Source organism: Salminus brasiliensis, chromosome 16 (assembly GCF_030463535.1).
Source record: "Salminus brasiliensis chromosome 16, fSalBra1.hap2, whole genome shotgun sequence".
NCBI classification, from domain to species: domain Eukaryota; kingdom Metazoa; phylum Chordata; class Actinopteri; order Characiformes; family Bryconidae; genus Salminus; species Salminus brasiliensis.
This window is the reverse complement of record NC_132893.1, coordinates 6,316,134-6,387,650: the sequence shown is the minus strand read 5'-3', so window position 1 is coordinate 6,387,650 and position 71,517 is coordinate 6,316,134. Positions and strand designations below refer to the sequence as shown.

General features: G+C 41.7%; 3 protein-coding genes across 8 annotated transcripts in view; all 3 read left to right on the top strand.

The window, feature by feature from the left end:
- Positions 1-13,544: 13,544 nt before the first annotated feature.
- On the top strand, positions 13,545-23,537 carry LOC140536773 (ankyrin repeat and LEM domain-containing protein 2). Of its 3 annotated transcripts, none has more exons than XM_072658777.1 (13): positions 13,545-13,692; positions 13,973-14,360; positions 14,839-15,021; positions 16,486-16,673; positions 16,792-16,980; positions 17,075-17,197; positions 17,790-17,853; positions 17,941-18,122; positions 18,190-18,296; positions 18,944-19,125; positions 20,294-20,804; positions 21,920-22,051; positions 22,146-23,537. In XM_072658777.1, exons 2-13 carry the CDS (start codon positions 13,979-13,981, stop codon positions 22,315-22,317), a joined length of 2,415 nt encoding a protein of 804 aa, XP_072514878.1. In that variant the 5' UTR covers positions 13,545-13,692; positions 13,973-13,978; the 3' UTR covers positions 22,318-23,537. The 3 variants fall into 3 exon arrangements, with proteins under 3 accessions (XP_072514878.1, XP_072514875.1, XP_072514876.1); XM_072658774.1 differs by having other exon boundaries at positions 13,968-14,360; XM_072658775.1 differs by having other exon boundaries at positions 13,545-13,712; positions 13,968-14,360.
- A 2,906-nt stretch (positions 23,538-26,443) lies between these two features.
- zdhhc8a (zDHHC palmitoyltransferase 8a) lies at positions 26,444-46,361 on the top strand. The gene is made up of 10 exons (XM_072658778.1): positions 26,444-26,782; positions 38,889-39,010; positions 39,458-39,615; positions 40,035-40,207; positions 40,967-41,069; positions 41,191-41,282; positions 41,974-42,100; positions 42,513-42,627; positions 43,007-43,116; positions 43,405-46,361. Exons 1-10 carry the CDS (start codon positions 26,679-26,681, stop codon positions 44,395-44,397), a joined length of 2,097 nt encoding a protein of 698 aa, XP_072514879.1. The 5' UTR covers positions 26,444-26,678; the 3' UTR covers positions 44,398-46,361.
- A 9,637-nt stretch (positions 46,362-55,998) lies between these two features.
- arvcfa (ARVCF delta catenin family member a) overlaps positions 55,999-71,517 on the top strand; it is a 22,562-nt gene continuing 7,043 nt past the window's right edge. The window contains exons 1-11 of one of the 4 annotated variants that reach the window (XM_072658710.1): positions 55,999-56,621; positions 59,321-59,479; positions 63,107-63,217; positions 64,414-65,365; positions 65,941-66,124; positions 66,337-66,454; positions 66,773-66,941; positions 67,299-67,316; positions 67,568-67,639; positions 71,123-71,250; positions 71,451-71,517. The exon at positions 71,451-71,517 is cut by the window's right edge and continues 84 nt beyond it. In XM_072658710.1, the coding sequence (XP_072514811.1) occupies positions 56,601-56,621; positions 59,321-59,479; positions 63,107-63,217; positions 64,414-65,365; positions 65,941-66,124; positions 66,337-66,454; positions 66,773-66,941; positions 67,299-67,316; positions 67,568-67,639; positions 71,123-71,250; positions 71,451-71,517 (1,999 nt within the window). In that variant the 5' untranslated portion in view covers positions 55,999-56,600. Of the gene's footprint in view, positions 56,622-59,320; positions 59,480-63,106; positions 63,218-64,392; positions 65,366-65,940; positions 66,125-66,336; positions 66,455-66,772; positions 66,942-67,298; positions 67,317-67,567; positions 67,640-71,122; positions 71,251-71,450 lie in introns of all 4 variants that reach the window. The other 3 variants (XM_072658708.1, XM_072658709.1, XM_072658711.1) reach the window with 3 other exon arrangements.

Sequence of the window (71,517 nt, the reverse complement as noted above, 5' to 3'; positions counted from 1 at the left end):
TATTAGTACTGCTGAGGTAAATTTTTGATTAGCACTGCTAAAATAAATATAATATTAGCACTGCTGAGGTAAATTTATGATTAGCACTGCTAAAATAAATGTAATATTAACACTGCTGAGGTCAATTTTTGATTAGCACTGCTAAAATAAATATAATATTAGCACTGCTGAGGTAAATTTATGATTAGCACTGCTAAAATAAATATAATATTAGCACTGCTGAGGTAAATTATGATTAGCACTGTTAAAATAAATATAATATTAGCACTGCTGGTGTAAATTATGATTAAAACTGCTAAAATAAATATAATATTAGCACTGCTGAGGTAAATTTTTGATTAGCACTGCTAAAATAAATATAATATTAGCACTGCTGAGGTAAATTATTGATTAGCACTGCTAAAATAAATGTAATATTAGCACTGCTGAGGTAAATTTATGATTAGAACTGCTAAAATAAATGTAATATTAGCACTGCTGAGGTAAATTTTTGATTAGCACTGCTAAAATAAATATAATATTAGCACTGCTGAGGTAAATTATTGATTAGCACTGCTAAAATAAATATAATATTAGCACTGCTGAGGTAAATTTATGATTAGCACTGCTTAAATAAATGTAATATTAGCACTGCTGAGGTAAATTTTTGATTAGCACTGTTAAAATAAATATAATATTAGCACTGCTGAGGTAAATGTTTGATTAGCACTGCTAAAATAAATATAATATTAGCACTGCTGAGGTAAATTATTGATTAGCACTGCTAAAATAAATATAATATTAGCACTGCTGAGGTAAATTTATGATTAGTACTGCTAAAATAAATATAATATTAGCAGTGCTGAGGTAAATTTTTGATTAGCACAGCTAAAATAAATGTAATATTAGAACTGCTGAGGTAAATTATGATTAAAACTGCTAAAATAAATATAATATTAGCACTGCTGAGGTAAATTATGATTAAAACTGCTAAAATAAATGTAATATTTGCACTGCTGATGTAAATTTATGATTAGCACTGCTGAAATAAATGTAATATTTGCACTGCTGAGGTAAATTTATGATTAGCACTGCTAAAATAAATGTAATATTAGCACTGCTGAGGTAAATTATAATTAGCACTGCTAAAATAAATGTAATATTAGCACTGCTAAGGTAAATTTATGATTAGCACTGCTAAAATAAATGTAATATTTGCACTGCTGAGGTACATTATGATTCGCACTGCTAAAATAAATGTAATATTAGCACTGCTGAGGTAAATTATGATTAAAACTGCTAAAATAAATATAATATTAGCACTGCTGAGGTAAATTATGATTAAAACTGCTAAAATAAATATAATATTAGCACTGCTGAGGTAAATTATGATTAAAACTGCTAAAATAAATGTAATATTTGCACTGCTGAGGTAAATTTATGATTAGCACTGCTGAAATAAATGTAATATTTGCACTGCTGAGGTAAATTTATGATTAGCACTGCTAAAATAAATGTAATATTAGCACTGCTGAGGTAAACTATGATTAAAACTGCTAAAATAAATATAATATTAGCACTGCTGAGGTAAATTATGATTAGCACTGCTAAAATAAATGTAATATTAGCACTGCTAAGGTAAATTTATGATTAGCACTGCTAAAATAAATGTAATATTTGCACTGCTGAGGTAAATTATGATTAGCACTGCTAAAATAAATGTAATATTAGCACTGCTGAGGTAAATTATGATTAAAACTGCTAAAATAAATATAATATTAGCACTGCTGAGGTAAATTATGATTAGCACTGCTAAAATAAATGTAATATTAGCACTGCTGAGGTAAATGTTTGATTAGCACTGCTAAAATAAATGTAATATTAGCACTGCTGAGGTAAATTTATGATTAGCACTGCAAAAATAAATGTAATATTTGCACTGCTGAGGTAAATTTTTGATTAGCACTGCTAAAATAAATATAATATTAGCACTGCTGAGGTAAATTTATGATTAGCACTGCTAAAATAAATGTAATATTAACACTGCTGAGGTCAATTTTTGATTAGCACTGCTAAAATAAATATAATATTAGCACTGCTGAGGTAAATTTATGATTAGCACTGCTAAAATAAATATAATATTAGCACTGCTGAGGTAAATTATGATTAGCACTGTTAAAATAAATATAATATTAGCACTGCTGGTGTAAATTATGATTAAAACTGCTAAAATAAATATAATATTAGCACTGCTGAGGTCAATTTTTGATTAGCACTGCTAAAATAAATATAATATTAGCACTGCTGAGGTAAATTTTTGATTAGCACTGCTAAAATAAATATAATATTAGCACTGCTGAGGTAAATGTTTGATTAGCACTGCTAAAATAAATATAATATTAGCACTGCAGAGGTAAATTTATGATTAGCACTGCTAAAATAAATGTAATATTAGCACTGCTGAGGTAAATTTATGATTAGCACTGCTAAAATAAATATAATATTAGCACTGCTGAGGTAAATTTATGATTAGCACTGCTAAAATAAATGTAATATTAACACTGCTGAGGTCAATTTTTGATTAGCACTGCTAAAATAAATATAATATTAGCACTGCTGAGGTAAATTTATGATTAGCACTGCTAAAATAAATATAATATTAGCACTGCTGAGGTAAATTATGATTAGCACTGCTAAAACAAATGTAATATTAGCACTGCTGAGGTAAATTTATGATTAGCACTGCTAAAATAAATATAATATTAGCACTGCTGAGGTAAATTTATGATTAGCACTGCAAAAATAAATGTAATATTAACACTGCTGAGGTAAATGTTTGATTAGCACTGCTAAAATAAATATAATATTAGCACTGCAAAGGTAAATTTATGATTAGCACTGCTAAAATAAATGTAATATTAGCACTGCTGAGGTAAATTTATGATTAGCACTGCTAAAATAAATATAATATTAGTACTGCTGAGGTAAATTTAGGATTAGCACTGCTAAAATAAATGTAATATTAGTACTGCTGAGGTAAATTTAGGATTAGCACTGCTAAAATAAATGTAATATTAGAACTGCTGAGGTAAATTTATGATTAGCACTGCTAAAATAATTGTGATATTAGTACTGCTGAGGTAAATTTATGATTAGCACTGCTAAAATAAATATAATATTGGCACTGCTGAGGTAGAATTATGATTAGCACTGCTAAAATAATTGTGATATTAGCACTGCTGAGGTAAATTTATGATTAGCACTGCTAAAATAAATATAATATTAGCACTGCTGAGGTCAATTATGATTAGCACTGCTAAAATAAATATAATATTAGCACTGCTGAGGTAAATTATGATTAGCACTGCTAAAATAAATATAATATTAGCACTGCTGAGGTAAATTTATGATTAGCACTGCTAAAATAAATGTAATATTAGCACTGCTGAGGTAAATTTATGATTAGCACTGCTAAAATAAATGTAATATTAGCACTGCTGAGGTAAATTATGATTAGCACTGCTAAAATAAATATAATATTAGCACTGCTGAGGTAAATTTATGATTAGCACTGCTAAAATAAATATAATATTAGCACTGCTGAGGTAAATTTATGATTAGCACTGCTAAAATAAATATAATATTAGCACTGCTGAGGTAAAATTACGATTAGAACTGCTAAAATAAATGTAATATTAGCACTGCTGAGGTGAATTTATGATTAGCACTACTAAAATAAATGTAATATTAGCACTGCTGAGGTGAATTCATGATTAGCACTGCTAAGGTAAATTTACTATGAGAATAGCAGTGCTGAGGTAAATTTATTATCAGAATAGCACTGCTAAATTTTAATTAGCGTAATTTGTAATTACACTTTTAATCATTTTATTGAAGCATAGAACTTTTAAAGTCTGCTTTGGGGACAAGACGAAAAAACCTAAGTATTATATATATATAAAACCCAAAAATAATGAGAATAAAAAGAAAATCATGATGATTTTGGTGCATCATTATTTTAGGTTTAATATGAATAAATAATTTATTTAATATCTAAGATATTTGTTTTCTTTTCTAATACATTTTTTATCATGAATTTATAAGTTAGAGATATAAAAGTTTCCCTCTTTGAAGAATCACCATAAAACAGACCTCAGCGATCCCAACGTACCGCGCCATTGTGACGTAACCGATGACGTCACAGTGGTTCGTTTAAAAAGGCGCGGTTCTCCGTCCATTGGCTCATTTAGGATTCAGCAGTTGGCGATACCGTTTCGCGTGCTTACGACGGTGTCATTTGGCTTACGCTCTTATCTAGAGCCATTTATTTTACACTGCAGATACAGGTTCTACAAGAACCTCTTACAGTAGAACCTAATGGCACAATATCTACACAGGACAAGGTATGCAACGCGCGACCTGACGTCACATATGCTCGCATCACATATGGGTTTCTATCTATATATGAAGGAGAACCCATTCTGTATTAGAACATTATTAGAACTCACCCATATGGTCTGAATTAAAGCCCATATAGAAGAAGTGTGAGCTCAAAGTTCTCCACAACACTTTAAACAGCAGGTTGAAACGTTCTAGATATTTTTGTAGATTTAATAATGTGTTTATTTACCTAGCAGACATTTGATGAGCTTAATATTGTCCAGTCACTAAGAAACCTGAATGATAAATACCATTCAGAGACTCCATGAGCCTATAAAGGTTCATGTGATTTGGCCTTTGGGGGCCTCAAACTGCAGTAAATCAAAGGCAGTTCTAATCATTTCAACATTTGAAGGATTGTTCAGCATTTATCTTCTGGTGAGGTGTGTACATTTTGACACACCTTGGCCTTTAGGAGGCGGAACAGAGCTGACAGACACTTCAATTCTTTAAAAATTCTATTAAGATCGTTTAATGTAGTCTACAGAAAAAACACCACAATATCATTGATCTTCTAACTCTCTGGTTCTCCGTCTTTCTACAGGGAAAACATGGAACCTAAAAGAGTCCTGAGAAGCTTGGGCTACAAGGTGGTTGGAGACATCGGCGAAGGGTCTTTCGGCAAAGTTAAGCTGGCCACATCTGAAAGGCATGCTAAAAAGGTGGCCATTAAAATAATGGATCGCTGGAGCAGTACCTTTCACTTTGCTCATACACTTCTGCCCCGGGAACTCACCATTCTCAGAACTGTAAGGCACCCACACATTGTTCAGGTGCATGAGATTTTTGAGATGCCCAGCGGGCAGGTGTATATTGTGATGGAGCATGCCAAAATGGATCTCTCCAAAAAGATCAAGATGCATGGCCGCATCCCCATCGGCAGGGCCAAAAGGTGGTTCTGCCAGCTCCTCGGTGCCATGGTCTATCTGCACCAGCACAACATAGTCCATCGAGATCTGAAGTGTGAAAATGTGCTGGTGACCGCTGGTGACCAGGTCAAATTGTCAGACTTTGGTGTAGGGTGCTTTTCGAAAGGCTTCACTGAGCTAACTTGGACGTTTTGTGGCACTCTACCCTACATTGCACCCGAGGTCATTTTGGATTTTCCATATGACCCAAAGAAGAGCGACGTGTGGAGTCTGGGTGTGATTCTTTACACCATGGTCACCGGGCACCTTCCCTTTAGAAGCCATCATGTGAAGAAGCTTCTGCAACTCCAGAGCCAGCCGTTGAAGTATCCACCTGTGATCAGAGTGGGGCATCCCTGCCGGTCCTTGCTGTCCTACATGCTGAAGTGCAATCCTCGCACTCGGCCTTCCATGGCCAAGGTGGCACAGCACCCTTGGCTGCAGCCGTGGCAAGAAAGGTAAGGAAACCGTTTTTAAGAGTCCAAATATAAAAGAAGAATTTGTGTGGGTGTTTATTTTAAATGGAATTTATTTATTTTTATTTATTTTAGGTTGCTGCACAGCTGCAGAGGCGTCAAACTGCAAGTTCAGTCCTTAGTCCGGCCTCCCCCTGTGAAGAGTTTTCCGAGTATTCGTGAGGGTTATCTCCAGGGGAAAGACAAAAGGAAGAACGTAAGTCTTAGAACAAACCTGACAACATAAACATTTATTTTAGCTGATAAACCGCCGTTGGGGTTAGGAATTAGATTAGATTTTCTTCATCAGTAAATGTCAGCTTTGTATGTATATCCTATAATGATCCTCTCCTCTACACTTCAGGGTCAGGAAGAAGCTGGGCCAAGCAGAGCAACGCAGTTCTCCGGCATTGGAGACATACCCACACCTGCAGCATGGTAAGATTCAACTTTACCCTGAAGTTCTGTAGTTCTTTCCAGTCTAATATGTAGTTTGTGAAATTAGTAGCAGAGTGATTGATCATTTCTTTAAATATGAAATGTTTCCAGAAGAACAAAATCCTCTTCAATATCAGGCCTGTGTTTCAGCATTTAAGTATTTAAGTGCTTTATCTGTCCCATGTGTTTCTCTCACCATTAAAACAGTCAGTCTGGCAACAGTGGTATTGAGGATGCACACTTAGTGTTTTGTACATTTTAAGCTCTGAGAAAGCTGATTCACAGTGAAGAGCTTTTCTGTAAGTATGTTCAGTATTAGTTTACTAACAATAAGAACATTTTCACATCCCTTCTGTACTTGTAGGCTTGTAGCCGTTGGAGATCAGGATAGGGAAAGAAGCAGCCCAAGTGTTCATAGAGGCTCCAGGCCGCTCCAGCCGACAGAGGAGAAGTCTCCATCTTCTCCATTGATCAATGAGGTAGACAGGATGCCATCAGCTACCTCTGAAGATGGGCTGGTGTTTTTCACCACAGTTGAGGTGATCAAGGGAGCCTCTCCGTCTTCGTCCCTTTTGGGCAGTGAGGTAGACAGCAAGTTCCCTTCTACCTCTAAAGATGAGCTGGTGTTCTTCAGCGCTCACCAGGTGATCGAGGAAGAGTGTCAACCTTCTTCCTCACTGGACAAGGAGGTTGACGCATCATCTCAAGGTCACAGATGCGAGTCTCTGATGCCTGAGGTTGAAGTCGACAGCAGTAGAGCTGGTGCAAGTGTGACTTGCCGAAACGTAGAGATTGTGGTGGAGGAGCATGGCTGCTTCAGCTGTAGTCCACTTTGTGCTGCAGTTGAGAGAGCAGCTAATACTTATGTTGTAGCACCGATACTGAGAGCCACTCGCTCACTTCGAGAGAAGATGAGGAAGGCTTTCAGAAGAACATCTGTGGTGCACAACTCCTCCTCTTCATCCAAGCAAGGTGCTTGTCATTCTGTCACAGAAGCTCCTGCTTGTTCGTCCTCTGATCAGAGACGTGTGGATGTGACCCCAGACATCCCGCTCTGTGGGCCAGTGGTAGAGGCAGAAGTTATTCTCCCTCAGCCCACAGTGAGGCAGAGCACCAGGAAGCTGAGATTCCCCCTGCTGAAGGTTTGTCGAGTCGAGTGTTTAGTTATTGTGACAGCCCCAGATTTTATACCATAAAATTTCTTTAAATATTTATCAGAAATGTTTCATTTGGTTAATCTTTGCCATTTTGTCTCTCTAACAGATCCTGAAGAAGACGAAAAGAGTACACCCTTTGTAGTCTTCTAGCACGGCTCCAGGAAGAGTCTCAATCTTGTTCTTGTTTGAGCAACGAGGAAGATAGCTAGTCATCTTCTGTCGTTGAGGATGAGCTGTCTTTCTTCAGCGCTCATCAGCTGATTGAGGAAGAGCTTCAGTCTTCTTCCTCTTTGAGCAATCAGGTAGACAGAATATCATCTTTAGCCCTTTAAAGGTGAGCTGTCTTTCTTAAGTGCTCAACAGCTGATTGAGGAAGAGCTTCAGTCTTTTTCCTCTTTGAGCAATAAGGTAGACAGAATATCATCTTCTGCTGTTGAAGATGAGCTGGCAATCTTCAAAGCTCAACAGCTGATCAAGGAATAGACTCTACATCCTTCTTCTTTGAACAAAAAGAAGACGTGCTTTAGGAGCCTGTTCTCCCACAGCCCGGAGTGATGCAGGTCACCAGACTCAGGCTTTTGCTCTCCACTGGATTATTCAAATTAGGATTCAAGAAAAAGGTATGTGAATGTTTTCCTCTTATTTACCATTAATGTGATCTTTAGTTTAAAAAGCAGTCACTGAGAAAGCACTTTCCCCATGCTGATTATCTACCAATTGTACTATTTAATTTCAACTACAGCACTTGTGCAATGTGCTGTTGAACACATACACATAACTCCCTGCAGTTGGATGACATGTTGCCTTCAGAGGCTTTATATCCCCTTCATCTTATCTGAACTAAGATTTAACTTTAGAGTTAATCAAATTTACAAAATCACTTAAAGTGTTCTAGCTCATTATTGTCTTGTTGTCCTTCCTACAGATCCTAAATAAAAGGAAGAGGATATCCCAGTTAACGACAGATCCTGAGGACAGGAGCAATGTCTCATGCACATCTTTACCTTTTTAGCTTCTACAGCAACGTTCATCAGCCTTTGAAGCAGGATATTCTCAGTCAGCAGTCCAGGGTGCTTGTGATCTTCTTAAAATCCCATCATATAAACCATCCCATCATATAAACCACTAAAATTACAGTGTTAAAAAATAAATTCAATTAAAATACCAAAATTCTCTAATTGTCTATGTATTTAAGGAGCTTTGTTCTGTGCGCTGATGGCGCTCCAGCCAATACATATGGGATGAGTTGGAGTAGTTAAACCTCATTAGTACCTGACCTTACTGATGCTCTTGCGGTTGGGGCTAAATGCAATCCACTTCTTCTCGTAGTAGGACAGGAGCTTTTCTAACTTCTGCAGCAGCGCTCATTAGTCTCTAAGCAGGAGAATTCCACTCAGCTCCTCTTCAGTCCAAGGTGGTTGAAAAACTGGTCATGCAGAGGAAAACACACCCTTTGGTGGTTTGCAAGCTTGTTAACCAGCTTAGCTCTTAGACCATCAAAGGGTATGTTTTCATTTGAGTTTATGAGAAAGCTGATCCTACTGGTTCACCAAACTGGTTAAAATCTTGTCACTTCAAGACTTGATTACCTCCCTGTGTGCACCATCAGGCTCTCTGCAACTAACCTTGAGCTGGCCAGACCATTTTTAGCAGAGACCTGTTTAGGGCTAAAGACAGATGATCATTGATGACATAAATTATGCATAGATGTTGTACGTGGACTCCAGAGGGGAATATATGAGACAAATGTGGAATGTGGCCCCTTTACCCATATGGAAATCTTATCTTAGGGCAATATATAGATTTCATATATGTTTGGCATATATTAGAGTATATGGAATTCTTTTTATTCATGTCCAATATAGTTTCACATATCAGCAGTTTTGCTGGTAGCTGGTTTCGAAAGGTTTAAGGGTGGTTGATGGTCAAGGGCAGTTGAAAAGTTGGTAATTTAGGTGTGGTTAAGTGGACTAGGTTGGTCATACTGGCCATGGTAGTTAACCAGCATGTGTAACATTTATTTAGGAATATATAATAGAACATATATATATATACACACACACACACAAATGATCCATATTAGACATGTTTTCAATATATAACACTTACAGATATACAGAATTCTCTGTATGTATGTACACAGTCATATCAGAATATTATGACCACCTCTGGTTTCACTTACCATATATGAGCACTTTGTAGTTTCATAATTATGGACTATAGTCTATCTGTTCTTATGCATACCTATGCCTCCTTTCACCATGTTCTTCTTTTGGGAATATGAATTTATAAATATATGCCCAGTCATTTATAATGTATGTGCATTAAAGGTTAGGAATTAATGGTCATGTATCCATGACCATGTTTGCATTGTGTGTGTGTGTGTGTGTGTGTGTGTGTGTGAAATGCACCCTGTTTCCTAGTTTTTAGCCAGTGATGTGGATCTTCTCTGGCAGAAAAATGAGATTTATGACGGTCGTGAAGTCAATATTTTCCATTTGGTATTATGATAGAGCACAAACTAAAAGCCAATGTGAAGCGCGCGCTCTACAATACATATTTGTGTGTCAAGGGTTTGGGCTTCTCTGAGCTTTCCAGCACAATTACTGTATAAACAGGCACTTTTGAAGGCTTATAAATCTTCATCATGTGGACAGCCGGTGAAATATGCGACTGTCTGCTTGTGTAAATTACGTGCTCCAGCAGCCCATGCAATAAAGCGCGGGGTGGGCGGACGACACGCTCACTTGGCAGGGTGGGGTGGGGGGGGTGGGGGGTGCTCGCGGCTCCTCGGCGCTGCCATAAATCACATGACGGAGCGGATGAGGAGTGCAAGCGGTCAGCGGTCAGCAGCCAGGGCCAGCTGGCACCCTCAATCACCGGGCCCACGCTCGCTGGACGCAGGGAGTGGGATGGGGCCGAGGTCAGCTGGAAAAAGCCACAGCGGGCAGCTTTTCATGCTGTTCGCATCGCGAGGTTCTCCAGCACAGTCCTCGTTATTAGCCAGCATGTTCAAAACACTACCGTCTGCTGGCTTTTTGCTGGTCTTTGCACAGTTGTTCGATTCCAGACATCATGGTGTCAACTCTGGTATCCGATCCCTGTGTCGATTCATAGATATAGTATAATATCATATAAGGTACACGAGGCTAATAACTGATAACTACCCTGCTGGAAAAACAGCCTGGTCAGCTGATGATGGTTTTGATGGTTTAGTTTGTCTACCAAACTTGTTGACCAGCATGACCCGCCTGACCCCACTTGTCTACCACTGTAGGCCAGCTAGCCCATCAAACTCGAAAACATGCGATATCTTGGTCAACAGCTAGGCTGGTCAACCAGCTTAACCAGCCTGCCTACCAGCATAGGGTATGTTTTCATCTTGATGACCAGCATTCAACCACGTTGACCATCAAAGAGCAGCCCAGACCATCTGAAACCAGCTACCAGCAAAAGCTTGGTCTTGAGCTGGGTTTTTCAGCAGGGTGGCTAACACATGATGATGGATGGTCTGGCTGACAAGACATCTTGATATATGAACTTAACCTTCTCTCACCTCGTTTGTTCCTCAGGGACACTTAAGATATCAGTTCAGTGATTTGACCTTAGCATGGCAATCTGGGGCGCTAGTGCAAGCTAAATTAACATAGCTGGCTAAAGTGGGGTACATTGATCTGACTGTCCTCTTAGTAGCTGGTTTCACATTGGCGATGTTTGGTTGTAAAGTCTATGGAGCCGCTTACGTGAAACCAGCCTGACCAAGCTTGACAACCAGTATGACCAAGCTTGACCATGCCAGTTGACCAGCATGACCCGCAAGACCAAGCTTGTCGTCCTCCATGACCAGCATGACCAGCTCAACCTTGGTCAGACCGGTTGTGTAGCTTGGTCAGATTGACCAACCAGTCAACTAGCACACCAGGTTAGGGTATGGTTTCGCCGTAATGACCACCTTGACCATCAAAGTTCAGCTTAAACCATCAAAAACCAGCAAAACTGGTCTTGAACTGAAATCTTTGCAGAAGCCACATTTCTTTCAGACCTTGTGAGAAACTACATAAGCATGTCTTACTATTTTGAGATTAACAGCAGTGTGATGCTTTAACCATGTGGTTTGTACAAAGCTAATCAATGTAGCTTCCATTACTTGTAGCTCAGCACAGTACTAAGGAATCAAACCTGTCTTTGCTGATCGACTACATTTCGGATAATAGGACGACTGTGTGAATGTGATTCTTGCCAAACTACCTTAGCTTCTTTAAGGCGAGTAGTATTATGAATGGTGAGAATCAACAGTTTAAGGTTTAGTTCAGGTGTGGGCAATGGGGGCCGGAGTCCAGCACTGTTTACCCATTTCCCTGCTCTATAAGACCTACCAAACTTGCCAATTAACTGGTAAGTTGAATAATAACATGTGCTTTAATAAGAAAAACTGTGCAGGATTCAGGCCCTCCAAGACTGGAATTGCCCACCCCTGGTCTCGTTGAACTCATCTTCAACAGTACAGCTACAGCTCATAGGCCGTGCACTGTTTTATGCTTGTACTTGATTTATTGAGTCTATTTATGAGTCTACTCTGTAATATTATATCAAAAGAAGTCAGTGTTTCATCTTAGGGGTTTGAAAAAAGTGCAATATATATTTTAGGTAATATATGTGCTGTCTATCAGAGCACCCACCCTCCCACACACACCCCCTTGTGGCCCCTTGAATGTCAATTTATGTTGATATTTTCTATTTGAATTTGAATCCAAAGCTTCAGCATTATACAGCGGGACATTCTAAGATATTGGTGTGTCAATAATCATATTATTAACGGCAACATTAGCATTATAGTGGTACTGCTTTTATTAGAAGATCCTCAGCAGGTAAAGAGAAACTGGAAGAACAACAATAAAGCCCTGCTTGGCTGGCCTCCTAACCCATTTTGCTCAATTGGATGTAGGAAACTGCATTAACTGTATTTAAGAGAAGCAGGTCAACAATAAAACTGATGATATCGTATAAAACATAACTCAGAATTAGAATATAGTTCACATGGTCACTCTGACCTTTGGCCTACAACGTTTTATTATTATTATTATTATTTTATAAGTGCAATGAGTTACAAGACAAGGCATTACCCAAAGAAACCATCATCAGTATTGCATAAATATAAATGTTTATATAGTGAGACATCATGACCCCTGGTTCTTTTTACCACCACTAGGTATTTATTAAATTCCTCTACAAAAGATCTTTACAAAGAACATGAAACCAATATGGAAAACCTTTATTACATGTAATGGACTTATTCCAATAATCAATTATACAGAAATGTTAAAATACAGAGAGATTGGCCTTTGAGAGCTTCAGGCGCAAGTAAACAGTACATTGGCGCCACCTGCTGTTTGCCATACAGCATGACACTCTAGCTAAATGCTAAAACTCGTGCTACGACCTAAATGTGGCTACAGAGCGCACTCGGAATCTGAATAAACGGGAATCCCTGGACAGATCTACTCAGTGCATCGTGCTGGACTTTACAGCTCGAACATCAGACTTTAATAGTAGTTAAATGATCATGACTGCGGACTACTCCTATGCCTGCTTCCGGAGGTTGTAACCCTGCCACACACAGGTTTTCTGACACGCTTTAAAAGGATCGTGTCCAGTTATGACAATTGTGTGCATTTGCATACTAAGAGCAGTTATTATTAATTAACATTAAATTACAGAAGGTTTTAATAATAAAAAAAAATAAAAAATTCTTGAGATGTAAATAAAGTCCATACTCATTTCTGGAGAACGTAAAGAGTCAGAGTCACAGTGGACATTTTATGATCGTTGTTTTATGATAGTTATGAGAAAGTTTTGATCTAAAGAAAAATCTTAAAAGAGGAAGATCTTGTCTCTGTCTTATTAGACCCGTAATCCTGAATGAAAATTAAAATGAGACGCTAAATTAATTAGTTGCTCAATAGAATAAAGGGTCGAGACATAGGTTTTTATAAATATTTTTTATATCTGTATACAATAATTATATAAAATGAAATAAATCTGATGGAAATAAAAGCATGAATGGGTGGATCCTCCCTCAGGCTGGGACTCGGCCTTTTAAGGACTCGTGTTGAGGCTGCGCGCTGTGACGGCGCGGTCTACTGAGCATGCGCAGTAACATGTAAACACAGGCGCTTGGAATGAGGAGTATGAAGGAAGTGGAGTGTTGTGGCTGTCTGGGGAGAGTTTCAGGTCAAATGAGAGAATAAGAATGAGAGTCAGTTTCTGATAAGGAAGAAGACTTCTTGAGGGATCGTGTGTGTTGCAGGTGACGCTGTGAGTTGAAGTCTGAACCCGTATGTTCTTCACGTTTTGTTGCCACGTGTTTCAAAGTGGGTGTGTGAAACGAAAGACTGATTGAATAACCTTGATTCGATAGTCAATCACAATTCACTGTCAGCAACTACAGTATAATGAAACTTTCCCCCAAAGCTTTTGCATGTAGGGACTTTTATTGTTGGGACTTTTATTTGACAGACTTCTCATCTAGCTGTCATTAGAAGTCACAGTGGGCTTTGACCTCAGCAAGTCTGTGTTAAATTTCTCATCAGGTTAGCACATCATGGAGGCAGTCTTGAACAGGCTGCAAACTTTGACTCCGGACGAGCTCCGGGAGGAGATCACAAGGGCTGGGCTTAAGTGTGGGCCCATAACAGCTACTACCAGGGGCATCTTTGAGAGAAAGTTGGCCCAGACCCTCTCTGAAAGCCAAGACGGCTGTGGTAGGTCAGAGATGGATGGTGGAGATCCAGCTGTTGGCCCGTGTTCTCTGGCACAGAGTGAGTCTCCGACAGCTGACCCAGGACAGACAAGGTTGGAGAGAGAGGATGTGAGTCCTTTGGCCCAAACCGTGGAGGAGGATGTGAGTCAACAGTCTTCTCCTGGATCACCCTCCCTCTTTTATGGAGTGCTGCCTCCTTTGGACGATCCACTGCTCAATGATGGTATGTCAGGTACAGTGGTCATGATTGACTGATATGCATTGATTTGCATAAGAAAAAAAAGTGTCATTTGCATGAATTTGTTCTTGGTCGATGCCAGTATTTGATATTTTTTTAAAGATTCGATTTTCGAATATTTCTTAATATTTCAACCATAAACTTCAATTCTAGAGACCACAGCAGCACCACTGTAGGAATGCAAGTTAGCTTGTTTACAAGAGATGTCTAACAGATTTAGTGATGGTTACCATTGTCAGTTGTTCCTTTATGAGTATTAATTTGTTTACTTGGTTGTAATATTGTAAAGGGAAATATTTCATACATCACACAACAAGCCACATCCTTCATCAAGGATGGATACTACATTTTCTGGTTGGCGTTTTTTTTTGTGTCTCTTGCCGTCTTTGATGATTTTTGTGTATATGTAGAATTTCTCTAGTCTGCTTTGTGAGAAAGATTATAATGTCGATTATTCCTGTAGGCTCCCTCTATGTGTATGCTGACAAGCAGAAAGCTCTGAGGGCAGTGCTGAAGATGAAAGGGGCACGGTTCAAAGCTTTTTCCTGCAGAGAGGATGCTGAGAACTTTGCAAAGGGCATACATGAGGGTGGTCTGTCACCCAACAAACCCTCGGCAGAAAAAGTCCACGCTACGTCTCCTATAGGTAGGCAGCTTAGCAAGAGATGCACTTGAACATGAATATGCACATGAATATTGTTTAACCCCTTAAAAAGCCGATGGATTACAAACATCTAATACCAAAGAATTGCTAATTATTTGTTCGGAAGTCCCTGTAATTACTGAGTAATACACCTTAGTGTAATAAGCCTTTCTGTGTTAAAGGGTTAATGCACAGCACCTCATGGACCAGTCACTCAATAAGTCACATATCATTGCCTTATTAGTTTTGAAAGGTAGTCCAAAAAAGTTATTTAGGAGTATTTCTATTGGTCCAATCATCATGAGATTTTGAAAAACTAAACTGCAGAAATGGAAACAAGGTTTTTGTGTTACAGCAATGATTTATAGCAATGGCTGTTCTATTTTGACACAATATAAAGAACAGCTGCCAGATCGACATGTCAAAAAGTGAAAAGCGTGAAAAGTGGTTCACAAGGTGGAGATGCAAGGATTCTCCACAAGAGGGCGCTCTTGTTAATTCTCAGCTAGTTTTTGGTGCTTCACAACAATGACACTGTGGGCCCTACCTTACATCTTGTGCAAGGCGCGTTGCTCATTGCTATCATACACCCCGCAGACAGTCTGTTTTCATGCCTTACGCCTGCATTGGTTAAATAGCAACGATACTTGCGAATATATCTACACCGATGGGCGCAGTGGTCTTGAAATGAGGTGTGTTCAGGTACATTTCTGGCATATTGCTATCCTGGCAAAGGAAAACACAGGAGCACCACTGACTGAAAACAACCTAGACAGATAGTCAACAGTCAGACGTTTGTTGCTGTCTTGGCAGTGAATTGTCAACACGCGTGTACACCCTCACTTGTTACGTACACATGGAAGCGCAGCAGTGCACAAACCCCTAGTGCGTGCCAGTTTGCAGCTATCCAGACTTTTACATCAACAACAAACTGAATTCTACAGGTGAGGCACTCAGCACACCTTATCAGACTGTGTGCGATGCGCCACTGAAATAACAGTCTGCCAAAGTCAGGCCGCACCTGACTCTTAAAGGGAATGGCAAGTGACACTCCCAAAACACACCCATGAATAATTAAGAGACTTAGTACATGTCTTTTGTGCGTTTAGAGCTGCGCAAGGCGTATTTTTCCTGCCGCTGCGATAGCAAAGACACACTGACATGCCTTAAATCAAGCTGTGCAGTGTGTTTATGATGGCTCGCCTAAAGATCGATTAACATAGGACCCTTTGTGCCCTTGTTTATTAAGAGAATGCGTTTTTGCTTCAGACAGCTGCTTTATGGTGTTCTTTAGTCTTAAGATTAATATCATCCGCACTAGACTAGATAAAAGTCATACAGTAGAAAACAAATCTGTATTTATGTAGGGTTAATGTAACAAAGACTAACAAAGTTTTATATGTGTAATACTAAAGCTTCCTCTGCTATCATTACTCACTGTTAGTGAATTTTTTTTTTCATTGGCAGAAAAATCTATAAATCTGGAAATGGTAAATATGGAGAAGGCAAATGAGTTTAAAAGTCCACGTACACAGGACCTGACCGCAAAACTTAGGAAAGCTGTGGAGAAGGGAGATGAGGAGGCCTTTAAAGAGCTTGTGAAAAGCAACCCAAGATATCTTATCGGCTCCGGAGACAACCCAACCATTGTGCAGGTAAAGTTTTGTAGACCTAAACCTAGATCTACCTACTTTGTCTTGTTGTTCTACCAAATTGTCTACTGTTACACTTTCCCTTAGGAAATGACTAAGAGTTCTGGTTTATGTGTTTTAGGAAGGGTGTAGATACAACGTCCTTCACGTCGCTGCCAAAGAGAACCAACCAGCAATGGCATGCCTTATCTTGGAGACCCTGGAGGATCCAGAGTTCATGCGACGCATGTATCCTCACGATCAGGAGGACATGCTGCGGCAACGAATTGAGTACATTGTGGACCTGTACCTCAACACGCCTGATAAAGGGGTTAGTGATGTGCTGATGATGTACTGACTTCACTCAAGTCTGAGTTCAAACTCGATCCATCAGTGTGAATGTATTTGTGGTGGTGTTTCCACAGAGCAATGAGACGCCGCTTCACTTTGCCTGTAAATTCGGTTGCCCAGAAGTAGTGGATGTGCTCTGCTCACATCCAGCCATCGATAAGAACTGCAGGAACAAGTATGACCAGAAACCCTCCAGTGTGAGTACATAATCACGTGTAATCATGTGTATGACCTTAATTTCTTAATAAACCTATGCACCAGTTTTATAGAGACCTTGTGTGATTAGGTCTCAGAAATGTTTGTGCCTTGTTTTTTTATATAGCATTTAAAGCTGAATTTTAGTGAAACAAGTTTTTCTTGTGACGTAAAGTTATGAATGATTCTCATAGAACAATGGAAAGGGGCTCGTCGCCAACCCATTTTTGTCTTCCTGGCCACCATCACAATAAGCTGTGTAATGACAGATTCTTAAGAAATCAAGTCAAAATACTTGGAAAACACTACAATTATGGACGGTTTTGTGGTTGAACACTGTTAATTAATTCTTCATGTGTTATAAGCATGCTGTTTGCCTAATGCTAATAAGTGGAGAACAAGCTCCCTTTACTTGTTAGCTCAGGTGTGTCGAGTTCCCTGCAGGCCTCAGCTCTAGACTAGCATTTGCTATGTTAGACACTAGCATTGTCGGTCTAGTCTAAAACTGTAGAAGCAGACTTTGATAATCAAACATGTCTTTGGCCGATCTTGCACATTTAGGAGACTATTTTTAATGAATCCTTGCTTTCATAGGTGATCTGTGAGAGGAAAAACAAATCTAAAGAAGTTAAAGAGAAGATCAAAGAATATTTGGAGGGTAAGTTGGTAGATGTAGATTTGAGTATAAACCAGTTTTGCTGAAGAAAATTCCAGTTGCTCACCGCCTTTATGTCTTGTATCACAGATCGTTTCTTTGTTCCTTTGCTGAGAGCCACAGACAACACTCTTAACCCAGTCATCGGTATGCCATGGGCCCCTGGTTCATCTGAATGTGGTGATCCATCGCTTAGCCCTTGGTTGATTGAGGATCCCAAAAACCCAGGGATGACCATCAGGGCGTTTGCAGGCCCTTTGAATAAATTAAAGGTAACTCCAACCGTGTATTATTTTAACTGCAGAACTGCTGTCTCCCTAACCATCTTCTCTTCTGCAGGCAGAGGAGTTTCACAAGTTGTGGAAAACACCAGCCCGCCAGAGAGCCAAATATTTCCATGGCATTTTAAAATCTGACCCTGATCGAGGAGCGGAGAGAGTGGGAAGGTGTGAGCAAAACTTTTAATTTTATCACCGAAAAACCTTGAAAGCCTTGAAAAAGTGTTTTCCACACAAAGAGTTATTCGAGGGATTAACATATTTTGGGTATATGTGTAAAGAATCTTTTAAAGGTTTAAAGAAAATCAGTGTAAAGGGAATTTACCCGTTTAAAAGTTCTTTACAATGTCAGCTCCTTTACAAAAATGTTTTATGTTTTCTAAGCCATAGATCCAAGAACCCTTTGTAGCACCTTTAGTTTTAAGATTGTAGACACACCCAGACCTGCTGAATCTAAAAATCACTTAAATAGAACCTTTACAGAATCAGAATCAGAATCAGAATCTCTTTATTTCACCAAGTATGTTACCCATACAAGGAATGTGTCTTGGTGAGAGCAACACGTATGACAAGTAACAAAGAAACACAGAACACAGTCTTAAACTAAAGGAAAATGACACTAAACAATAAATAGGGTAGGGGATAAATTAAAAAAAGTAGAAAGTACTAAAGGTAATAAAGGTAATAAAGAGCTGAAAAATATATTTACAAAAAAGAAAAGAACAGATATAAATATATAGGACTGTGGATTTCAAAATCATTAACATTTGGCAGAATTGGGTTGTTGAAATGCTGCTGATCTTTTTTACCAACAGGGAATTAGCACATGAGATGGGGTTCCCTTGGGCTGAATACTGGGACTTCTTGAATTGCTTCACTGACCTCTCCTCAGACGACGGGCTTGTTATGTTGGAGGAGTATTTGAAGAAGACTGTTCAGGACAGGAATGCTGCAGAGAACAGCTGGATACATGCAACAAGTCCCACTTCTTTCAACGGTAAACCCCAGTTTCCTGAAGTCGAAGGACTGAAATTTAGGAATTTAGAAATTGTGCAAAATTCCATCTTTTAAATTATGTTAAATGTTAATGTTTATTTTAAGCATATATTTTCCAAAAGAAAAACAACAAATTAAAGAGTAGTAAAAATACTGGAGGGTGTTACTGTCACTGTGTCATATTTAAAGGTGCCATAGAAAGTATTGTTGTGTTTTTGATGTATAAAAGATAAATATGTGATTTTGGTTGAGGTGAAAAAAAGCCCTGTTATTTTGCCTTTGAATGAAATACCAGTTTATAGAGGGCTTGTGTGAATTTTGCTTTTAAATTATTATTATTATTATTATATATATATTTTTTGATAGCCAATTACCCAACCCTTACATACTCTCCCCCTATCACATTCAATACTCCCGACACTGGGAGGGTGAAGAGCAACACACACATCCTCTGAAACCTGCAGCCACTGCACTGAACTGCCGCTGATGCAACATCACTGGGCTACCAACGTGCTCCAAGGAAAGCACTGTGTACCCAGCTCTGATGCATCAGCGAGCAGACGCAGTGCTGACCAGCATTGTACAGCAATCAAGCCAGCCCGGAGAGATTTGACTGACCAGCTCATTAATAAACGGTTTTACTGCGATTCCTAAACTAATATTTAATGTGCTTATTCACAGTGTATGGAATTTACTGAATGTACACCATAGTATTTTTTAAGCTACTTCACTAAGAATGACTTATGTTCTTCAGAAATCTGTCTGTCACAGTTAAAGCTTTGTGTGATCCTAAAGGTTCAAAACAAACACTGACACTGTTCATTAACAGGATTATTGGGATATGTTATGATATTCTAGCTCTGAACATTGGTGATAGTCAGTCCTGTGACCCATTTCTCTTTTGTTATTCAGTTAGCTAACTAAGACCTTCATGCTTGTTTTCCATTAAAAATCGGTCCGGCCCCCTTGACATTGGGCTGTGTGTATTGTGACCCTTTACCTCAAATGATTTAAGGTGGAACAGAAAATGCAAATGCTTGAGAGGGGGTCAACCAGATTTCAGATATATGTAGTGCCACCATGACCACCTTTCTTGAGTCACCACTGTTATGGCCTTCAGCTGGTTGCAAAAAAATATATCAAGATTTTAATCACTAATCCTCTTGCAGAACCCAGTTCTGTTCTGGATAATCATCTGGACAGTCCTTCTGGGACTTCACGCCATGGCTGGGCCGAAAAAAGCAGCCCTGGATCTTTTTGTAAGAAGTCCCCTGTGTGTGACCTGCGCCAGGAGTTTGAAAAAGCATCCCTCACCAGTGCTGAGAATACCCTGGATTCTGGCTTGGGTTGCCGTGATTCACCTGACTATACAGGAGCCGATGGTCTGGACCTGGCTGATCAGAGCTCTTTGAGAGGGTGGGAGTGGACGGAGGATGACTACTCTAGCTCGGAGGAGTATTTCACAGCGGACGAGGACACTGATGACCTTTGCCAGGATGATGAGATTGAAGGGCGGCGTTTGTCATCATGTGGAATTCGGGCTCGCTCCAGTCCTTGGAGCTGTGGGGAGCGGAATTTGAACAGCTCTGGATCTTCGAGCTCTTCCTACAAATCCACACAAAGTACACCTGAGGATAGACAGACGACAGAAGAAGTTTGGGAAAATGCTTTTCTTGCAGGGTGAGCTGTTGATTATATTGTTACTCAGGTCTGCTTCTGAATTTAAAATATGGATATAAAGTAGCTAAATATCCAGACTCCCCTAGAGTCTCCTAGCGAGCATGTCTATATTCAACACTTCCCTAATCATGAAATTAACCGTTATTCAACCATTCTCTTGGTGTCGGTGGTAAAACTTGGTCAGATTGTCCTGTTAGAACCATTGCATTTACTAAAAAACCCTGAACAACCCCTTTTTAACCCTTTAACAGACTAACATACAATTGCAAAAAATATTTATTGGTCAAAGTGTGTTCCTGGACCCACACGACCCATTCAGGAAGCGTTTACCAGCTGGTTGACTTGCCCAGTTAGGGTAATTCTAGGCATAAACTACTAAGCATTACCGAACATGCACTGTAATATAGGGTAACTGGAATATAATCAGGTTTACTGCACTGAAAAAAACATTGACAAATATGTCCATCCTTTTTATTATAGCCTCATATACATGTTAGAGTAAAATGTGATGTTTAAAAGTACCTACCTATTTAGATAGCTGTAGCTATAGCTATTTAATTTAGTGTTGTTTGGTAGGGCTATGATGCTATAATGGCAATGTCAGAAATGATGAGCATGACTAACTTTTATTACATAGAATATATGACTTTAAAGTTATGATAATCAGAAGGTAAAACACATATAACTCACTTTGGCAAGGAAATTGTGCAGTGTTTATGCAGTGTTTATGTTGAGCTAATGCGTCCACCTCTGTTTACTCTAACTGGGCAACTCAACCGAGCGGTCACACACGCTTTTCAGGGTAACCGGGATACACATGCTTTTGTTCACAAAAAAATGTAAAACGTGAAATTCATTCTTTTTTCTTACATAAACTTTCAGTGTAGCTTGAAGTAAATGTCTGCAGATGTTATCCTTTCAGCTTTCAGATGATATCCTACGACACTGCCATCCAGTGGGTTTAATCGACATAACACACTCTGTTTAATGAGGTGGATAAGGTCAAGCAATGATGTTTACTACAATATCTGTTAAAGGGTTAATGTTGTCTAAACACGCAAAAAACAAGGGTTGCTTTTAAATATACATTTTATTTGCTCTCTGTTTTTGTACAGTGAATCACCCACCAAGCTGGATAACGAGGTCTTGCTGGCAGTAAATGGGACGGACACTGACCAGGAGCTCTATCCCTTCATTACTAAATGGAAGAATGTTGTTTTGTCTTATCCTGAATCTCAAAGACAGAGGTAGGTTTACCTCATCGCCTGCCTCACCCACCTATTTGTAAAAAAAAAGTATAAATTTGTATAAATTCAGCTCTTTTTATTTTTTGTTTTTCAGATGGCCAAGCATTACAGTGTGGAAGAGGCACCCAGAGAGACAGATGTCGACCCCCCGCAGGCTTACCCGCAGCTGGCTAACGGGATCGCCCAGCTTTCTAAACATGAAAATGTTAGTCTCTGGACCAAGCATTAAGAACAACACGCCCAGCAAACCTTCACCATGCAGATAAGCACTTAACCTGAATTGCACTTTTCCCTAATAAAAGGGAAGGAGAGTAGGATTTTTAATGCTCAGAATTACTTTTCTCTCTCCCTAAATTCCTCCCATTACTCCCATTCCTCTCACTTATTTTTTGATTAAATTGATAGAAGATGTAAAAAAGACAGTGTGTATAATAACAGTTATGCACTAGGGATGTTTAAATCCCCCACAAGTTATTTATTAAAGTAAATATTTAATTGTGGCCTTTTAGTGAAAAAATTGTACTTGATGATTGCGTCAAGCATCGCATTTGGGAATCTGTGCATTCCCCTCCTCACCTTTAATAAGCATTTAGAGCTTCTCTCAGCACTTGTTTTGCTACAGATTATGGCACCTTTATAAAAGCAACTTGAACCTATGTTTGTATCGCTGAACAGCTGGTTGTCCACTAAATGTGTTTTACTTAAATAGGTATACTGTGTTCTTAATAGGTTCTTAATAGCTGATATATCACCTGGTGTTTTATTGGTATCACTACAAATACCCTACATAATGCAGACATACATAATTTTTTTCTGGGATTCGAACTCATGACCTACCGATGCTGATGTTGGGACAAAACCTTACACTCTGTTGTGCCTCTGGGAAACCCTATATAAGTTTATATATATATATATATATATATATATATATATATATATATATATATATATATATAGCAACAATACAGGCTGAGCTGGTGAATCCATAAAGCACCATCATGCAAGTATTCCAAAGCATGTTAACATGGTAAAACCTTTATTTTTATGAAGGAAACTGTAAATATTTTTTTGAGTATAGAACATTTGAGAATGTACAACTGACAGTAAAATCAGCTAGTGCAGCACTTTTTGAACTAAGGACTCTGTATCCGTACAAGCCACTTATATTAGTCAGGCCCCAATTCATTATGCAGTGTTTGTGGTATTTTGTTTATAGACCTTTTGTAATGATTAATAATTAATTGTTTTTTTGAGTAACTGAGTATCTTGTCACTTTTATACTTCATGTTGGTGTATGCCAAAGATGTGTTTAAAGACAAAGGAACAGTAACTTGTTAGGCATGTTCTTAATTGGAAATGTATTACATGCCTTTTATTTTATTAGACTTAACTGAATAGTACAGAAATCTGGAAGTGATTTTTTTTTTTATTCCTGTTGTACCATCTAAACTGGAACTGAAATTAAATGTTGTGGTTGGTAAATGAACGGTCTGAACCTGAAACTTAATTCCAAACTTCTTCATTACATGAGTAACTAACATTTGAATTATGTTACACAGAGAAAGAAAAGTAGACATAGGAGCCTTGCCCAAGGACTTTTTCTTATTAGTGTAGCTTGGGTTGTGTGCCTGGCCAAGGAATCAAGCCTTAGTCTGCCATGGGGACGGCGGTGTTCCCCACTACACTACACTACACTACACCAACCACATTCAGTTTTATATTTGGATTTTGGTTATGGTGCTTTTAGTATAATATAAGTATAATGTGTAACACACAATTCAGATGTTTACATTTAAAGTAAAACATTGGTTGCAGTGATTGCATGATCAAGAAAATCACTTATCATAGTAATTAATATATTTAAATAATATAGTTGCATCAATTACATTTTGTTGAGTTTTATAAACTATGTTAAATATATAGCCACTAAAAGGTGGTTTTAGATGTTTTGCTCAATATTACAAAGTTTAATTAAGATGTTTGTTAAATGATAGTAATTTGTCATTACAATTGAACCGTTTTATACTTGTATCTGCAACTGAATCAGTTGTGTATTATTAAAATCAGGGATTCCTAATGACTCTGCACATATGAGTCTACGTGTATAGTATGTATCAGCTATATCAGTTCTATATCAGTCCTTGATACTGAACTTGAACTGACTGGGTGGGTTTTATTACTGAAGCAAGATGGGGACACGCACCGAAGTGTTGCAGTTAAAGCTGCTTACCACCAGAGGAAGCTCAACCTCCCTTTTAACCAGGGGTGGAATTTTTGACTTTAAGGGCTGTAAAGAGAAGACAGATATGGGAGAACCTGGATACACATCTTGACTCTTCCTATTCTTTGTCTTGATATGAAATGCTCCATTCTAGAGGAACTTACCTATTCAGACCTATGTACAGTGGTGATCATGGGAACCAGACTTCAAAGCTGGCCAAAAGCTTTAATAACAGTGATGTAGCTTTTAGAGGCATTAAACTCTTTAGGTGTTTGCTTCCATTCTCCACCATTGTGACTCTAAGTTTCTCCAGAGTGAAGCGTATCACAACAAACCCAGTCTGAATTACTTTCTTTTTTTACATTTAAATGTTTAATTATGAAGACAATTTAGATCATCTATAAACTTCACCAATACATTATTTATTAGATAATTATTTATTATTATTAGATGCTTCAACTGAAATATCAAGGTTTTGTAATGGTTTGTGATTGGTTTATTTTATGTAACAGATCAGAACACTGCTGCCTCGAAAGTTGAAGTATAAGGAGGCGGGACCTGGGATTTGATGGGCGTGGCTTTGTGAGTGTCCACCAACCACAAGCAGAAACGATTAAGAAATAATAATAATAATAAAAATAATAATAATAATAATAAAGCTAAACACACAATTGTATTTATGTCGTACATAATCACGTACGTTATTAACTTAAATAACTGAGTTAATTACTTAATGACACACTTAATGATGCAATTTGCTTGATATTTTTGTAGGGAACCCTCAATATTAGGACAGGTTAGCCTTTCTATGATAATTCTTACCAATGATGTTTCCAGTGTTTATTACATCCTTTACCCGTCCCTGCTTGTAGTTGTTGGGCGCTAACAAAGCCATGCTTCTTTATGCTTTCTCCACTAATAATATTAGCTAATAAGTATTGGTAACATCTTTAATGTTAATATAAAAAGGATGACTTGTCTCAGCAGCGAGAGATTCCTTTAATATCCCTAGATTATTTCATCTTCAGGTGTATTATTTGTTAAGTTAATTCCTTGCAAGTATGGAAATTCTTTAAGTAGCTTAAAGTAGTTTATATAGAATATTTATTTTCTTAAGAAATCCAGGTTATTCCAAAGGGTTCACTTACTTTTTCCTATTTTTCTGTATTCTCTACAGCTCTCACTGTCTTATGTCTTATAGCCATATTGACTGAAAAACATTGAAAATGAGTTTTAGGAAGTTTTAATGCATTTCACTCATTAATGCTTTCTAGATTTAGTTGTATAGATATAATTTTAAACCATCAAAAAATCAAATCATGTTATTGTTACGTCACATTACGCACATGTAAAGGTGAGTGAAAATTATTGGTGCATCATCCGTAACGGTAGTAAAAACAGATATTTACAAAATAGAAAAACAGATTATATACACATTACCTTCCACTATACACATACTTTACACCCATTATACACACACTATACATACACTATGCATGCATACATTATTGCATATTGCATACTTTATTGTTTCACATGTACAGAAAAATGTTTAAAAAGATACTGATGGTGAAACTGAAAACCTGTCATTACCATGATCAGGTGTCATTACCGTCACAATCAGTTTTATGTAGGTAGCTAATGATGTGGTAATGACAATGATCACTTCTTTCAGGGGAAGAAAGCATAATGAAATAAATACGCTAAACAATTCTACTGCATGATTAGAAGAAATATTAAATTAAATGATTAAATGATGATTAAATTACATCAAAATCTCACTTCTCTCATGGCTAACATGTCCTTCCCTGTCAGTCTTTGTTTCCATGATTATGACATAAACATGCTGCACAACACATGCTGTGTCTTTTGAAGTTTGTAAGGTATAAAGCACTTATCACTTACATCATTTTATTAGAGCAGAGAAGTATTAAAGTCTGGGCTGGGGACAAGACCAAAGGAGCAAAGTAGTGATGTTTAAAACATTATTAAAATGGTAATAATTTTGGACATATATGTTGGTGGTGCAATAATAAAAGCTAATTATTTAGTGTATTTATTTAATTTTGTAATAAAGTAATTTATTAAATTAAAGTTGCCCTGTTTAAAGAATGATTTTTTTTTTTTTGTACTGCTGTTGTTATTGTCCCCTCGCGAAACCACGCCCACACCTCAACGTCCCGCCCATCTATTCGGAGACCCCGCCCCTTTCTACTTCATCCGCAGAACATGGATTTGGCTCTCCGGACAGCAGGACTCCACCGGGCATGTTTTCTTTTTCTGGCCCGTTCCCAGGACCTCTCCTCGGCCGTTTGACTTGAACTTGAACTTCTGCACCGTGCAGGATTATGTTCCGTGGTGTGTGCTGTGAAGGCGCTGTGTGTGTCGGGCTGAAACGGCAGCAGCATGCCCAGCAGCTCCGGAGAGAGGGTGAAAGCAGGAGCCTACCTCCCCGTGTCCATCGCTGCGGGTCTGCTGGCCGGATCCTCCACGCTCTTCTTTGCTTTTACGTAAGTCAGCGATTACTGCCTGTGATGAGAACTTAGACAACTGTGGGCTCCAAAACTTTTCAGGCCCACTCTCTAATGACGTAAAGTGCCCAGCTTTAACGGGACCACCTGGAAGTCCTACGCCCCCTCCAGTTAAAGGGGGTTTTCATCAGTCTGTCAGAACGTCCTAATGAATCATTCTCTGAAGTGTAGTGATAAATAAGTCTATTTGCTGAAGTCATTCAGGATGGGTTTGGTAGGGAATGCTCTATATCTCTGCTCTAGAGACACTCTAGAGAGATGGTTCACAGTGGTGATGATGGGGACCAGACATCCGAAGAGTTTAATACCTCAAAATAGTTCCCTCACAGATATTTATTACATAAAGAATATGTTTTCTGATGTCCGAGACACTGTTGTACATTAGTTTGAATTTAATATTTTGGTCTAAAACTAATAGAATTATAAAAAACCATTCATGGCAGAGGCGTTATGCGGCAAAAAGGGATCCTAGCGTTCAGATTTACCACTAATGCCACCATTACATGTAACAAAATGTAGCTTCACTGGTCATTTAGTTTGTTGTGTATTTATTTAATAGTTTACATTTATGGCATTTAGCTTCCAGGGTTACTCGTATTACAGAGGTGGGTCAGTGTAGTGTTAGGAGACTTGCCCAAGGACTCTTATTGGTGTAGCACAGCATAGTCACCCAGACCAGGAATCGAACCCCAGTCTTCCACATGGTGTGGGAGCTCAGTGGCAGGTAGTGGTGTTAGCCGTTGCACCACACCAACCAACCAACCGTTGCAGTTTTGGAACATGGGTGAAATTACTGTATTTGCATTGTAGACCCCCTGCTTTCTGTCACCACCACTATTAAGAAACATAGCCAAACTAAATCGGTTTTTAGATACTTTCCGAGATGATGTGGTTTGCTGGTTGTCACTATTTTAATACTCTAATAGACAAATCTCTTACCTAGTCAGGTTCAGTGTGGGGTAAGCTTTGGAGTGGTGGTCCAAATATGTATTTAACTAATCAATGATTGTAGTAAGATCTGCCTTCCACCTATAGATCCATTCAGTCTGCGAAATGTAGCACTGGACACTTTACAGCAGGGGTGCCGAAGCATTTTGTCGTGGAGACCAACATGGAATATAGGTAGGTAGGTAGGTTTGAAATGCAGCCATATTTGTTGCTATATAACTTGGTTATATAATTTGTTGCTTTGAGAAAAAATGGAACTAAAAAAGGAAAGTAGGGATTTCATAAATGACATGTAGTAGAAGAATATGTTTGTCCTATATTTAGGGAAGGAAGCAGGGTTAAGGTAACTTTCTGGTGGACTAACCTTAGCCAGTGGCCATGCTTATTGCCTTACGGGGTAGTAAAGCAGTTCAGTGGTACTCAGGCCTGGTTCTGAAGGAACAGTACATTGGATTTTTTGTAGTGTTTCCTCTGTTCCAAGACCAAAAGAAGGGCTCTTTAATTAGATCATGAGGGCACTGGTACTCCAGGACCAATGATAGTTGATAGGTGTGAGTGAAGTACATAACATAACCAGTACAAGTATGGATATGAAGTCAGTGATTAAATATTGAATGTAAATCTGTGTTTCATGACATTAGGCTGTTTTCCATGTTCATATTTGAACTCCTCTACAGAAACTAGGCCAGTGGACCGAGGCAGTGACTGATTACATCCAGATAAACAGGATCAGTTTTTTTCAAAACGCACTGCTACAGTACCGTACACTTTTTTTAGGACACAGGTCTTGTATGAGACTGGGGCAGTCACAATTAATTTAATTTATTGATTAACATAATTGTTAATCTTTATAAAAAAAAATTGACACATTTTTCCAAGTTTAAATCATTGTATAATTTTTTTATTCAAATATAGCTTTTACATGGCTTTCAGAGCAGTACACACATGGTACTTATAAAATCAACCAGCAGAAAACTAGCAAAAGCAGCAAAGTAGAACTTCAGTTTACACTAGCTAGCATTATGTTGATTGATTGGGGACTGGGATCCTACCTACCCAAAAAGAGCTCTCTTGAACCCCTGGCAATGAATGGCTGTTGCATCACTAAGGATCCTATATGGTCTTTTGTGCACATTTTACAGCTCAGCTTGCATTAATTTCACATAGAAAAACATCAACCCCTATAATTGACCAGGGGTAGCAAACTTTTGCCTTTGATTGCAAGTGGTGACAGAACAACATTACTCTTGTGGCTCGTGCATTAGGGTTAGTCCACCTCCTATAACACCCTGCAATGTGGGGAAAACCCATAAGCAAAGGAACTGTGCCGAGCCCACTGCTCTCTGACCTTTCCTGCCATATTTGTCCCAGTTTCTGTGCAGCCTTTCCTGCTGTGGCACCCGCAAACGCCGATGTTGGATATTGGTGGGATGGCTCCAGCAGATGGGAAGTTGGGGATTAGGATTTGTGCACAGTTCTCTTTGATTTCCCATCTGGAGAGGGGGAAGTGGGGGGAGAGTGGAATCTAATAGGCAAATAGCGAATGGCCCGAGAGCTTGAACCCCTGACCCATGTGGTTGGTATAGGGTTTAGACTAGAGATCATACGCTATATGTCCAAAGGTTTGAAGACACCTGCTCATCCAATGATTCTTCAGGGGTATTAATACAGAGTATGCCCTCTGTCCTAAATTTATAAATAAATAAATGTATAAATGTATAAATAAAATATATGGTAAATGAGTTGACTTTTTTTTTTAATTGCAATTTAGAGTTTTGTAACACTCAAGCAAATATGAACAGTAAGCTCAGATTAAATGATGCCCGTGAGAAAAAAAATGATCATGAGAAACACATGAAAACATTCGGTTGCGCTTGGGCATAGCCGCTAAATAGGTCATATCGATGGGAAGAACTTGACTGAACACATGCAGCAGTGCGGCCGTTCTCAGAAGGTAAATAAAAGAGTGTAGAGTCTGCAGTGTAGAGCTATTTTATAGTGGAATATGATTGTGGAAAACAGACCGTTATATCTGAACCTTTATAGAACTCTCACTGAAACGCTCTGTTTTACCAGCGGGAGAACCACATGTCTTTCTCTGTTTGCTTGCTAATGCTAATCACACATATACGCTATAAAAACCCCAGTCACACACACAGCACATTCACCCACTATAAACCAGCTGTTTCACACCAGTAGACCAACAACAACATATATCAGTCCAGAGTGTGTACCACTACACACACACACAGGAAGTGACCTGACTGCAGTGTTGTAAAGGAGCTGGGAGCTGATTGGTCAGGGAGGAGAGTCTGACTGGATTATAAGATATTAATATACTATATATTAATATTAACTATACTAATTCATTTTTTAAAGGTCTGTACTAAACTAAATCAGTCAGTCCAGAATGTTTCAGTATAGAAACTAATACTAAAAAGTATTTATTAGCAGCACATGCTGTTTGAACTGTGTGGCTGTATTATTTATACACACACAAAGATCAGATCGGTATGGGCTGATACTCATTTATACATTTAGAGACTCGGATCAGATCAGGGGCAAAATAACTTGAGGTATTTTCCTGAGGTAGGAAAATGTGGATATAGGAGTCCTGCCCAAGGACTCTTATTGTTGCAGTGTGGTGTGTTTGGCCAGCTGGAAAATATAACCCGATTGTGCCATGGGGAAAGCAGTGTTGTTACCCATGACACTACACCAAAAAGGGCACAGGACAATGAACCAATAGCCTAGACCTGAGGTATTAAAGATATGAGTGAACTCCATTTCTGGAAGACCAGGTTACTTTACAGTTCGGTCATCGACTCAGTTCAGTTGGTGTGTTTCAGCAAGGTGTGTTTCCAGCTCCCAATTCCTCACCCCCTGCTGTACTACAACTGGAGGATTTTGATTTGGCCAGTTCGTTTGTTGAAAAGGTCAGCAGGAAACATGGACAGCAATGATTTAATATAGTTGCGAAAGCATTGTGCATCAATTGCTACTTCTGTTAATGGCCTTTCACCGATCAGCTGGAGTACAATGAAGGGCTGGGTGTTCCTTATCTGTATCCCATAATAGAAAGGCTGAAGCAGTAATGACGTGAGCTCTGCTGCTACCATCTGTTAGTGTTTCCTGTATTACATTAATGCAGTTGCTGATTTTTGATTTAATTTGATTATGAGTTGTTAGGAATGATTCACTGTGTCACAATCTCACAGAGAATCTCACAGTGATTCACAATTTGTGATTTGATTCAGTGAATAAATACGATAGGGTGCAACGATATGGAATATGGATATGTAAACTGCTGATACTGCCAATACTCTTACCCATTCATTCAATATACCATCTCTATGTCGTTTGTAAAGGGTCATAGATGCAGTAAAATTAATAAAATTGCTCATTTCTTTCCAGTGTTACCTAAACAATTTGGACTTTTAGGGTGTGTTCACACTTGTAGCTCATTTCTTTTAATCTGGACCAAGCAACAAAATGATAAATTCTGGTTAACTTCCTGTTTATGTTGACATTTGCAATTAAACCAAAATTAGGGGATGTATGATGCACCTTTGACAGAGGGGGCTGCACATGGCATCAGGCAGAGGAAGATAAAGCACAGAAACGTGGGCACTCACCCTTGCTTATACAGCAACCATTTTGCGACACCATGTCCTGGGTTTGGTTTGTTTAGACTTGATTCGTTTGATTCGTATTGGTTTCTTACTTCAAACAAACTGCCCCAGAGTTTGGTTAGTAACAGACCAAGACCCACCTACTCAGGTGGTCTCCGTCTGCTTGTTTGAAAGGCAGTGTTCACACTTATTCTAATGAACCACACTAAACGGGATTCATTTTAATCAAACCAAAGCTGACATTTTCTAAAACTACAGACCAAATTTATGAACAAATTCACCAGATGTTTGCGGACACCTCTTATAATGAATGCATTCAGCTACTTTAGGTTTCACCCATTGCTGAGACAGATGTGCAAATGCACACACACAGCTTGTCTAGTACTGGTAGAAAAGTACTGTCAGTAGAATAGGACTACAAACATGAACCTATCGTCTGATGTAGGCTAGAGGGGTATACAGCTCTGAAGAACTGTGTTCTCTGCAATGATGGATGGTGCTCCATCCTGTACTTTTGGGATGAGTTGGGGAGTTGAGGATGAGGTAGGCTGGTGCTCATCCAACATCCTGACCTCACTAATGCTCTTGTTGCTCTTCTTGAATAAGCAGGTGTCCCAATACTTGTCCTTACAGAGGTTTGTACTCATGTTGTACACATGTTGTATAGTGAACAGCCTTTACATACTTTCTTTGACAACAGTTCTTAACATTGAGACGTTTCAAATACTCCTAATACTCCTAAAAAAACCACACTGGATTTAATTAATGAAGCTTTCAAGAGTGTCTGACGGGTTTAGGACCAGATTGGCCTAGTTCTCAAAGATTGGATCCTGGATTCTGATGTGGTGACTAAACTAAACTCATTGCCATGTTCATGAACTCAGTTTTGTCCTGTCTGTAAGAAGTGGAACCTAAAGTGCTTTTCTGCTGTTGTAGCCCATCCACCTCAAGGTTGTACATGGTGTTGTGCATTCTGAGCTGTATTACTGCTCAGCACAGTTGTATAGAGTGGTTATCTGAGTTACGGTAGCCTTTCTGTCAGCTCCATCCAGTCTGGCCTCTCTCTGTTGACCTCTCTCATCAAAGGTGGATGTCACTGGAGGTTTTATCTTTATTACACCATTCTGAGTGAAGTCTAACTTTCAGCTGTGCTGAAAATTACAATGGATCCAACCACTCAGACCATGTTGAGTCTTTAAGTAATATAAAGCACTGTATGAAACACTGCAGTCTCTAAGCATGAATAGAAAAGTACCTATCAAAACTAGGAACACTAATCGCAGGCATCTCAAGGCCTGAATTTTGCCCATGTTTGCCCTTTTTCTACATAACACTACGCTCACCCTGTGGCATGTTCAGCCAAAGAAATGCCAATTCAGATGCTTCCTATCCATCTCCAGGTTTACAGTACAGCCTTTCTGTTGCTCACAGCAGCTTCCCAGCCTGCAGTGACAAGCTGATGTAAAGCACTGTTTTAAAAGGAGCTTATTTATTATATTAATCTCAATGCCTTGCCACAGAGATAGATTGCTTAGTGGCAATGCTAATACGGCTACTGAGAGCACTGGAGTCCATCTGCTCTTTAGGAGCCACCATCAATCCTCCAGCATGCAGAATTAATGTTGGGCCTGACGGCTTTTGTTTGGGTCGAAATGGATCTGTCCTTAATAGTCCCACTGTGGTGGTAGCCTGCATCTTATCTCAGTCTCATTTATCTGATGAACTAATTTCAGTGTATTCAATATAAAGGACTAGGCTGCCCTTTTAAATTAAACTATGCTTGCTCTTGATCAATGATACAAGCACAGTCAGCGAACAGATCCAGCACCATGGCTTGCGGCCGGTTTGACAGACATATTTATATTGGTTAACAGAGATGCAAGTGTCACCATGTTTTGACTAGATGTCATTGATACGTACATGATCAGCCCTAACATTAGCACCACCTGCCTAATATCGATTAGGTCCCGCTGTGTTCCGCCACAACAGATCTGACCATTCAACGTAGAGATGCTATAAGACCCCTGAAGGCGCCCTGTGCTATCTGGCACCAAGGCAGAAGCAGCAGATCCTGTAAGTTGTGAGGTGGGGCCTTAGTTGCCCATGACCCAAGGTTGTCATTCTTTGGCGCACGTTTGGTAGGCACTGACCACTGCAAACCAGAAAAGCACCACAGGATCTGCCTGATGTTTTGGAGATGTTCTGTTTTTCACTATACTAATGTATGGGTTCCCCTTTTAAATATTGGTTCCTCTCAAGGATCTGACGGAACATTGATTGTGAAAGGTTCTATATAAATAAATTGGATAACTATTTCCACACTGCAGACTGTTCTGTTACAATAGAGCAGTATCTGTTAACTGTGCCTAGATGTCAGATGCATTGAACACAGCGGTAAAAACAAAGGATTGGATCTTAATTGGGCCGGTTCAAATAAAATATGCCTGAATAGGTTTGGACATCCAAATTGGATTGGACATCCCTAATGATAGAATTACCTTCAGTGGTGAAAATGAGAAAGACTGGTGCAATTAATTATTAAACAATGGACAAAGTCTAATCTGCAATGAGACAATTGTTATGATCAAAGAACATGATGGCTAACTAGCATGGCTCATGTGATGATGGGAGAACAGTGTCCAGTGCTTTATCCTTTCTACGTATCCTTTTTATTAGAACTGAGAGAAGGTTTAGATGGTTGCCCTATCTGTGGGCTGCTATTCATTGCTAGCCATTGCTTGTTAGCCACATTAGCCTCATAACTCCAGTGAAGGGGGGTAAAGAGAAATATGTATAAATATGATTCAATAAATCTCTTTAAAAGCACAATGGGACTGTCTGTTGTCTTGTTAGTAGATTACGTAAAGCAGCATCATGTAAGAATTGGTTTCTTGTTGCAGTCGGGAAGTGAAATTCATGCTTTGAGCCACTACTAAAGGACACACTTTACACAAGCTTAGAGAGATGCTGAACCGTCACTGAATGGTAAAAAAGCATGTGAACTGATGCGATAGAGTAATATTACATGTATACGACAAGTATTGTCCTGCCTGCTTCACCAAAGTTACACAGTGCAGTTTTGCGCAGAGTGGGAATGATGGAGTAGCCATTCTTTTAATTACAGTCAGTGGACCTTCAACACAATTTTAAGGCAAAAAATTCTACATATTGTTGCTTTAAAAAAAAGTTCCATCTAGTTTAAAAGCACAAGCACCAGAAAGATTTTCTAGGAAGCAGTGAGCTGCATTATAGCATTATATAAATCATTAGGACATTATTGATAATGTTTTTTTTTTCTGCGTGGGCTTCTCCAGCCAGGCCTCCGCACAGACAGCGACGGCAGCTTAGATTGAGAAGTACTTGGCTGTTTCATTAGGAATTGGAGCTTGTCTGTGTGGGCTGCAGCATAATGAACTCTCCCCGCGCTCCAGATGGCCAGAAATCAATGTTGGTCAGGTCTTGTGGAGGCATCCAGAGTAATCCTTTGATAAGAAATCAGGTTCTTAAAGGGAAAGGGGCTTTTGTCCTCAGAATTTTTCTACTGAATGGCACCTCCTGTTCATGGAATGACCCATATTATGTGAGCGGCATAATTTGTTGCGGTCTAGAATACAGTGCCTAGTAAAAGGGGGATGTTCTCTGTTATTGCATGTTTTTCACAGTGAATGCCTTTGGCATCTTTAAACACAATGTAATCTTATCAAGAAAATACACCTTTAAGACACTAAACACCTTTTTAAAATGATTTAATTTAGTTAAGTAATCCAACATGGAAACCACTCGTGTGAAAAATTAACTGTCCCTCAGTTTCTCAAGCAACAAATGAACCAGATTTAATTGTTAATGAGATTCGGACAATTGAACACAGCAGGGCTTGAATGCAGCCGGGCCCCGCTGAATGAGTGTTCAAACGAAAACTCAGAAGAGATGAATGAAAAAAGCTGCGTGGGTCCCAGCTAACATGTCCATGTGGGACCTGCATGGGTAGCCCACCTAAGAACCTTGGGTTCCACGTTGGCCCCACATATGGATGCTCACCAGTCAAGGTCAGTTATGGGACCAGGAGAGATTAAACATGGGCCCAATTAGGGTTTTCTCAGTGCATGCAGTGCCTAGATAGAACCCAAGTGAGATTAAGGTGGGCTGTAACAATGAGGCCCATTTGGGAAGCCCAACAGAGTCCCAGTGAAAAAACATGTACAAACCCACTCAAAGCTCATTCCCACCTGGAACCCACCCATGTGAGCCCAACATACGTATGTTGGCTGGGATGTATCAGTCTGCAAAGGGACTGATACATTTCTAAAGATATCACTCAACCACAGTGAGGGCCATGATCTACAAATTGGGAACCCTAGGAACATTGGTTATTTTCCCAGGAGTTGCTGGTCTGTCAGTATAACCCCAAGAGTGCAGCAGCAAATCATTGAGAAAGTCACCAAAGATTCCAGGAGAACACCCAAGGAATGGGACTGGGAAAAGTTGGCATTCATGGAGGAGCAGCAAGACAGCAAACACTGCTAACTAAAAGAAATATTAACAATTGATTTACGCCTGCAAGTCTTTTGGGTTAGCGTTCTATGGAAAAAAAATGACTTTTTATAAAACACAAGACTCATTATGTCTGTGAAACTAATACTGCATTTCAGTAGGAGCATCATACCACCATTCAAACATGGTGGTGGTAGTGCAATGGTGTGCCCGCAATATATATAAATACGAATATATGAATAGAAATGCCAGCATGTGGGTGACTTTGGGTAGCCAGCCTTGACAGTTTGTTTATCTGCCACAAAACCAGGCATTAACCAGCATTAAGACATCCTGAGTTTTATAGTTTCAAGCAGGTGTCTATCTGGCTAGCTAATGTAAGCTAATCCCCACTGAACAACCCTCCTGCCTAACAAGACATGACTGTCATATTCAAAAACCCCTCCCAACGTTGACTCTTTATTGTTTAATGATACCTGATCCGCAAATCGGCTAGCGACACAGCGCGCAGCGCGGAGTACAGGGTAAAGGGTTTCTGCATCTCTGTAGTGGCTAAACAAGGAACTGCGGCTTCCTGTGGCCGAGGAGCCTTGCACAGAGCTGCTGTGATGCTTAACTTGCAAACACTAATTCAAAGAAATATCAGCTGATTGGATATTTTGGCTAAAAAATCAGATCACCAACAGTTACTCAAATATCTACCAGTAAACGAGAATGGAAGTTCTCCTTTGAAAATATGAACAGTTCTGCTAAGAAGATTGTGCTCAAACTGCTCCACAATGACGTGAAACTCTGATTACAAATTATAGGAAATCTTGGCTGCCGTTTTTGCTGCTAAAGGTCCTGCAACAAGTAATTCATGTTAAGGGGAACATTCTTGATTTGCATTTTACAATACTAATTTAGGCTAATAGACGTAGTGTGATTTTTTTGGCTAATGTTCCATGTTTTTTACTTTGCTAAAGAGAAAATCGAGAAGGGTGCAAAAACTTTTTCACAGCACTGTAAAATCAAATAAACATTCATACTGAAGTGATCCCTGAAAACATCGGTACAATAGAATACAATTCAGATAAAAGACGATTATAGCATGGCATAGCATCACTGAAGTACCACATGCCAAAGGGAAAACATAAAGCCAGGAAATCTGATGATGTCCGCATTCTGCTTGGCCAAAAACTCCTCGACAATACCTCCTTAGTGCAAAGACTGAACTAGCACTAATCGGAATTCAATAGGAATTTATAAGCCCTTGGACAAAAGAGAAGTCTGTGGCACCGTGCCAGTGTTTGCGTACTTGTGAACACAAGCCTCTGCAATAAATAATGTCTAGAGAGATAAACAACATTAGTCAGATTTCAACATTTATGAGGATTCATGAGCTTTGGTATTGTCGTCCCATTCTGCCCTGTCTTGTTTATTCCCCAGATGCCAGGAAGAATCTAAATCCATAGATGAGAAGGCCTGTGGAGAAAATGATTATTCCTCAGCATTGCACGTACTGTCAACATGTCATCAGGGTGATGAGATGCGAGATTTGAGTTCATATGGAATTTTGTTGCCAGATTGTATTTGTCATTTTTTTAAATAATAAATGTATTTTGATGGCTCTCACCGGGTGCTGCCATGTCCTTGCATAGACCAGCAATGTTTCTTTTTTTTATTGCATACGGATTCAGCAGTCCGCTGATAAGCGGCCGGCGGAGTGGTCCGTGATCCTGATTCGGTAATCTGGGGATTATATGGAACTGCAGCTGGCATGGCACAGACATTCCTTTAGGGAGAGCCTCTCCCTGAGCCCCTCCTACTGACCCCCATTACTGCAGACATCAGTCAGTCTGCAGGCACGGGAAGAGCCTGAAGATCTCTGCGATGGTTGATGTGGTGGCCAAACCTTTTTTCCACTTCTTTGCCACAGTAGGAGTTAGGGGGGGGCGAAGTAGCAAAAATATAATGCCAAGCTAATCGAAGATAAAATGTGCCCTAACAAAGACAAGTACACTAGGATATCATGTACTGGTTGTTGTTTAAATACTCCACTTTTATTTAAAGGCACTGTGCATGTTATACCACTATACTACCCCAATGCAAAAGATCACGACCACTTAATTAATAGACACCAGCACTGGCTAGGATCATGCTGAGTGATGGCCCACCCTCCCCAGAGAGCAAGGACAATCATGCTCCCTGGGATTTGTGGCCTTAGATGACTGTGGCATTACTAGGTATCAAACCTGCCATCTCCTGATGCTGAGGCCAATGCTGCACTCCTTTGGGGAGAGCAAGTACATTCTACATTCTAATATTAACAGGACAATATTGTGATTAAATAAGTTATCACACTGGACTAGATGATACCTATGATATATTCAGAAAAGTGTAATGTGATTAATTGATCATCATGATGAACATTGGTATTCATGATTCATTGATTACCATGATAACGATCACATATCACCATATCAGCCATCCTGATGGCTCTTAGAATTAGTCTTGAACCACCAGAAATTGGACCACAATTTCAACTAAAGGCGGGTTTCCATAAACCTATCATTTAAAAAACCTTTATATAGAATTCGTACCAGAAGACCTACACAATCCCAATGTGTCTGATTGCTGAAATAGTGTGTGCCCGATTTACCACCCGAATCAGGTGTCCAGTGGAAACATGATTACCTCTCCATTTAATCTCCTCCTGGTTTGATTCATCCCCTCAACTAATCTCTATTTTTCTGATTTTTCCACACTTTCATCTTTAGTGTGAAGCAATACAGTACCCACAGGCTATAGGGCTAGATGAAAAGTCTCAGTAAGGCATGGCTCCACGGCTAGCAATCTTTCAACATTATCTGATCAAAAGAAGTTCTAAAAGACTGAATAAAACCTTCCCGAAGCAACGAATCCATGATTGCTCCTACACTGCAGTAGCTCCTGAGGAACACCTTCTGAGGCCTTCCAGGAAATGTAAACATGACTTTAGACTTGACCTTGACCTTTCTTCCCATGTCTTCCAGGTGTCCTTGGCTGGCTGAGAATGTGTCTCTTGCTTTCCCACCATGCGTTGCTGTCACTTTCCTCTTTGTCATGGCCAATTTCACCATGGCAACATTCATGGATGCTGGTGTGCTCCCGAGGGGTCAGTATCCTACCTGTTAGAGCTGTACATGAGATGACAGATGAAATGTACAAGTAAATACTGACCTGTGTGAAGCGGTTATGTGCAATCAGGTATAATATTTGTATGAGAATAGTTGTAATTCACTGATCACCGTTCAAATATCCTCTAATTAAACTCTATGCACTCTATGGCACAATTTCTGTATCTGAACGTGTACTGCTAAAATTTTCTACTGCTTATTTTACGAAGGTTGTCTAGTGTTACTTTAACAAAATATACAGCTTTCTTCTTAACTCATATGTAGCATATATGCTATATGTTATGGTGACTAATAGGTTGTAAGCTAGGGATGTGCATTCTCACTACATGTTTAAGGATCTGTAAAAGTTAATGAATGGGTATTCAGACTAACTGCACGGAAGGCAAATGCAAAAAAAAGAAAAGAGGGTGTTGTTTCTCTTGCAGCTAACGAGGACGAAGACAAGGACGACGACTTCCGCGCTCCTCTCTATAAGAACGTGGAGGTGCGGGGCATCCAGGTTCGGATGAAGTGGTGCGCCTCCTGCCACTTCTACAGACCTCCCCGCTGCTCCCACTGCAGTGTGTGCGACCACTGTGTGGAGGTGAGGGAGGAGTGGGCGAGTGAGGGGGAGGGGAGGATGTGTCTGTGCCTGTGTATGTGCCAGAGAGGGAGAGAAAAAAGCAGGTTAATCCCCTTTGCCCTGATCGTTTTGTCCCCTCTCAGATGAAATCTGCATACAGTCAGCCGTATTTAGGTGGCCAGCAGAGTATTATGCATTGTCTGCCGTTCATTCAATTCTCTAATGAGAAAAAAATCCTGCTGCTTAAAACTTCCCGGAGCGGCCTGCTGTTTTCCTGTATTAGCAATGCAGGGCATGACTGAAACTCACTGGAAATGCTCTTTCATACTTGTGGTGGCACCAGATCAAATGTTTTTTACTGTGAATTGCAGTAATGCTACTGTTAAGACTTTGAGCACTCGACCATTGTACAATACACACGCTAAATAAACTGTTCTCAGGACTTTGACCACCACTGCCCATGGGTGAACAACTGCATCGGGAGACGGAACTACCGTTTTTTCTTCCTGTTCCTGCTGTCTCTCACCGTGCACATGGTGGCCGTTTTCTCTGGAGGTCTACTGTACGTTCTGCAGCACCTGGAAGACCTGTGGGCGCTGCGTGCAGCCGTCACGTATCCTTAAAGTACCCTCCCCCCCCACCGAGGTCCAGTGATGTTGTGTTTGTGTGGATTTATAAACCTAAACCAGCCGTAATTCCGTCTTACATAACAGTGCCCAAACCTCTCTTTATCCCTTAGAATTAAATTATATTTTGTTACTGTACTTTTAAGACTGATATATGTAAATGAGCTCTGTTCTGATTGGCTGTCCTATGTTGTACCTCATTAAAGAAGCAGTCTAGGCAGAAATGCTAACTTTTGTTAGCCCCTTTTTTTCAAAATCTGGTACTGCCAATTAACCCACCTGTTTTAGCTCCCCTTAGCACTAGCAATGTTCCCGGCACTAGGGGCAATTCCCCACTTTCTGAGGAAAACATCTGGTTCACAGCTCCGCCACTCCAGCTGTGCCTGCTAAAATCTCTTTTAGAGTGATGAGCGGAGTGATGAGACACGGCCAGTTGTGTTCCCAGGGACTCCGGCCACTGATGGCATGGCTCGAGTTTCGAACTCACGACCACTGGTATAGAATGTAAAATTATTAGCTTTCATGCATCGACAGTTATGTTTTTAGCAGACATTCTGTCCACAATGGTAGACCTGTGATGCACTGGAAGTCTGTCCATGGTCCAGGAGTTTTTGCCTGGACAGAGAATCAAACCTCTGGTTTTCCATGCGTTAGAGGTACTAGCCAACCTATGATTCACCATAGCTGCGTTAACATTGGCTGAGGTATCCCTTTAAAAAGGTTGTTGCTTGACTGCACTGGTTCAGCCTGGCTGTCATGAGTGTGACAGGCCTTTTCTTCATTCCTGTTGTTGGTTTGGCTTGCTTCCATCTGGTGCTGGTGGCCAGAGGACGAACCACAAACGAACAGGTCAGATGCTGTTAACTGTTAATGCACACTTACAACCGAAAGCTACGATGGTTGACCTGAAACCTTGTGTTGCTCAGACAGCATTAGGTCAGACTCACTCAAAGGACTGCCTTCCTTGCAGGTGACTGGAAAGTTCCAAGGCGGCGTGAACCCCTTTACACGTGGTTGTTGTGGCAATGTGGAATTTGTCCTGTGCAGTCCCATCACTCCAAGGTGAAAGACTTAAAAGATAGTCCTCTGAGAACACCTCTGAAGTCGTGTGTCATTCTCTGCTCGGCATCAGGGCTCATTTTAGAAACTCCAGGTCTAACAGGTTTGTTTCTGTGGGATCTGAGGTGAACCAAAAGCCTGCAATGCTGTATAAATAATGCTACATCTATGCTAGTAGCAAGCTAACACTACAGTTAATTAGTACACAGTTTGTCTAGTCCTTGTAGAGAAGTACTGGACTCTCTAGAGCAGATAATCATGAACCTGTGCCACTATTCCTAATGCCAGACGTGCTAGAGGGGTATAAAGCCCCCAGCATTGACCTCACTAGCGCTCTTGTCGCTGAATGCAGTCAGATCCTCATTCCAAAATCTAGTAGAAAGCCTTCTCTGGGTGGTCTCCATTGCGTTTAGTTAAATTATCCATCAAAGAGCAGAAATGTGTAGGATTGTGGGGTGTAGGTGGGAAACTATGCTCTGGCTTTAAGAGACTCTTAATGCTTACTGACTTTAGAGGGGACCTGACCTTCTTCCTTTAACCCATCATGCTACAATATTCCCCATGAATAAATCCTGATTAGAGCAAGTGTTCCTAACATGACATGATGCCGACTGCGGAATGATAACACAGTTTCAGAGGTCTATTCATCATGAATAATAATTTACTTACGTTCACTGTCTCTCTTCATTGTCAGATACACTGGAAAGCCAGGAAAAAGGCCCATCCGTGTACAGCCACCGTTCCAAAAACCGGAGTCACTCAAAATGTCCCCTGTGAAGGTTGGGGACAATGGGATTCAAAACAAATCACTCCCAACGAAAGTAAGACAAAGCCACATCCAATGTTGAGAACGGTTCTTTTACAATATAATACCACACAATAGTGTATGATAGAGTATGAGCACCACCGATATTTAATAAGCTCTTGAAAAAGGGAATGTGTGGGAAGCATTTGAAATCCAGCTCCTAATCTAACAGGAATGCTCCACCTCTCTTTTTTATGTCTCTCAAATTATACCTTAAGGGCTGGTGAAGAACCTATTTCAGGCTTTTAATCAAGGGATGTGAACTTGTCGTGCGTATTAACCGTCTGCGTAGCGGCTTTTGTTTCTAAGTGCAGCAAGGAGACATCAGGGTGTCTTTGATGGTGCCTTAATTGTAGTGGTGAGGGCCATTTACTGCTCTGCTACCTCTATTGGATGCATTCATGTTCTTCATGCTTGTCCCCTGCCAGCAGCAGTCCCCACGTGTGCTGGACGTTCCTGAGTTTAAACGGCCAAACACTCCACCCCCTCTGCCCCCTAAACCCAACCCGGTTCTGCTCAAGAGCCACCTGGCAGCACTGGAAGGTGAGCGTCACCATGTTGCTATTGTACCTTAACTAATGTGTCTTTCAACAGAGCATTGGTCTATTGTAGTACTGTGTTCTGAGGCGAAGGCAGAGCCCATACAGTGGGACATCTGAATAATGCATGGCAGTTAATCATTTTTAACAAATTTTAACTATTTTATACACATTTCTGGAAATTCTGGAAATTCTGCACTAAGTTTTAGGACACCTCTGCAAAATTGATATATCCCACTATATAGTGAGAAGGGCACAGTTTCAGACACAGCTTAGGTTTTGTGATGTCTATAGGTCATTAGTTTTATCTAAATGTAAGATTAACTGATGACTTCATATCGGAATGATAATAAATTGATAACCGTGGGTTTTTTCCACCATAGAGAGCTTACTGCACTCCAGATCTGCAGTGCCTCCCGGCCAGAACCTGAGCAAAATTGGTCAGATTTTGGAGTCGCCCTCTCGAATACATTACCAGGTCCCCAGGGAACAGGTGAGTGGACAATTTAAAATGAAGCAAATGTAGTTGTACCTCTACTGTAGTTCATCATCCAAGACATGTTCAGTGTCTGAAGTTCTTTTTTAGTTTTGCACTAGAGCTCATAGGGTAATGTAGCTAACCGTAATGGAGGCTTATACTACGCCAATTAGCGTCACATAAACCTCATGCCTAAATGATCACATGCTTGTCTATGCATGCTTTCTGACATGGAATTACATCACAGAACAACATCCGAATATGTTTTGGCATGGTAACCTATTTCCACATTTGTCCATTTAGATGAGGAAGAGAGAGAACCCCCATTTCCAGATGACCAGTAGGTCCCAGGACCAGTCGTCTGAGTCCAGTCTGGATCAGCTTGAGAAGCAGACTCCCATCTCTGTGCATTCGCTCTTGCAGTCCAGCACACTACCCTTGAACTCCCTCACCCTCAATTCCCGTTCACTCAGCCTGAAGCACGCCCACCGCCGAGGGGACCGAGCCCACATCCTTGGTCAGCGCCCCGAAGCTCTAGGCTCTCGCCCTGCCCAAAGCGTCCTGAGTGGGCGAGCCGGCAGCCTTTCCTACGACAGCCTCCTCAGCCCGGCTGAGCTGGCCCAGCGAGGGGCATTCCCTCTGACTTACCGTGCTCCCTTCCTACCTATGGACGTGGGTGGCAGGGGTCCCGCTGATCCCCAGCGTCTGCCCCCTCGCGCTTGTAGCCCTGTTTTCATGACCGCGAGCCGACGGTCACCCCAGCACCGAGAGTCCTCTCCCGTGCACTATGACAACCTCCCTAAAGGCCTCATGGGCTCCATCCAGGAGCTGGAGGAGCGCGAGAAACAACAACAGCAGCAGCAGCTGTTGTTGCCGCCTCAGGCTCGCCCACAGCCACCCGTCCATGATCCTGTGGGTGTCTATGACACGCCTGGCCGGAGGAGCCTGCCACCTGAGCCATCGTCCCGCGGCCCCACACCGCCTGCCTACGGCTCCCGGGAGTTTCTTATGAGCAGTGCAGCGTATGGCTACAGCAGCCGGACTCAGCCCGCCTGCTCTTCCACTTCCTCGCTGAGCCGCGTCCCCAGGACTTCCACCTCACCCTTAGGCTCTAATGTAGCCCTCCAGGGTCGCTCGCTCTCTCCCTCGGTCTACCGCTCCCTGGAGCGGCAGGCTCAGCGCTCACCCTCCACCCTGCCTGGCCCACTGCCTACCTCCTCCTACACCACCCACAAAGCACTGGCCTTCATCACTACCTCAGAGCAGAAAGACTCAGACCCAAAATATGAGTCCTGATTCTACGTAACGATGGACAGAGGGAGGGCCTCTTGTAATGTGATTTTTTGTTTTTTTGCTATTGTGCTTATTTTTCACAAGAATATTATAAGGCCAGTATTAAGTATTTTCTGATCGCAGAGAGACTGATAGATAAGCTTCATTGTGCTGCAGGCATATGCCAGTTCCTATATTCTGCTCTGAAAGGAATAAGACTGTTTTATCAGTACTATTTCAAGTTGGGTCATTAATTTTTTTTTTATATGAAAATATGTATGTTGTTTTTCACCTTCCTTTTTTGACCTTTTTTTTATATGAGTACACTCATAGAAATTAAGGAGCCTAAAAGTTGTTATTTTTGTCAATTTTCCCCCTTTTCTTCCAAAGCAGCATGGCTGGGGATTTAAACTTTTTTTGTCCCACTGATATTACATTTACACATATTTTTGTGGTTGGAAGTTTACATACACTTATTGTGGACATAAGTTTCATGGCAGTATTGGACCTTCAGTAATTTCTTTGAACTGTGCTTATTAAGGGACAGAATCATCTTTAAAACATGAATGTGGGCACAAATTTACACCTAATATTTGGATAAATGTGCATTAGCAACTTACACCCTGACCAGATGCTTTGGTAGCCATCAAAAGCTTGCATATTTGACCACTCGGAATTGGTAGAGTTCAATTAAATATGTTGTTTTTTTGGCTCAGGCCTGATGTTTAAGCAAAGGGTTGAGGTCAGGGCTAGCTGATGGTTTGAGGTTTGGCTGGAAAATTCTGAGGTAGTCTTTCTTTGCTATTATTCAGAGTCACATACCAGTTCTACTGTCTGCAAAGCAGCCCAGAGCAAGATGCTACCACCACTATGCTTAACAGCTGTATGATTGCTGATTCTGTGCTTAACCCTGTTACTTTCAACATGGTTACGAATTTAAGCCAAAAGTAAATTGCACCTTTTCTGAGTGGTTCAGTGTTGGAAATGAATCCAAGGGCTAAATGGCACCCCATTCGTCGAGCAACTCTTTTGGTTCCAGAATTCCTAATGTCTTTTTGCGCAAGTTTTCCAAATGTTCCTTGTTGAACCTCAACCTAAACGTTTTTACCTAGCAGGTTCCTTTTAAGGTCAAATATTTAAAACTTGGCCAAAAAACAGCACTTACCAGAGTACACAAAGAGCTGATTTCAAAAAGTGTTTATTGTTAGCTAGCTATTGTGCTAGCTGCCATATACTTAACTAGCTTGGTAGATAGCTATCCAGCTAACAGTAATACTCCTACTTTTTACTGGCTAATTAGTGGGCTAGTCAAACGTTTATCTTCTGAGACAAATGTCTGCAAAGTGCTAGCAACTTACATCGTGATCTACATTTTTAGTAGTTTAAAATCTCACTTGCCAATTGTTTTTTCACAGGCGGAGAAGTTGACGCAATATACAATATGCTCACATCAAGAGACCTCCTGTGGGATGACGCACAAAGCTACATTTAGGCAGTGGACATGCCATTCCTCTATATTGAAGTTATGCATTTGCATAGTCTTTAACTTTGAATTGATGGAAGAAATGATAGAAATATGCCAGCTGCACAAAACTGTCCTTAATTAGCATTTTGGCTATGCGTGTTGCAAAATAGCTGCTTATTACTAACACTAAGAATACATGTCTTTGCCAAGAGAGACAGAGCCAGTACTGGAGAAGGCCTCAGAAAGCCTGAGGATCAAGCATCATTTGATCTCACCCCGCATTGTGCATGATCAAAAGAGCAGTAGCTTTTCTGTTTTAGCATGATGTAAAAGGGATGTGCGAGTGGGAAAAACCTTTTAAAAGTTTAAACATCTTTTCTGCAACAAAAGAACCTCCCGCTGAATGTAGGTCCTGTATCAGTTCATGTTTATTTCTCCAGCCTGCCAAGCCAATTTAGGAACCATTTAGGAACCTTTATTTTTAAGAGTGTACGTATAGTGTACATGATCAAAACTTTTGTAATTTGTTTGATGCTTTTCTGTGTTTTTGTAACTCGTTTAGCTAATAAAGTATTATTGCATTCTTTTGCACTGTCTGAGTGATTATATTGGTCCTAGGCCTGTGAATGCCAGGCCAAGGCCTCTTTTTAGAAGCCTTTTTTTGTTGTATTGAGTTGTATTGTTGTAAGGCCACAAGAAACTAGGCCATTGGCCTGCCACCTCCCAGTTTATCCTGTGTGACCTCTACGGCTGCTGCCTGCGTTTAGATCTCAGTAAAGCTGTTCAGTTCTGCCTTCCAGGCTGAAAGAAAGGAAATGCATTAGGGTGTATTGGCCGTCGGTGGGTAGTGCTCCCTCTAGTGGTCATGAGAGGAACAGATTGTGGATGATATGTGGCCCTCCTTTTCCTCCTTCCCTTCCTCCTTTTTTTCAGACACACACACACACACACACACACACACACACATATATATATGATATTGATGTTTTCTGACCGTCTGTGTGAGGTCTATTCCATAGCCAAAAGGTCAAAAGTTAGGACGATTTCAATGGCCCGTGACTGACAGGGGGCAGTATTATTAGAGTAATTGAGTAATTGTTAGAGTTGTGGGGCCCAATGTAATATCATTTCATGGGGTCCAAAATCCCTGGCAGAGTTCTGAGGTTCATCATCCTGCTGTAGAAACCATTCTCTTTCTTATGTTCAACTTTTATACAGTGTGATGTTTCCTTCCAGAGTTTGCTGCTATTTAACTGAATCCATTCTTCTCTCTACCAGTAAACTGTTCCCTGTGCCACTGGCTGCAACACAAGTCCAAAGCACGATTGCTTCACCCTTAACAGTTGGAAAGGTATTCTTTTCATGAGATTCTGCACCCTTTTTTTTAACCCTTTCTATTTACCCTACATACTTGTTGCAGTCCATAAGTTCGCGTTTAACCTTATTAGTCCAGGGAACGTGTTTACAAAATGCTGAAAGAAAACTGAAGGTTTTCTTCTGATGCCTCTTCTGTGAAGGCCATATTTGTGCAGGTGTTGCTGCACAGTAGAATAGTGCACCACCACCACAGGAGTCTGCTAAATCTTTCTGAAATTCTTCTGCAGTCAAATGACCTTCTAGTAATTTTAAATGCAGTTTTTCTTTGTCTTCCAGACCTCAACTTGACCTCCAACATTATTGTTGACCGCTATTTCCTGATTACATTATCAACTCAGAAAAGGGCTGCCTGGACAGACTTCACAACCTTATTATGTTAATTATTGGCATGCTAGGCAGCTGGTAGGTGATGGATGTACCAAAAAGTTCTCCCACAGTTCTGTAAGATCTTTAGTCAGGACTTAAATAGTTAATTGAGGACGGTACTTTTACTTAAGGACAAGTTCAGGGTACTCCCCACTCTGCTGGTTAATTAGTTGGGATTAATGTTTTGCGTAATTATGTGGACGCACACCTTTGTTCATATTATAATGATGGTAAAAGATGATTTTATCCATGGTCTCGTTATAGACCGACAGCTGGCGGAAGATAACAGGAGAGGCTGAACTTCATTCCTAAACGTCGCTCTGACATATGGCGCTACAGTGGGGCTTGATCATTTTTCCAACATCACCAATTACAGACAAAAGGCTATTGTCTAATAGAGTCTTATCATCCTCTACATCTCTGTCAGAGCATTTAATAGTTCAGTCTGACCAGTATTTATCCTAGGCCTTGCTGTTGGACTGCCAAGGAGCCAGAGCTTTTTCTTGAAATTAACTTTCTCCCTGCTTGTCCTGAACACGGATGCAATCTCCCATCGCAGCTTTCATCTCAACTCGGAGCCGTGACCTAAAATCTATCCAAAGAGAATACCTTTTGATGACTAACTCTCAGTATGCCGGTCATATCTCGCCATGTGCCGTGGAAGCTCTACAGAGGACTCGCTAGAACAGTGAGCTGTGTGGAGTGGAATCAGAGGAGATCGGCTTTGTGGAGAGGGGGGCTAATTAGTGAATACTATAGAAAGGCTTTATCTTTGAAGGCTGCCCAGGCACTGGAGTCTCTTTTACTTTCAGACATTCCTCAGGGAAAGAGAAATATAATGGTCTGACAATCTGCATTGTATAGCCCTTGTCCTACACAAGTGGTCAGGAGATACAAGCCTATATATTTAAGAAATGAAAATGTGTGGCAACTATGAAAACAGGTTGGGTGGTGGTCAGAATAAATATAGACAGACAGTCAGGGATGATGTAAGAAAGGCCACAAGCTTTAGTAACACGTAACCCCTTTGGCTCCCTTCCACTTCACTTATCCAGCCTGACATTCAGCTGCTGCCTGCTGTCGGCTCTCAATAAAACCTTCAATGCATCCTCAGAGACCGTGACATGTCATTAAAGCATGCGGCCCCTACAAGCTCCCTCTAGTGTTCATGGGAACAACTGATGACGACTACTGCTATCCGTATACACCTAAACGTAATTCCACAGAATGAACTGCTGCACATTTTAATCACTGACATGCAAGTCAGTCCGAGTGGTTAGGAGTGCCAGTATTGCAGCTAATAGCACTCTGACTGAAGCTCCTCGAGTATTACTCTTGACTCTCGAGCTTAGCTCATGACCAGCCTGGAGTATGTTTCTGTTTGAGTTTGATGGACTAGCTGCTCTGTGTGGTTGACCAGCATGGCCAACCGGGCTGTTGATGAAAGGGTTGTGGGTTCTATATCTGGCCTCGGCAAGCTGCCACGGAAAGCTGGGCCCTTGAGCAAGACCCTTCACCCTCTCTGTTCCCCGGCCGCCGCAGCAATAGCTGCCCACCGCTCCGGGCACGTGTGCTTGCAGTCACTGTATGTGTTTGATCACTAGTGTGTATGTGTGTGTTCACTGCGATGGGTTAAAGGCGGAAGTGAATAGTTGTTATGTCATGGTCATGCTGGTCACACTGGTCAACCAGATAGAATAGGTAGTCCATTAAACTCAAATGAAAATACACACCTTACTTAAGTAGAACTTTATCTTATCAGCTTATCAGAGTTTTTACTTTTACTGCTTACATTTTGAAAAATGTATCTCATTTTGGGTTGTTTTCATTCCAAAAATGAAAAAGTGTGAATCTGATTTTGGTTGGATGAGAAGTATAAACATATACCATTCTGACACCCTATTGGTTTGTAAGCAATCTATCTCACCTGCATGCGTCATGTCCCACTCCAGCAAGCACACAGCAGACGTATGTAGCCTAGTATGAAGACGTCCGTGGCAGAGACTCAAAAAGAAAGAGAACTCAAAAGAAATGTCCCGACTAAGCCCCACATTTACATTCCAATAAAGGTTACTGATCACACGCCTCTGAAGTTGGACTTTTTGCACCATTACGATACTTATAGACAACTACTCCTCATATTTTCTGCTCCATGAAACACGTTAATGCTCAGTGGTACACATAGATGCTCCTTTAATACATTTGATATTACTAAAATGCATTTTCAGTGGGCATATATGTGGCTGACAACTGGTAGCCTAGGGCATCCCACAATTTTTCAACATTAACATTTTAATAGTCATTAAGGTTTTTAGAAAAAGTCTTATTAAACCCTAGTATCTACACTTCTACCTGAGTAATGAGTGTGAATACTTTTGACACCTTTGATAAATAACTGTATAACAGTAACTGACCTGCGGCGGCCTAAAGCAGAGCAGATGCATTCAGCCGTTGCGCATCTTACTTCCAGTAACTCCTTTGGAGACTTTGATTGGACAGTTAACACCGTAGACCCGCCTCTTTCTTAAGCGTTTGTAAATTGACGCGGCTCTCAACCAATCACTGCGTGTCAGCCGATTTCAAGCCCCGCCAAAACTCCTCTGAACAAACCTGCAGTTTAATGTCATTAAATTCAGAAAAAGGTCTGAATTAAACAGCTGGAAGGTAAGATAAACTTTAAGATAAACACTCATTTTAATATAATTTCTAACGATAAATGTTAGCTAATGAAGAACAGTGAGGAGATAGCGAGCTAGCTAATGCTAGCTAGCTAGCTAACTCGTTAGCACTAGCTAGCTGTTGACAGTTCTCTTGATACATTAGTAAGGCTGGTAGCTACAGTGCTCAATTTTTTTGTTAAACATTACTTAAAAAATAAAAATGAAAGCATAAAAGATGCTAAAATGTGTGAAAAAAAAACGGTCTCGTTTGGTTACAAGACGAGGAGCCCTCAGCATATTAAAATGCACTGAGTGATTAGCTAGCTAACAACCGTAGTGTTGGCTTTAGCATTAATGATGGAGCAGCCCTCATCTCCGAGTACCCATCATCTAAAGTCCAAATGATGCTACACTGTATACTTACTGTGTTATAATCTAATATTTAACTTATTACTCTGTTTGCAGCTCATTTTGGATGAACACAGGAGTGTTGGTACCAGGCAGCCAGCCAGCCTTTAAAATATACATAATACCTACATACATAATCCTTTCAGTGGCAGTCAATGTAATGTGCATTTCTATTGACCCATTTATCATTTGCATTTGGCCCAGAGTGGTCCAGCGGACTAAGGGGCTGTCGCTATGACTAGGACTAGGATGGCTGGTTCGAATCCCAGTCCTGCTGCTAGCCATCGGCAGCCGAGGCCCAGAGAGAGCACTGTTTGCCTTGCTCTCTCCAGGGTGGGTAGATGGCGCCTCTCTTTCCTCACATCGCTTTGCTGCGGGCTGGTGCATCGAAGCCAGGTGTGCGGCGCTTTCCTGCAAGCGTGTTGGTTGGCAGTTCAAAAGAGGGGGCATGTGTTGGTCCGTGTGGTTTGAGTAATTGACGGTCTGAAAAATGGGAAATGGGTGAAAAATCTGATATTTGATTTGATTTGATTAATATTTGAGTTGCAAGGTTTTTTGTTACAGCGACAGCACCAATAAGCCATAACGTTAATACCATCGACAGCTAGGATTAATAACATTGATTATCTGTTTAGAAAGACAGCTGTCAAGAGATGGATATAATAGGCAGACGACTGGCCAGATGACTGGGTAAGAACACCAGGCAGGTCTTGCGGGGTGTTTTCGGTATGCAGAAGTGCTCCAAGGAAGTATAACTGGTAAAATGACGAGGGTCATGGGCGGCCAAGACAAGAATGTTTTCTGAAATGTGTCATATTTATTTCATATAAGTTTCCTGTAGGGAATTCCTTTAGGAAATCAATAAAACATGTATTTTAAACATGTATGTATATATTTACATATTTCTGTATTTTGATACACACTACTGTTAATTGTATAATAATAGCAGTTAATGATCTCAAACCATGGTGCCCGACTGGCTGACTGGGATCTCCGTCTCTGTGAGGTGGCAGAGGGCCATGGCGTCGCTTTAAACTGCCTTTGATCAAATATTAACGGCGACCCGTGTGCTTGCAGCTCGTTATCTGTGTGCTCCACAGGCTCTTTTTTTTTAAAACCGTGTCTGGGTTTGATGTGTGGCGCAGAGAGGGCCAGCCTGGGGTGCAATGGGAGTGAAGGGGCATGCTGGAGCTGTCGCTGAGGGCAGTGCTGGGGTGGATAGAAGAGTTACATTTACTCTGTTATTTTCTCTGTTAGTTACATTTTCTCTGTTGTTTTCAAATAATGATGCATGCTGGGAAGGAGAAGGACAATCTATGTTTAATCTACACACACTATTACTTGTTCACTTTTATGTCCCAGTCTCCTTTGCTTCTTTGAGTTAACTCACCCAAAGTGCTAAGTGATTGCTAGATTGGAGCTAAAGCTTTGCTAGGTAGTTGCTGTGGTATTCCAGGTGGTTGCTATGGTATTGCTTAGTGGCTGCTAGGTGGTTGCTGTGCTGTTGGTCGGGTGTGTGTAGTCTGATGTAAGAAGGGTTTACAAACTTGTGTGCCCCGATTATTCTTATAAAACAAAAATCTGTTGCATTGCAGAAACCATATGTTCGATTGAAAAAGCTGTCTTCAAGCCTGACTCGCACAGTCAGAACAAACCGTCCACATGGTCGTGGAATCAGGCTTAAGATTAACGACTCAAAGACCTATTATGTCTGAAGTTTTCCAGCCCAGTCCTGGAGGACAACACGGCTGTCCACTTTTCTGTTGTATTCCCAACACGACTGAACCGGGTGAAGCTGATGATCTGGCTCTGCGGAGCTGGGAGCTGCAGCAGCACAAAAATATGGATTGGTTAGCAGTCCTTGAGCACTGGGTTGGGAACCGCTGTGCTGTATCATGAAATCGGCAGCGGGGTAGCTTAATTAGCCGCTCTCGCATTATGTCGTAAAGGACACGAGGCTCAGGCCTGGCTTGTTGCAGTGCGACTACGCAGGCCTTGAGACCCATGATGTCAGCAAAGATTTGCTTTGGGCACTAAATGTGTTATTCAGTGCTTGTGTGTTTCTCCACGCTGCATGATTTTGCTGCTTCCCTGGAGGACATGACCCTGCTTTGGGATTTATGTCATATAAATACACATGTCTGTTGCTCTGTCTCTTTCTCTCTTTCTCTCTCTCTCTGCGTATGTGTGTGGCTCCCCCACCCCCCCATGCAAAACAATCCCATTTTCCCTCTAATTAAGATGCCAGGCATTAGGGTCAATGCTGTCCGGCTGATTTTGCGCTTGAAATGCGGTGACATTCTGCAGCATTCGCAAAGTCTTCGGTCTCGCATGATAAAATGCCTCCTGTGGTGGCAGCTGACAGCAAAGAAACTGGATAAATCATCCACCCAGATAGCAGCTCGGCAGGGAAAGTTGTCTCACATTTATTATTAATCACAATTCAGACGGAGTTGTACCCCATTTATTATTCATCATAAAAAGTTGCACTGGGCCCTCACCCAGCGTTGCGCCGCCCGAGGGGGAAGTGTGCTCCACAAGTGTCTTTAGCGCGTTATCCTCTGTGGCAGCATCCGCGGCGCCTCAGCCAGTAATGTCATTAACGCTGCCTCGGTTCAGGAGTTAAACAGGTACGGCTTTCTGAGTCAACCGCTGCGCCGCCATCGCAGCTCTTCTGACTTAAGCTCTTGAAAAGGCTTATACCGTATTCCCTCCCTGCCATAAACAGGCTCCACGGCCTTCCCCTCTCCACCGGAAAAAAAACGAGTACGCCGTCTCAGGCTTTCTGTCAAACGCCATTTGCGGTGAAGTCTCTTAGGGCCTCGAGACGGGCCGCTGTTGACTCTGATTATGAAAATGAGCCCGCGGCTTCACGCGGAGAGGAACAGTACAAGCAGAGCGCAAAATTTCAAAGGGCGTCATCAAAACCCGCCGCGAAGGAGACAAACAACGACGTGCTACATGTGTAAGCATTTGTCTGTGGGTCGAACATTCTTGTTGGTGCGAGTGATGGCATGTGCTGCCTGGGCCCCTGTGAACCGTGCTTGTGTGTTACATCTCTCTCTGACTTCCAATAGCTTTGGGCCTGTTTGGCCCTGACGGTTTTTGGTCATCGTGACGGAAAAACAAGCTCCGAGCAAGAGCAAAACATCGCAATGGACAGAGCGCCAGCTGGACCTCCCTGGCCCTCCGGTTGCGAGGCCTAGTAAACAAGGTATTATCATATAAAAGAGGAAACCGCCAAATGGTAGAACACAACACTCTATGCAGTGGTAATAGATCCATTACTCGACGTGTGGGTGTTTGTTTATGGCCTTGCGTGTATCTGCCGATTTTAACATCACCCCTTTTCGTGATTTTTTTTTCCCTGCTTTTTTCTTTCCATGTAGACCATGTAATCCTAACCTATCTCGTTTATTATTTTAAGGACAGTAATATTATAAAAGACGGGATTTTGAAAGAGACAGTCATACAGAGAGAGAAAGAGAGAGAGCGTGTAATCTTAATTACTATTTTGATAAGTAGCTTACTTTACATATGTGCCATTTGAGAAGGATTAATCAGTGCTTAAACAGAATTAAATTACATGCTGAATCATTCTGTTGATGGTAATTCCTCACCAGAAAGGAGCAAGATGAGGGAAGGGTTATGGCTTGTGCTTTGACAGGGAGATTGCCCAGAAGGTGCTGTCTTCCTTTTTTTCTTCTCACCAGGCTTCTAACGGAAGTGCATCTCTGAAGATAAGACAGTGTTCTTTCAGAGATGGAAGGGTACAGTCCACCCCTGCCTGACCAGGTAATCTGTTCATGACTACATTGGGGGAGACTGCAAAGCTTTGCCCAATCCTTGTCCTGGAGATCAACCCACTCTGGAGAATTGAGATCCAATTCATCTCAATACTAAAGCCAAGTGTGTTGGATCTGAACTGTCCAGGGTGGTAGATCTCTAATTCTGGTCTGGAGATTTACCCACCCTGGAGAGCTTAGATCCAACAAATCTCAATATCTGAGCCATGTGTATTGTCCAGGCTGGTCCTGGAACTCTCCATTCCTGGTCCTGAAGATCTACCCATTTAGTTTAGAGAGTTTAGATCAAACAGAGCCCAGTACTGAAGAAGCCAAGTGTGTTAGATCTGAACTGTCCAGGTTGGTGGTTCTCTAATCCTAGACCTAGAGATCTACCCAGATTTATTATCTCAATATTGTGGCCTAGTAGGTTGGATTGGTCTGTTCATTCTGAAAAGTTTTGATCTAACATCTTAATATTGAAGCCAAATGTGTTGGATAGTAGATCTTCAATCCTAGTGGTAGATCTCCACTCCTAGTCCTGGAGATCTAGTCATGCTAGCAAGTTTATATCTAATATCTCAATATTGAAGAGGTGTATGTTGGATCTGTACTGCCCAGAGTGGTAGATCTCCAATACTGGTTCAGGAGAATCAAATCCAAGTATGTTTAATCTGAATTATCCAGGCTTGTAGATCTCTAATCCTTGACCGGAGTTTTGAATTGGAACTATCTGGGGTGGTAGATCCCTGATCCTGATCTTTGGAATCTGATTCCAAAGGGTTGTAGATCTCTAATCCTGGGCCTTGAAATCTACCCACCCTAGAGAGTTTATATCCAACACATCTAAATATTGGAGCCAAGTGTGTTGAATCTGAATTATTCAGGGTGATAGATCTTCAGTCCTGGTCCTGGAGAACTACCATCTTCATTATCGCGATCAGGTGTGTTAGATCAGTGTTGGAGATCTACTCTGCAGAGTGGTAGATCATCATGACTAGAACTGGTGTGGTCCTGCGTTGGGCCGTACGTTACAGACAACATGAATGCCATAGAACATACTGTCCTGTATATCCTACAACAATATGCAGTTCAGTGAGGCTACACAAGCTGCCGGATGCTATATTTATTTTCCTATTTACAACCGTGACAGAGCCTCAACCAATCAGAGAAAGTTCAGTATGTCCATTAGAGTGGAGCTTCCTGCCCATCTCAATTGAATAGAGTAATTAATTTTTAGCACCTCATATAGCTGGAGAATGTCTAGCTTTAATTAGTCTACAGTGTTTCTTTGTAAAGGATTGAGCGCGGCTTAACTGGAGTGTGACGGCGGATTTGACTGGCTTGCTTTCATCTGCGGAACAGTAACTGTCCTTCACTGCTTCACTCCTATGTGCTTGGTAGGGCTGGGCTAAAGCAGTCTCTTTCTCTCGCTCACAGACACACTCATATACACACATACACACACTCCCTCTCAGTGTTTTTTTATCTCCCCCCCTGCCCCCACCCCCCGCTTCCCACTTTTCCTCTTTCCCTCTCTCATAGTCAATGTGTGTGTGAGAAAAGGACCTAAGCCTGTCAGCCCCAAAGGGAAGCCTGCCTCTGTGTGTATGTGTGAGTGGGTTAGGATGTGTGTGCACATTCTGCTCCACAGCTGAGAGAAGAGAGAGCGAGGGGGGAGTGAGGTAGAGCTGAAAACGCCTGGATTTCAACCTCCGCATCCACTTGTCCTTCTTTATTCCCAGCGATTTAATCGAGCTCTGGATCCCTTCTCTTTCCGAGGCTTTCAAAAAGCGTCCTGCGGTGAGAGGGGCTCGGGTCGCCGCTGTTGATTCAGCACCTCCCTCCAGCGAGCGCTAGGCAAGAGAGAGATTGGGGGCGTGCGCCTGAGTGCGTGCGTATGCGTGTGCGAGCCTGCATGTGTGTGAGCATGATCGAGTGCATGTGGATGCGTGAGCCGGGAGGAAGGATGGCTGCTCTTGCCTGAGCTGCCGTTGCTGGGCTCGGGAAGGGAGAAAACTCTGTTCCGGAGGAAGACGTTCGCACGCTTGCCACTGAGACCAGACCAGGAGAGGCAGAAGGAGCGAGAGAGGGAGAGAACGAGAGCGAGAGACGCTAGCCTGCTGAGTCGACCACCCTACAGCTCCATCGCAGAGGAGCAGCACCATGCCTGCGGAGGTAAAAGAGGTGAGAGCTGGGACTGATGCTACTTCCTCTGCTTGTTTCTTGGCTGTCGCTTTGCCCTTCCATGCTGCGTTGGGAAATGGCTGGTCTGCTGGTCTAAGGGGCTGGGCACTCCACTCTCTGGATTTTTATTTCCTACGACACACTCCACACGTTCGGCTTTGATGCATCGCATTTGAGCATGTGAGGGATAATGAGGGATAATTATAGGCTGCAGAGATACCTGTGGCAAACGGTGAACGAGTAACGATTGAAATTTTTCCCAGTAGTAAGGGTTCTGATTCCCACGGCGGAAGCCGATGTAAATATACAGCTTTGCAGCAGCTTTATTGCATGATTAAGTGGCTTCAAGCCTGGGGTACATAGTGGTGGAGGTAGTGGTGGTGGGGTAGAGGGGGGGTTCACAGCAGCCAGATGTCTTTGGCTTTATGCTGGAGCAGTGCTTGGCTGAAGCAGCATAGGGAGGTGTGTGTTTGAGGGAGGGGGGGGTCCTGTTGTGATGATGTTTCCTGCTAAGACTAGCAGGCATACTGCAGAGGCGAAGACGTGTGATGCTGCTGCGAAAAGAGCACACTGACGGCGTGAGCCCGCCCAGGCAATTGACAGCATGCATAAAAACTTCTGCTGGCGAGCCCTGGATGTGAAAGAGCGAGGTGAGGTGTGGGAGAACATCCGCAGCGAATTAACTCAGCCGGAATGTCTAAACATGGGTGCTGGCTCGCGGACGGTTCTGTGCGACTTATAGTCCGACTGGCCTGGCCATAACTCAGGGCGGTGTGAATAGTGCATGAACCATTTTTTCCCCCCCTGAACTTTGTCGTCGGTGAATGATTCATCTGTCATACTCCGGGTCTGTGACAGATATTGTGGCTGGCATGCATCTGCCGTGCCCTTGAGCGGGTCACTGTGGCTTCTGTGCGCTCATTAGAAAAACGCTAAGCCACGCGTTGTTTCCCTCGGCCCGTGCGGGCGGACTGATAGGAGTTTCCACAGGGGGAACGGGCGCACACGTGAGGGATGGACCAAGAGCCATGGCCAGAGGTGGGAGGAAAGGATGGAGGGTTTTAATGGAGTTAGTTGTGTATTCATTTTCTGGCGCGAGCAGGGTGTCCGAACATTAGTAGGAGCGACACGTTGTGCCATAAAAGGTAGAAGTGAAGTGTGAGTTAGGAAGCTTATGCAAACCTCTTTAGAGAACTGGGAATTGTGCAAGGGGACTGCAGGATCACAGGAGAATTCCACAGGCATGACAGTGTGTTAGGCTGAGAAGAGCTCTAATACAAATCCCATCTGACAGACTCTCACACTTGTGCCTTCTTCCCCTTCCATGTCCTATTTCAAACTTCCTTCCTTCCTTTCATAGGCTCATAGGCTCCAGTGCCAAATGTCAGACTCCGCTTAACGATGGCAACACCTTTGGATGGGAGACCTTTATGACGTTAACACCTTTTTGACATTAATGAGATGTTCTCCAAAGATGGTGCTTGACAGCTTTTGGTGCTTGAAAGCTTTCCAGGAAGGACGATTCCCTTCTGTCTTCATCACTGTAGTCACATCTGTCTGTGAACATTTTCCATGTGCCTTGCTTAGCATAAAATAATGGTAACTGATGTTTGTTTGGGAGCGTCGGACGCATCAAGCGGAACGAGAGGATATTCTCGTTGACGTGCTTACATCTCTCTTTTCATCAGAGCTACAGGAAAACCATATCCTCTGGCATGCAAGATATTTGTTGTTGGGAGACTGATGCTTGTTTGCAGAGCGTTCAGCCATTTTTCTGCCACACTGTTCCACTGACAGTCCATCCATCCTCGCATCCTTCTCTAAATGCACGACTGCCTCCCTTAACCGTCTCATCATGCACTGTCATTTAACGGAGATTGCTTTATGATTTGAAGACAGAGCTACCGCACTAGAGGCCATAAAGAGCTTGATAGTCTCGTAATTACTCCAAGAGATGGGCGAGATACGACTGCTCACCGAGAAGCAGCGAACATTTGCATTTCCGAAAATGTTTAATCTGAGGAAATGCAGTCATAACACTGATTTCTTAATAGGTGAAGAAACGGCAATAGCTTTGGAATCTGCCTGGGCGCTATAAAGTAATTATCGCCAAGCGGAGAGCTGTGGACACGCTATTAAATAGCTTTACATAAGTCTCTACTTTTAAAGTAGGGCATTTATTGCTTGTTATCCTTATAGGTCAACTTAAAGGCTCGTCACTTTCTAGAGGAATCGCCTGATAGGAACGTACTTAAAAGTTTGTTGTGTCTAGAAAGTCCTGGCTCAAGAAATCTAAGGGTAGATGTTCAGAGGCCTGGCTCATGCATTAATCAAAAGTCCTATGTGGAGCGAGAGGAAGATGTACTTATTTTTTTCATAAGAACATTTTGCGAGTTGTCTTTCTGCGATATGAGTGCAATTTCACTAGATTGCCTTAGGTGCTTTTTAGACTGAACTTCATCACGATACAGTCAAAGGTAGTTTAATTATTTGAGGCACCATGTAATGTTCCCGTGCACGAGGAAAGGCGAATGAAATATCACAATATCCTCCTCCAGGAATAATAGGCCTCTGCAGGCTCACGCTGGCTTGCTGGTGCTTTAAGATTCTGCTCAGGTCAGCCTTTGCTGAAGAGAGAGGTCTACAGCCAAGTCCTTTTTTTTTACTGATCTTTCTTCTGTTCTTCTGTGGTCCAAAAGGAACAGAGCCCAGAGGATCCTCTGGTGGTGCCCTCAAAGAGGCAGACCAAAGAGCAGACTGAGGAGGTGCCTCCTGCCGAAGATACCCCGGATACCCCCTCCTCTGACCTGTCCACGGTCACCTCCACCAACGGAAGCACACAGAACACTGATGCTAATGTAGGTTGCGCATAACGAGGGTTAATGGGTTAATGGGGTTAATGGGAGAGCCACAATGATGGAAGTTGATAGAAGCTATATATCTGCTGCCCTGTGGTGACACCCCATTAGCTTAGTCACTGTTGACTGAATAGCAACAGGTGGTACACCAGAAAATACTATCAAGATTAGGCCATGGTTAGCTTTGAACGTGCAAAAAAGACTAATGTGTAGTCTCGTCTTTGAAGCCATTAACATCATGGGTTGGCCAAAATATACATTTACACAGTTTTCCCTTCACATGTTTGGTGACCACAGTTTTGCACTGGAACTACAAGGCCTACCTAGCAAGCCTTGGAGACGTATAGCCACCTATTAGCATTGTGCAAACATCATGCCTCACCACATCCTCACACACTTGCTTCAGACAGCATTAAGCTGTTATGTAACCTCAAATTGACTTCTTTTGGACTTCTTTCAAATAGACTTTTGTGCTTTGCTATTCACTGAATACATCTGGAATTGAGATCAGAAGATGGATAAGATGATTTTAGCTTTCCTGATATTTACATCCAGTGTCAAATAGCTGGGGACACTGTACCTTTTGCCAGTCAATCAGCCAAAAACATTGAAACGTGACTGACAGGTGTTTCTTGTTGCCCTGGTCTTTCAATACAGTGAATAGTAGGGATGCCCCAATCTGATCCAGTGACTCGGGATCAAGGGCCGACCCAGGCATTTTTTACGGATCAAGTATCAGCTTTTAAGGATACGATCCACCTCCGATTCCTAGGTTTGCTGTAGCAGAGTGCTGAGTCCTCTAGGTGCCATTAATAGACATGTTCCTCAGCTGCTGCAGACAAACTTCTCCATTCCACCGTGAATAGTGCAGCGGTTATACAGTGTACATTTCAACAGCAGAGCATAACTGCTGCATGATTTAAGGTGGAATTGAAAGTTAGGGAAAGAGGAAAACTTTAGCTTAGAGTTAGCTGAAAGCCTTGTTGTCCACAACGCCAAAACCACCCAGTTAGGTTGTAGTTGTGTGACCAAAGTGTGGTGGAAAAGCTCTGTTCCACCAGCGAGAGAACCACGCTCCATTGTTTGGTTCAAATCTAGCTCTAAACAGCACATTCAGAACCGAGGAGGAGGCTAATGCTAATTCACACACACTAAGTGATCTGACTGCAGAGTTGCAAAGGAACTGGAAGCTGAATTGTAAGGTAGGTCAGTCAGATTGTAAGATATTAAACACTATAGAGTTTAAAACAGTTATGATGCTCCAGTCTAGAATTTAGTCTGATTATAGAAACTGGTACTAAAATACAGTGATTATACTGCTGTTAACTATTGTGTATGAGCACATCTTATGTACGCTCTGAGCTGTATTTATAGAAACACTCTGGATATCAGCCAATAGTCAGCATTAGGAATTAAGAAGGTTGGGATTGCCAGGGGGCGGGTAAAAAACTTTGATTGGGACATCCATAATGAGTAGCTCTGAATGGAAGGCTTGCTCTTGTTTTAAGCCTTGAGTTCCACCTGTTAGGATTGCATTTGTTGCCAAAAAGGATAAAACAACATACAGATCTGAGAGTTACAGAAGAAAATCATGGCATCTTGAAGGTCGGGAAAGAGGAAAACATCAATCAGAGCCATTGCAGCCTCCACAGGGCAGGGGGGACGGTATCACAATCCACCGTTTGAAGAAGATTTTGAGATCAGGCCATAGTGCAAGCTGCAAACCAGCCTTCAGTGGTAAGAAGCCTCAGAAGACTGAATTGGAATTTGTGAATTTGATCTAGAAATGTCTATAGACTGGTGAGACCAAGATTAACCTCTACCAAAGTGCAGCAAGTCCTTTCAGCTCTTGTAGTTGCATTTCTTTTCCTCGCTTCTTTGTAGAAAGCCTCCAGTTCTGAGAGAGTCTTGAGTTGTTTTGCTGCACAGCTTGTTTAAGGTCTATTAGCACATGATCTATGTTGTTTGGGTCAGGGGATAGCGGACTGTGAGTCCCCCTAGTTTGTGTCTCTTCAGGTAGTCTATGGTGTTTTTCAGATATATTGTGGCTCATTATCCTGTAGCAGAAGGCATCCTTTTTTCAGCTTCAGCCTTTTTTAACAATGATTTGACATTTGCAGCCAGGATTTGCTGATAATTTGTAGAATCCATTCTCCCCTCCACCCATGCAGTATTGCCAATGCAACTGGTAGCAACACAACCCCAAAACACTATAGATAAACCCCAGTTCCTTCACAGTTGGCAAGGTGTTCTTTACATGAAATGCAATTTCTTTGTTCTCCAAACATAGCCTAAGAGTTCTGTTTTCATAAATTCACAGCACTTAATTCCTAAACTCGCTGGTCTAAATGTTCTATAGGTCACAGTTAGGGTGAGCTTCTTGTGGCTCCTTCATGACGATTTTCTTTGTGGAAGCAATGCTGCACAGTGGAACTGTGCACCACCCTCTTTCCTGAGCTAAACGTTCAGACAGGGTCTTGGCAGTCATATAGGGTTTTGATGTAGGGTTTCGCACTGTAAAAACACAAGTTGAAAATGCTTGGCTATCTTCCAAGTCTAAAAAGATTCATAAAATGGCTGCTATAATTTTCCATTACTTTAGAGATACGTAAGCCTTGTAGCTTCAGTGCAAACGTGCCTGTGTCTAGAGTACAGTGTCTAGAGTAATCATCCTAAATGTAGATTATACAGTCATATCAGAATATTATGACCAACCTTGGTTTGGAAGGAACTCATATAGGGGCACTGTGTAGGTTTACAATTTCAGTCTGTAGTCCATCTGTTTCTCTGCATACTTTGTTAGCCTCCTTTCACCCTGTTCTTCAATGGTCTCAACCCGACAGGACCACCACAGAGCAGGTAGTATTTGTGTGGTGGATCATTCTCAGCACTGCAGTGACACTGACATGGTGGTGGTGTATTACTAGTGTGTGTTGGGCCGGTGGTACGAGTGAATCAGACACAGCAGTGCTGCTGGAGTGTTTAAATACTGTGTCTGTTATTCTATTGGACACTCTTTCCTAGTTGGTGCACCCTTTAGATGTAAAGTCAGAGACAAAAGCTCATCTATAGCTGCACCGTTTTACTGGTCATCCTCTAGTCCTTCATCAGTGCTCATAGGACGCTGCCCAGAAGACGCTTTTGGCTGAACATTTCTGGTTGGTGGACTGTTCTGAGTCCAGCAATGACGCTGAGTGAGGGGTTTAAACACTCCAGCTGCACTGCTGTGTCTGATCCACTCGTACCACCAGCGCAACACCCAACCATGTCAGTCAGTGTAACTGCAGTGCTGAGAATAACCCACCACCCAAATACTACCCTGCTCTGTGGTAGTCTTGTGGGGTCCTGAAACAAATGGACTACAGTCTATAATTATTAGAACCACAAAGTCCTTAGTCAGTGGAGCTGATAGAATAGGCCGAGTTCTTTCCAAAGCAGGGTTGGGTCTTATTCTGATTATGAGAAATATTATACGTTGTGATTCTATACATTTCCCTGCCAAGTAAACATTTGGGATAACATTTAAGCTTAGATGTAAGAAATGTAATAGAAAGTTATGAATATATCTTCAGTAATGCTGAGCATTAATTCCAGTAATGGTGTCATTGTGTTGGGCTGCTGCTGCAGAACGATGAGAGTTCAGGGATAGGGACAGAGAAGTCCTCCAGCCCTGACACTGAGTTGAACCCCCTCAGTGCCTGCAGCTCTCATGAGGAGGTTGTGCCAAAACAGCTGGAGGTGAGCATGCTAACCTACAAAACCCCCACACATTAATTTAATAAACCACAGACACAAACGCTTAGAAACTTGTCTTTGCAAATGTCATGATATCTTTTAAAAAGTTTGTAGCTTTGTTGGAATGTTGTGAATAATGTTATCACAATGTGTGAATATATATATATATATATGATCAAATTCACAATACCATTTAATAGCCAAAAAATATTATAATATAAAAATTATATAAATATATATATATATGTATATACACAGTACAGCCTAACATTCCTCATGCTGTTTCACAATGCCATATGTTACTTAATAAAAATCTTCACTAGTGAGTGTTAAATATGCTAATGAATATGTCTCTGCCCACCCTAATTCAAATTAGCATGCATAATTTGATTTGCTCATAAAGGTTGGTAAATGGTTTTTGACTTGGAACATACAGTTCTGTGAAAAAAACCTTAGGTGGTATAGAGTCTTACCTTTATGTTGGAGGTTCTTCAACCTCTTAAACTCTGTGGAGCCACCACTGGTTCCTGGTTAGTTGGCCTCACTGGTATACCTATAACACTTTCCATTAATTTGTTAATGTAGTTACTGAATAGTAATCCTGAGGGTGTAATAAATGCCACAGAACATGAGGTTTATTCAAACTTTCTTTAATTCTTTTTGGCATATTGACATATTTCTAAGATTGTTCTCAACATGCAGTGAGAACCTGGCTCTAGCTTACTGAACTTTAAATAAATGGCAGTGATATATTGGTATTTATGGTAAGACATGACCAAACCTCTCCACAGATATGCATGAACTGCTCACTAGAAACATAGGGTTAAAGTAAATTGGATCCACTTCATTGCATCAAATGCCCTGCTGCTGGCAATTTACCCAGCTCAATAGGAGTTCCTCTGAATCGCATTTCATCAAAGTCCACGTTAAACTAATTTTCAGCCGAGTGAAAAATTGTTTTCTCAAATAAATGCATATTCAGCCCTCACCTGTTGCCTCTGCAGCACAAACCCTTCTATATTTAGAGGACTAAACAGTTGGAGGTCTTTCTTTAAACTTTCCCACGGCCCTGGCCTTACATTGCACTCATAATATCCTACAAATTTAAGAATGAAAGGAAGGAGTGAATAAATAAGTGCCTGTACGTGGGAAAATGTGTTGTGAAATAAAGTTCTCAGTTTTCTTGGCTTCCTTCTCAGGAAAGTACAACTGATGCAACAGAGACATTTCAGACAGCGTGCAAAGGCTCACAGGATTCAGAAGGCAATCTCCTGCCAAATGCCTCGCTGGAGAAAGGAGATGAATGTGCTTCAAGCCAGGCCGCCACTGTAACTCCCCACACTGAGACCAACACCTCTCCTGACACTCCAGGTGACTGCGTCAAAGATCAGCCTGCTCAGCACAGCAGCACCCTTCAAAGCCCACAAGTAGCCCTAAGTAACCTTGGCACCATGCCCCATGGTTTCCCGTACCCTCCTCCCTACACAACCCTGCCTGCCAGAAACTACTTACCAGAGAACTGCTATACCCTTCCGCTTCACAGAGACTTTGCTCGAATTGGCCAGAGTGCGTCCGTGTGCAACGGAGCGACTAAAGGAGACCAGGATGGTGCTGATCTGAGGTCAGGAATTGCTGCCATCAGCCACCCTATGATGGGAGGAACCCTCCACATGAGGCCGACTCTGGACCTTGCGGTTGATGATCACCTGGGCCCGCTTCCACACACTTTCCTGCAGGACCTGTACAGGATGCAGACGCTGCTTCCGCAGAAACGTGCCAGTATGGTCAGTCTGGACACCATCCGCAAGGACCCGCGGTGGAGAGACCCTAACTTACGGGAGGTTATAGCCATGCTCAGCCACCCCATGGACCCGGTCAAGTCCAATGCTGCTGCTTACCTGCAGCATCTGTGCTACGAGAACGACAAGGTCAAGCAGGACGTCAGGCAGCTCAGAGGCATCCCCGTGCTGGTAGGGTTGCTGGATCACCCAAAGGCTGAGGTCTACCGCAAGGCATGCGGTGCTCTGCGTAATATTTCTTTTGGCAGGGATCATTTCAACAAAGTTGCCATTAAGAACGGTGACGGCATTCCCGCACTCCTGAGGCTGCTGAGGAAGTCCAGTGATATGGAGGTCCGGGAGTTAGTCACAGGTTTGTCATTACTAGGAATTGTATGAGGGTGTGAACATGCTACCCATGTACGGTACTGTGTACTTAGAAGGTCATTAACTATTTAAAGAACACCCAGGATGTTCTGACCAAGCCTTTAGCTTATGATGATTTCGGAGAAAGGGTCGCAAAGATGTGAGAACAATGTAGCGATGGAACTTGTAGGGCGTTCAGGCATTTTTAGGCATTTTCCTCCTTCCAAAATTGAGCTTTTTATAACAACACTTTGGCTAATAAATTTGAGCATGCTTTATTTTGAGAAGCCCCTGTAGATGATCTGCAGATATTTAATTATTAGCAAACTATCTGGAAAAATGTAGTTTAGAAGAACCTATACATTTTATATTTCATAGAACCTACTGTAGACATTTAGTTGAAATATCTTGTTAAAGACAAGGTGACCATCTACAAAGCATCTATAACCTTAAATCTGTCATTAAAGCAAATCGGATGAGTGATGAAGCTCCATCCATCTAGTAGTGCATGCCTTAAGTACATAAATTGATCCCTGCTTTCTGATCCTGTTACCATGTCAAAGCCAAAATCTAACCTCCCAGGAACACTGTGGAATCTCTCGTCTCATGAACCCCTGAAGATGGTGGTTATCAACCATGGGCTTCAGACGCTAACTGACGAGATCATCATCCCACACTCGGGCTTAAGAGGGGACCCCAATGACCCTTCCAGACCAGGAGATCCAGAATGGACCACGGTTTTCAAGAACACATCTGGATGTTTAAGGTACTTTTGTGGCATGTGTGCTTTGCCAGATGCCCAATGGTATCTCATATACATCATTGGGCTGGACTTCCTTAGTAGATCCAGGAAAGCCGCTGCATTGGAAAAATAAAACATCTTTTAGGCCTCTGTGCTGCGGCTGTGAGAATGACCTGTGTGGATGGTGCCATGTTTGTGCAGGTCTGTGTAGCTTACAGGAGCTATATCTCCTGCAGGAATGTGAGCTCCGACGGAGCTGAAGCTCGCCAGAGGCTGCGCGAGTGCGAGGGACTTGTGGACGCTCTGCTTCATGCCCTTTACTCTGCCGTGGCTAAGAGGGATATGAATAATAAGGTAGGCATGTGCAACGAGATCATGGTGAGGGCTTCTTAATGTGAGCAGAGGTCGGCCAAGGGAGGAATAGATTAAAAATAAGAACTATCCGTAACATGTCGGCGTTTCACACCTGGATATTGCCTGTAATATTACTCTCTTATTGCCCAATATAATGTGATACTCCATCTGCACTCCCATGAGGGACATTTGCCATGTCCTGCAATACAAAAATCAAATCGCTGCATGGTTTGTTGTGGTCAAAATGATAACTGTTATTTTTATCTTTGGCTCGTTTTTACTTTCTTCAGTGCCTCTTTTTTTTGTCACTCTTCCCAGTCCGTGGAGAACTGTGTCTGCATTCTGCGTAATCTCTCCTACCATGTGCACAAAGAGGTGCCGGGGGCGGAGAGGTTTTACAGCAACCCTGCTGCTCAAACCACAAAGCCAAGGAGCCACCCGAAGAAGAAGGACGAGACGGATTGTTTTGGCGGACGTAGTACCAAAGGTCAGCTACTCATTGGATGAATGGCTTTAAATATCAGTGGGTTTCTGCAGTTAGCAGTGAAATTCCATCAGTCTTAATGTGGTGTCCATTTGTTTCATAAAAGTAGATCTCACCCCCCCCCACACCCCTGGTCACAACCACATGTGTACCGATTGTCTAGAAGGATATATTTAAACAGTGAAACACAGTGCAGTCATATCCCTAGTCTGGAGTCTGGGTCTGGGTCTGAGCAGCAGTTTGTTATGGTAGTTGTTATAATATGTCACATTTAGCTTGTAACATGTATTCTGCCATTGTGCGTGTCTCCTTTTCATGTGGTTGCTTATACACTGTCGGTCCGACTGTCTCCATCCGCAGAGGAGTGGTTCAATCAGTGTGAGTCTGCTTCTGTTCCTGCCTTGCCTTGTGTGTTTTTGTAGTCAGTGGTGGAAAAACCTTGATGCTTTATTCCAGTCATGTCACATACACTTGATTTATTCAGCACTCCCACTCCAACACCCACGGTGCCTCCCACACATACACTCAAGCTTTGGACAATGCGAGCGCTTGTTGCTTGAGAATTCTTTTTTTTTTTTTTTTTTGAAACGCACCAGCGTTGCGTTGCTGATGGTACTGTGCCTTTTCAGGCAGGAGGCACGGAGCAAGCGACAAAACATACAGCACTTTGGAAATGCCCAAGCGCACGCTGCCAACAAAAGGTGCAGAGTTTTACCTTGGCTTTTGCCCCCGATTTTTATCTCCATCTTTATCACTTTTTCACTCTTTCATATCCATTTTTCATTTGGGTCCTCTCACCACCCCAAGAGAAAAGACTTGCATCGTATTTCGTTGCGGTTGGATAATACATCTTTCAGAAGCTTGCATAGTTCGTAGGCATGCACTAAGATATCGGAATCCTGTCAGTACAGACAGGTAGTTGCTTCAAAAGAAGCGTCAGCATTGGCTGGGATCTGAACGATATTTTCCAACCACTATTATAAAATGAACAGTTAGGGTCCGAAATCTGATTGGCTGAGCCGTGTTCGAACCCGTTGTAAAATACACCATATACGCACACCTTTGACCACCTCAACATCTGAAATCCATATTAGCTAACCCAGTCAGTTAGCTGCAGCACATTAAAAATGGAAACATTTGAGGTAAATAGTGTGAATAACTTTTCCTGTTAGCTTGCTTAGAGTTCCGACTCAGTGGTGTACCACGACATCACTGGAAAATACGTAACATTGCAAAATTGGACATTTATATGCTATACATAATAAGCGAGCAAGGTTCGTGGGGGAAAGGTGATCCTCATGGATGGTGTGCCTGTGGAACAAGACCCCTTATCCGTGCAAAGAAAATTGGAAGGCTTCCACTGTGACCGGGACATCTACAACTCTTGAGTCGTAAACAGCTGGACGCGAGGTTTAGAATAATGACTGCAATGCGCATTTCCGGCTGCATGGATGGATGTACATGTGTCTGCTGCTGGTTTTACAGTGGTCAAAGATGTCCACAGAACGAGCCATGCGTTACTGCAACTGCTCATCAGTGCACCTCAAGCACGACGTGTTCCCACCAATCTGTACTTCTTGTGCGCAGCCATAGCAAATTGTGGGGTCTTGTGGCTACCACAGAGTCAAACGCTAAAGCCCACAATCAGAAGAAGTTTGAAATAAGACATCCTGGAATACGAGCAAAGGATTTGCAGGGTCTCAAAACATGTACAGCAAGAGAATGCCATCGGAATTGTGTATGAAGCTCCTCCTCCAACGGAAATCCTGTCAAGTGAAGTGCTCACAGGAGATACCAGATATAAACAGCCTTTTGTGATGGGATGAACCAAGGCACATGTTAATGTCAGATGTGAACAGGACCTATGTAATGCTAATCATTAATGGATTTAGACACTTTTTTATAAATGCTACCATTGACTGATATGTACAGTGTGGTCCAACAGTCTGAGACCACATGGAAAGTAAAAGCTTTTTTAATCAATAAAACTGGAATCCTCAAACAAAGACATATTTGGACCATTAAAATTAGGAAGTATTCAAAATTGTGCTTAGATTTAAGGCAAATAAAAATGTCCTTTGTACAAAAAGGCCATATTTGTTTTTAGTCTTATCCCTTCCATGGAAGCTTGTGTTCAGGCGACTCCAAGATTGGTCAGATCTGATCAGAGGCTTTTGCACAAGCCTATGTGCATCATGGCAGCTCAATTGCATGTGGTTATAAAAGGAAAAGGGGGGCACATTGTACTATACGCTATGGAATTCCCGAAATTAATGTTCAAATGTGAAAGGCTGTACCTTTTACTCAGATTTCTATGCTAATGATAAAAGTTCTAATAAAAAAGTATACTAAATTCTACTGGCCTCAGACGCTGGTGGACTCACTTTGCTGGGCTGTACTTGAGAATATCGATCTGGAATTCCCTTATCGGTGCATCCCTGCTTTTTTAGTCTCCCACTCTAAATACTAAATGCAAGCACTTGTTTTAATGGACGGAATTGAAGGTTCAACGGTGTAATAAATAGGGCTGGATCGTGGAGATGTAGGCAGCATATGTAGCTCGCGTCTGAAGTCGAGTGTGTGTTAAGTTGGCAGATGGAGAGAGTGTGGGAGCGTGTTTTGCTGAGGAGAGCAGGCGGGTCACAGGAAGAAGACGAAGCTTCCGGGGGGGATGTGGAGGGGAGTGGGTTGTTGAGGTGCCTTTGAAAAAGAGAATTTAGCTGCAGATGCACTCAGATCAGCTCAGGCCGCTGTTTCTCACACCGAATGGTGAAAATTAAGACCAAGCCAAAGCAGTTTCCGCTGTGTGTAGGAGGGTAATTAAGTGTTTTTTGGCTGTAGTGTCAAGCATGCAGGGAAAGGTGTTTCAAGAGGAGAGGAGCGGCAGGGTGATGATATAGGCAGATACACTTGTTACGCTTGTGTTTGGGTGTCGACGCATCAAGTTGGATTAGCGGCATTACGCCTCAAAATGTGCAGAAGCACATTAGATCAATGAGATAAGCGCTTTGCGCCGAGATGAAGAAAGGGGTCGCTTTGTATTTAAGGACAACTGTCTTGTAATTTTATGCAACTAGGTCACCAAGTCTAAGAATGACTGTATCTCTGCCGCACTGACTCCAATACCCAAACGCACCATTATCTAAATCCTTTCCAGTGTGCCCAAGCTAATACCATATCAGGCGATCTGGGAAGGTCTGTGATCAAATTCGGAGCTGCGTTATCTGCGCCTGTGTACTTGGCACTCTTCGTGGCGCCAGCCACCAAGCCGATTCTGTTTTCACATCCCCTCTTTTTCTCCTGACAGCCTGTGATCTTATGTCTCTTGACTTAAAATATGAGTCCCTTTCGGTGTCAGATTTAGTTGCCGTTAAGGAGTTTTTGGAATCCAAGATGACGTGAAAGGAAAGCAAGCGGGAAGTGAAGAAAACGATCCGTCTAAAACAAGCGAGCTTCGACATGACGTGCAACGTCGTACATCGATTCACCGTAACTGTCAAGGAGTCGAGTGGGTGTCGACAAGGTAAACAGCTTCTGATAGCTTCATTCCCAGGCGGAAGGCTCCCGTCCCTTGAGTCACCCTTCCGTCTCCTTTGGAAAAGGTTCAGCGGAGATAAGTCGGTTTGCTCCAGAGGATCCTGGGGATCAGCAACCAGGCTCATTGCTGTGCAGGCTGAATCGTTAAAAGACTCTTGAGGGCGCTTATAAAAGAGTTCTTAAGGATTTCAGCTCTGTATTCCAGACTAGTTGTGGATACACGCCTTAGGTCATCTCCTTCCATTGTGCCTTTCGGATCTTGCCTATGCCGTTTGGGCTGTCTGCCGCTCGAAAGAGAGTGAGAGAGAAGCCTCTGTTGGGCGGGAGGCCTTTAAAGGTCTTATTCTAACAGATGCAGCGAAGATGAAGCTTGCATAGCATATTAATGCCATATTACCACCGTGCACAGAGAAAAAACTGCATATTTCATCGTTCCTTTTTTTTGTTTTTTTGCTGCAGGCTATGCTGTCATGAAACTCTAACATACATCGCATTATTATGGCTTTACGGCACATACTATATGTCTGTTATATCCATATCATACAGAGGTTGACTTGCTGGATTATGAATCACTCTATATGCCTTCTCTGCGTTTTAGAGCTCACAGCTTTGATGTGTGATGTGTGTGTGTGTGTGTGTGTGTGCAGGTCTGGAGCTGCTCTACCAGCCCGAGGTTGTGAGGCTGTACTTGTCACTCCTCAAGTTGAGCCACAACCAAAACACTCTGGAGGCAGCTGCAGGGGCCCTTCAGAACCTTTCTGCAGGACAGTGGGCTGTGAGTGGGACCACTGGGCATGGAGAGCGACAAGCAAAAAAGAAAGCATGCGAGAGAGAGAGAGAGCATAAACCACGGCCGAACAAGAAAGCTTTTTACAATCGAGAGCAATTGTCTTTTGAAACCTTGCACATGTAAATGAGGCCTTGAAATTAATGCACGATTTAATAGCCTATCATTCTGTCTCTCCTCTTTCTCAGTGGTCCAATTATATTCGAGCGACTGTGCGTAAAGAGAAGGGCCTGCCAATTCTGGTCGAGCTGCTCC

Excerpts from the sequence above, each read along its gene's own strand:
- LOC140536773 (XM_072658777.1), top strand. The coding sequence starts at position 13,979 with ATGGAGGCAGTCTTGAACAGGCTGCAAACTTTGACTCCGGACGAGCTC. Across the intron at positions 17,198-17,789 it reads ATGACCAGAAACCCTCCAGT|GTGATCTGTGAGAGGAAAAA; the intron begins GTGAGTACATAA and ends TTGCTTTCATAG. Across the intron at positions 18,123-18,189 it reads GCCCTTTGAATAAATTAAAG|GCAGAGGAGTTTCACAAGTT; the intron begins GTAACTCCAACC and ends TCTCTTCTGCAG.
- zdhhc8a (XM_072658778.1), top strand. The coding sequence starts at position 26,679 with ATGCCCAGCAGCTCCGGAGAGAGGGTGAAAGCAGGAGCCTACCTCCCC. Across the intron at positions 41,283-41,973 it reads TGCAGTCCCATCACTCCAAG|ATACACTGGAAAGCCAGGAA; the intron begins GTGAAAGACTTA and ends CTTCATTGTCAG. Across the intron at positions 42,101-42,512 it reads ACAAATCACTCCCAACGAAA|CAGCAGTCCCCACGTGTGCT; the intron begins GTAAGACAAAGC and ends GTCCCCTGCCAG.